This window comes from Canis aureus, chromosome 26, assembly GCF_053574225.1.
Source record: "Canis aureus isolate CA01 chromosome 26, VMU_Caureus_v.1.0, whole genome shotgun sequence".
NCBI classification, from domain to species: Eukaryota; Metazoa; Chordata; class Mammalia; order Carnivora; family Canidae; genus Canis; species Canis aureus.
Genome location: NC_135636.1, coordinates 521373 through 593461, shown reverse-complemented (window position 1 = coordinate 593461; position 72089 = coordinate 521373).

The window sequence follows — 72089 nt, the reverse complement described above, 5'->3', positions numbered from 1 at the left end:
ATTGAAGAAGGCCATTGGAAATCGCTGTATTCAACTCAGATACACGGGAGTTCAGGCCCAGTGCTCACACATGCTTTTCCCGCAACCTCTGCCAGCCACTAACATAAGGATGTTAGCAGCTACTCCTACAGTCAGGCAGGATGCGGGAGGGTTCTGCCCTGTCCTCAGCTCTCACAGGGAAGCATGTCTTGAAGCCAGCTGTCAACTAGCTGCATTCCTATGCCAGTGAGAAGGTAGCAGTACTCTGAGTCAGGATGTTCCAAGATTACCACTCTACTGCACCTGGAGATACCCTCCAGGTCTGCATTGTTAACTTGTACTCAGAAGCCTCTGGCAATCATCTCTGGTGAAGACGTGTGAAACTCACTCTGGAGGCAGTGTGGAACTGTGAGGGACTGAGGGTGGGCTCAACTCTCAGAAGTAGGATGCTTTTGGACAAGGTGTTCAGCTACCATCTCGCATACGGAACTTAGTATGTAGCACCTGTCTACAACAAGAATTACTGGGAAATCGTGAATTGAGCTTGGAGGCACTCGTCTTGTGTGCCGGGAGATTCCAGTTACCTCTCCCAGCACTTCCGTCAAATGGCGAGCCTAGGCCTTTTAGAAGCCAAGGGTACCAGCAGGCTGGATGTGGAGGTACAGGCCATAAGCTCAACTCTCAGAAGTGTGTATGCATGGGAGGCAGATGTCTGCTACCCGCTCGTACATGGGATTTGGATCCTAGCTACACTCTGGTTGAGGAAAGTCATTGGAAATCGCTGTATTCAACTCAGATACGCGGGAGTTCAGGCCCAGTGCTCACACATGCTTTTCCCGCAACCTCTCCCAGCCACTAACATTAGGATGTTAGCAGCTACTCCTACAGTCAGGCAGCATGCGGGAGGGTTCTGCCCTGTCCTCAGCTCTCACAGGGAAGCATGTCTTGAAGCCAGCTGTCAACTAGCTGCATTCCTATGGCAGTGAGAAGGTAGCAGTACTCTGAGTCAGGAGGTTCCAAGATTACCACTCTACTGCACCTGGAGATACCCTCCAGGTCTGCATTGTTAACTTGTACTCAGAAGCCTCTGGCAATCGTCTCTGGTGAAGACGTGTGAAACTCACTCTGCAGGCAGTGTGGAACTGTGAGGGACTGAGGGTGGGCTCAACTCTCAGAAGTAAGATGCTTTTGGACAAGGCGTTCAGCTACCATCTCACATATGGAACTTAGTATGTAGCACCTTTCTACCACAAGAATTACTGGGAAATCGTGAATTGAGCTTGGAGGCTCTCGTCTTGTGTCCCGGGAGATTCCAATTACCTCTCCTAGCACTTCCCTCAAACAGCGAGCCTAGGCCTTTTAGAAGCCAAGGGTACCAGCAGGCTGGATGTGGAGGTACAGGCCATAAGCTCAACTCTCAGAAGTGTGTATGCATGGGAGGCAGATGTCTACTAACCGCTGGTACATGGGATTTGGAACCTAGCTACACTCTGGTTGAGGAAAGCCGTTGGAAATCGCTGTATTCTACTCAGATACACGGGAGTTCAGGCCCAGTGCTCACACATGCTTTTCCCGCAACCTCTCCCAGCCACTAACATTAGGATGTTAGCAGCTACTCCTACAGTCAGGCAGGATGCGGGAGGGTTCTGCCCTGTCCTCAGCTCTCACAGGGAAGCATGTCTTGAAGCCAACTGTCAACTAGCTGCATTCCTATGGCAGTGAGAAGGTAGCAGTACTCTGAGTCTGGAGGTTCCAAGATTACCACCCTACTGCACCTGGAGATACCCTCCAGGTCTGCATTGTTAACTTGTACTCAGAAGCCTCTGGCAATCGTCTCTGCTGAAGACCTGCGAAACTCACTCTGCACGCAGTGTGGAACTGTGAGGGACTGATGCTGAGCTCAACTCTCAGAAGTAAGATGGTTTTGGACAAGGCGTTCAGCTACCCTCTCACATATGGAACTTAGTATGTAGCACCAGTCTACCTCAGGAATTACTAGGAAATCGCTGAACTGAGCTTGGAGGCACTAGTCTTGTGTGCCGGGTGATTCCAATTACCTCTCCCAGCACTTCCGTCAAACAGCGAGCCTAGGCCTTTTAGAAGCCAAGGGTACCAGCAGGCTGGATGAGGAGGTACAGGCCATAAGCTCAACTCTCAGTAGTGTATATGCATGGGATGCAGATGTCTGCTACCCACTCGGACATGGGAGTTGGAACCTAGCTACACTGTGATTGAAGAAGGCCATTGGAAATCGCTGTATTCAACTCAGATACACGGGAGTTCAGGCCCAGTGCTCACACATGCTTTTCGCGCAACCTCTCCAGCCACTAACATTAGGATGTTAGCAGCTACTCCTACAGTCAGGCAGCATGCGGGAGGGTTCTGCCCTGTCGTCAGCTCTCACAGGAAAGCATGTCTTGAAGCCAGCTGTCAACTAGCTGCATTCCTAAGGCAGTGAGAAGGTAGCAGTATTCTGAGTCAGGAGGTTCCAAGATTACCAGTCGACTGCACCTGGGGTTACCCTCCAGGTCTGAATTGTTACCCTGCGTCTCAGAAGCCTCTGGCAAACGTCTCTGCTAAAGACCTGCGAAACTCACTCTGCAGGCAGTGTGGAATTGTGAGGGACTGAGGGTGGGCTCAAATCTCAGAAGTAAGATGCTTTTGGATAAGGCGTTCAGCTACCATCTCACATATGGAACTTAGTATGTAGCACCTGTCTACCACAAGAATTACTGGGAAATCGTGAATTGAGCTTCGAAGCACTCGTCTTGTGTGCGGGAGATTCCAATTACCTCTCCCAGCACTTCCGTCAAACAGCGAGCCTAGGCATTTTAGAAGCCAAGGGTACCAGCAGGCTGGATGTGGAGGTACAGGCCATAAGCTCAACTCTCAGAAGTGTATATGCATGGGAGGCAGATGTCTGCTATCCACTCGGACATGGGAGTTTGAACCTAGCTACACTGTGATTGAGGAAGGCCATTGGAAATCGCTGTATTCAACTCAGATACATGGGAGTTCAGGCCCAGTGCTCACACATGCTTTTCCCGCAACCTCTCCCAGCCACTAACATTAGGATGTTAGCAGCTACTCCTACAGTCAGGCAGCATGCGGGAGGGTTCTGCCCTGTCCTCAGCTCTCACAGGGAAGCATGTCTTGAAGCCAGCTGTCAACTAGCTGCATTCCTATGGCAGTGAGAAGGTAGCAGTACTCTGAGTCTGGAGGTTCCAAGATTACCACTCTACTGCACCTGGAGATACCCTCCAGGTCTGCATTGTTAACTTGTACTCAGAAGCCTCTGGCAATCGTCTCTGCTGAAGACCTGGGAAACTCACTCTGCACGCAGTGTGGAACTGTGAGGGACTGATGCTGAGCTCAACTCTCAGAAGTAAGATGGTTTTGGACAAGGCGTTCAGCTACCCTCTCACATATGGAACTTAGTATGTAGCACCAGTCTACCTCAGGAATTACTAGGAAATCGCTGAACTGAGCTTGGAGGCACTAGTCTTGTGTGCCGGGTGATTCCAATTACCTCTCCCAGCACTTCCGTCAAACAGCGAGCCTAGGCCTTTTAGAAGCCAAGGGTACCAGCAGGCTGGATGAGGAGGTACAGGCCATAAGCTCAACTCTCAGTAGTGTATATGCATGGGATGCAGATGTCTGCTACCCACTCGGACATGGGAGTTGGAACCTAGCTACACTGTGATTGAAGAAGGCCATTGGAAATCGCTGTATTCAACTCAGATACACGGGAGTTCAGGCCCAGTGCTCACACATGCTTTTCCCCCAACCTCTCCCAGCCACTAACATAAGGATGTTAGCAGCTACTCCTACAGTCAGGCAGGATGCGGGAGGGTTCTGCCCTGTCCTCAGCTCTCACAGGGAAGCATGTCTTGAAGCCAGCTGTCAACTAGCTGCATTCCTATGGCAGTGAGAAGGTAGCAGTAATCTGAGTCAGGAGGTTCCAAGATTACCACTCTACTGCACCTGGAGATACCCTCCAGGTCTGCATTGTTAACTTGTACTCAGAAGCCTCTGGCAATCGTCTCTGGTGAAGACGTGTGAAACTCACTCTGTAGGCAGTGTGGAACTGTGAGGGACTGAGGGTGGGCTCAACTCTCAGAACTAAGATGCTTTTGTCAAGCCGTTCAGCTACCTTCTCACATATGGAACTTAGTATGTAGCACCTGTCTACCACAAGAATTACTGGGAAATCGTGAATTGAGCTTGGAGGCACTCGTCTTGTGTGCCGAGAGATTCCAATTACCTCTCCCAGCACTTCCGTCAAACAGCGAGCCTAGGCCTTTTAGAAGCCAAGGGTACCAGCAGGCTGGATGTGGAGGTACAGGCCATAAGCTCAACTCTCTGAAGTGTGTATGCATGGGAGGCAGATATCTGCTACCGGCTCGTACATGGGATTTGGAACCTAGCTACACTCTGGTTGAGGAAAGCCGTTGGAAATCGCTGTATTCAACTCAGATACACGGGAGTTCAGGCCCAGTGCTCACACATGCTTTTCCCGCAAACTCTCCCAGCCACTAACATTAGGATGTTAGCAGCTACTGCTACAGTCAGGCAGCATGCGAGAGGGTTCTGCCCTGTCCTCAGCTCTCTCAGGGAAGCATGTCTTGAAGCCAGCTAGCTGTCAACTAGCTGCATTCCTATGGCAGTGAGAAGGTAGCAGTATTCTGAGTCAGGAGTTTCCAAGATTACCAGTCGACTGCACCTGGGGATACCCTCCATGTCTGCATTGTTACCCTGCGTCTCAGAAGCCTCTGGCAAACGTCTCTGGTGAAGACGTGGGAAACTCACTCTGCAGGCAGTGTGGAACTGTGAGGGACTGAGTGTGAGCTCAACTCTCAGATGTAAGATGCTTTTGGACAAGGCGTTCAGCTACCCTCTCACATATGGATTTTAGTATGTAGCAGCAGTCTACCACAGGAATTACTAGGAAATCGCTGGACTGAGCTTGGAGGCACTAGTCTTGTGTGCCGGGTGATTCCAATTACGTCTCCCAACACTCCCGTCAAACAGCGAGCCTAGGCCTTTTAGAAGCCAAGGGTACCAGCAGGCTGGCTGTGGAGGTACCGGCCATAAGCTCAACTCTCAGAAGTGTGTATGCATCGGAGGCAGATGTCTCCTACCCACTCGGACATGGGAGTTGGAACCTAGCTACACTGTGATTGAAGAAGGCCATTGGAAATCGCTGTATTCAACTCAGACCCACGGGAGTTCAGGCCCAGTGCTCACACATGCTTTTCCCGCAACCTCTCCCAGCCACTAACATAAGGATGTTAGCAGCTACTCCTACAGTCAGGCAGGATGCGGGAGGGTTCTGCCCTGTCCTCAGCTCTCACAGGGAAGCCAGTCTTGAAGCCAGCTGTCAACTAGCTGCATTCCTAAGGCTGTGAGAAGGTAGCAGTACTCGGAGTCAGGAGGTTCCAAGATTACCACTCTACTGCACCTGGAGATACCCTCCAGGTCTGCATTGTTAACTTGTACTCAGAAGCCTCTGGCAATCGTCTCTGGTGAAGACGTGTGAAACTCACTCTGCAGGCAGTTTGGAACTGTGAGGGACTGAGGGTGAGCTCAACTCTCAGAAGTAAGATGCTTTTGGACAAGGCGTTCAGCTACCTTCTCACATATGGAACTTAGCATGTAGCACCTGTCTACAACAAGAATTAGTGGGAAATCGTGAATTGAGCTTGGAGGCACTCGTCTTGTATGCCGGGAGATTCCAATTACGTCTCCCAACACTCCCGTCAAACAGCGAGCCTAGGCCTTTTAGAAGCCAATGGTACCAGCAGGCTGGCTGTGGAAGTACCGGCCATAAGCTCAACTCTCAGATGTGTGTATGCATGGGAGGCAGATGTCTGCTACCCACTCGGACATGGGAGTTGGAACCTAGCTACACTGTGATTGAAGAAGGTCATTGGAAATCGCTGTATTCAACTCAGATACACGGGAGTTCAGGCCCAGTGCTCACACATGCTTTTCCCGCAACCTCTCCCAGCCACTAATATAAGGAGGTTAGCAGCTACTCCTACAGTCAGGCAGGATGCGGGAGGGTTCTGCCCTGTCCTCAGCTCTCACAGGGAAGCATGTCTTGAAGCCAGCTGTCAACTAGCTGCATTCCTATGGCAGTGAGAAGGTAGCACTATTCTGAGTCAGGAGGTTCCAAGATTACCAGTCTACTGCACCTGGGGATACCCTCCAGGTCTGCATTGTTTTCCTGCGTCTCAGAAGCCTCTGGCAAACGTCTCTGCTGAAGACCTGCGAAACTCACCATGCAGGCAGTGTGGAACTGTGAGGGACTGAGGGTGAGCTCAACTCTCAGAAGTAAGATGCTTTTGGACAAGGCGTTCAGCTACCTTCTCACATATGGAACTTAGTATGTAGCACCTGTCTGCCACAAGAATTACTGGGAAATCGTGAATTGAGCTTGGAGGCACTCGTCTAGTGTGCCGGGAGATTCCAATTACCTCTCCCAGCACTTCCGTCATACAGTGAGCCTAGGCCTTTTAGACGCCAAGGGTACCAGCAGGCTGGATGTGGAGTTACAGGCCATAAGCTCAACTCTCAGAAGTGTGTATGCATGGGAGGCAGATGTCTGCTACCCACTCGGACATGGGAGTTGGAACCTAGCTACACTGTGATTGGAGAAGGCCATTGGAAATCGCTGTATTCAACTCAGATACACGGGAGTTCAGGCCCAGTGCTCACACATGCTTTTCCCGCAACCTCTCCCAGCCACTAACATAAGAATGTTAGCAGCTACTCCTACAGTCAGACAGGATGCGGGAGGGTTCTGCCCTGTCCTCAGCTCTCACAGGGAAGCATGTCTTGAAGCCAGCTGTCAACTAGCTGCATTCCTATGGCAGTGAGAAGGTAGCAGTACTCTGAGTCAGGAGGTTCCAAGATTACCACTCTACTGCACATGGAGATACCATCCAGGTCTGCATTGTTAACTTGTACTCAGAAGCCTCTGGCAATCGTCTCTGGTGAAGACGTGTGAAACTCACTCTGCAGGCAGTTTGGAACTGTGAGGTACTGAGGCTGAGCTCAACTCTCAGAAGTAAGATGCTTTTGGACAATGCGTTCAGCTACCCTCTCACGTATGGAACTTAGTATGTAGCACCAGTCTACCACAGGAATTACTAGGAAATCGCTGGACTGAGCTTGGAGGCACTAGTCTTGTGTGCCGGGTGATTCCAATTACCTCTCCCAAAACTTCCGTCAAACAGCGAGCCTAGGCCTTTTAGAAGCCAAGGGTACCAGCAGGATGGATGTGGAGGTACAGGCCATAAGCTCAACTCTCAGAAGTGTGTATGCATGGGAGGCAGATGTCTGCTACCCACTCGTACATGGGATTTGGAACCTAGCTACACTCTGGTTGAGGAAAGCCGTTGGAAATCGCTGTATTCAACTCAGATACACGGGAGTTCAGGCCCAGTGCTCACACACGCTTTTCCCGCAACCTCTCCCAGCCACTAACATTAGGATGTTAGCAGCTACTCCTACAGTCAGGCAGGATGCGGGAGGGTTCTGCCCTGTCCTCAGCTCTCCCAGGGAAACATGTCTTGAAGCCAGCTGTCAACTAGCTGCATTCCTATGGCAGTGAGAAGGTAGCAGTATTCTGAGTCAGGAGGTTCCAAGATTACCAGTCTACTGCACCTGGAGATACCCTCCAGGTCTGCATTGTTACCCTGCGTCTCAGAAGCCTCTGGCAAACGTCTCTGCTGAAGACCTGCGAAACTCACTCTGCAGGCAGTGTGGAACTGTGAGGGACTGAGGCTGAGCTCAACTCTCAGAAGTAAGATGCTTTTGGACAAGGCGTTCAGCTACCCTCAAACGTATGGAACTTAGTATATAGCACCAGTCTACCACAGGAATTACTAGGAAATCGCTGGACTGAGCTTGGAGGCACTAGTCTTGTGTGCCGGGTGATTCCAATTACCTCTCCCAACACTTCCGTCAAACAGCGAGCATAGGACTTTTAAAAGCCAAGGGTACCAGCAGGCTGGCTGTGGAAGTTATAGGCCATGAGCTCAACTCTCAGAAGTGTGTATGCATGGGAGGCAGATGTCTGCTACCCACTCGGACATGGGAGTTGGAAACTAGCTACACTGTGATTGAAGAAGGCCATTGGAAATCGCTGTATTCAACTCAGATACACGGGAGTTCAGGCCCAGTGTTCACACATGCTTTTCCCGCAACCTCTCCCAGCCACTAACATAAGGATGTTAGCAGCTACTCCTACAGTCAGGCAGGATGCGGGAGGGTTCTGCCCTGTCCTCAGCTCTCACAAGGAAGCATGTCTTGAAGCCAGCTGTCAACTAGCTGCATTCCTATGGCAGTGAGAAGGTAGCAGTACTCTGAGTCAGGAGGTTCCAAGATTACCAATCTACTGCACCTGGAGATACCCTCCAGGTCTGCATTGTTAACTTGTACTCAGAAGCCTCTGGCAATCGTCTCTGGTGAAGACGTGTGAAACTCACTCTGCAGGCAGTGTGGAACTGTGAGGGACTGAGGGTGAGCTCAACTCTCAGAAGTAAGATGCTTTTGGACAAGGCGTTCAGCTACCCTCTCACGTATGGAAATTAGTATGTAGCACCAGTCTACCACAGGAATTACTAGGAAATCGCTGGACTGAGCTTGGAGGCACTAGTCTTGTGTGCCGGGTGATTCCAATTACCTCTCCCAGCACTTCCGTCAAACAGCGAGCCTAGGCCTTTTAGAAGCCAAGGGTAACAGCAGGCTGGCTGTGGAGGTACAGGCCATAAGCTCAACTCTCAGAAGTGTGTATGCATGGAAGGCAGATGTCTGCTACCCTCTCGGACATGGGAGTTGGAACCTAGCTACACTGTGATTGAATAAGGCCATTGGAAATCGCTGTAATCAACTCAGATACACGGGAGTTCAGGCCCAGTGCTCACACATGCTTTTCCCACAACCTCTCCCAGCCACTAATATAAGGATGTTAGCAGCTACTCCCACAGTCAGGCAGGATGCGGGAGGGTTCTGCCCTGTCCTCAGCTCTCACAGGGAAACATGTCTTGAAGCCAGCTGTAACTAGCTGCATTCCTATGGCAGTGAGAAGGTAGCAGTACTCTGAGGCAGGAGGTTCCAAGATTACCACTCTACTGCACCTGGAGATACCCTCCAGGTCTGCATTGTTAACTTGTACTCAGAAGCCTCTGGCAATCGTCTCTGGTGAAGACGTGTGAAACTCACTCTGCAGGCAGTGTGGAACTGTGAGGGACTGAGGCTGAGCTCAACTCGCAAAAGTAAGATGCTTTTGGACAAGGCTTTCAGCTACCTTCTCACATCTGGAACTCAGTATGTAGCACCTGTCTACCACAAGAATTACTGGGAAATCGTGAATTGAGCTTGGAGGCACTCGTCTTGTGTGCCGGGAGATTCCAATTACCTCTCCCAGCATTTCCGACAAACAGCGAGCCTAGGCCTTTTAGAAGCCAAGGGTACCAGCAGGCTGGCTGTGGAGGTACAGGCCATAAGCTCAACTCTCAGAAGAGTGTATGCATGGGAGGAAGATGTCTGCTACCCGCTCGTACATGGGATTTGGAACCTAGCTACACTCTGGTTGAGGAAAGCCGTTGGAAATCGCTGTATTCAACTCAGATACACGGGAGTTCAGGCCCAGTGCTCACACATGCTTTTCCCGCAACCTCTCCCTGCCACTAACATTAGGATGTTAGCAGCTACTCCTACAGTCAGGCAGGATGCGGGAGGGTTCTGCCCTGTCCTCAGCTCTCGCAGGGAAGCATGTCTTGAAGCCAGCTGTCAACTAGCTGCATTCCTATGGCGGTGAGAAGGTAGCAGTACTCTGAGTCAGGAGGTTCCAAGATTACCAGTCTACTGCACATGGGGATACCCTCCAGGTCTGCATTGTTACCCTGCGTCTCAGAAGCCTCTGGCAAACGTCTCTGCTGAAGACCTGCGAAACTCACTCTGCAGGCAGTGTGGAACCGTGAGGGACTGAGGCTGAGCTCAACTCTCAGAAGTAAGATGCTTTTGGACAAGGCGTTCAGCTACCCTCTCACGTATGAAACTTAGTATGTAGCACCAGTCTACCACAGGAATTACTAGGAAATCGCTGGACTGAGCTTGGAGGCACTAGTCTTGTGTGCCGGGTGATTCCAATTACCTCTCCCAACATTTCCGTCAAACAGCGAGCCTAGGCCTTTTAGAAGCCAAGGGTACCAGCAGGCTGGATGTGGAGGTACAGGCCATAAGCTCAACTCTCAGAAGTGTGTATGCATGGGAGGCAGATGTCTGCTATCCACTCGGACATGGGAGTTGGAACCTAGCTACACTGTGATTGAAGAAGGCCATTGGAAATCGCTGTATTCAACTCAGATACACGGGAGTTCAGGCCCAGTGCTCACACATGCTTTTCCCGCAACCTCTCCCAGCCACTAACGTTAGGATGTTTGCAGCTACTCCTACAGTCAGGCAGGATGCGGGAGGGTTCTGCCCTGTCCTCAGCTCTCACAGGGAAGCATGTCTTGAAGCCAGCTATCAACTTGCTGCATTCCTATGGCAGTGAGAAGGTAGCAGTATTCTGAGTCAGGAGGTTCCAAGATTACCAATCTACTGCACCTGGGGATACCCTCCAGGTCCAAATTGTTACCCTGCGTATCAGAAGCCTCCGGCAAACGTCTCTGCTGAAGACCTGCGAAACTCACTCTGCACGCAGTGTGGAATTGTGAGGGCCTGAGGCTGAGCTCAACTCTCAGAAGTAAGATGGTTTTGGACAAGGCGTTCAGCTACCCTCTCACGTATGGAACTTAGCTTGTAGCACCAGTCTACCAGGAGAATTACTAGGAAATCGCTGGACTGAGCTTGGAGGCACTCGTCTTGTGTGCCGGGTGATTCCAATTACCTCTCCCAACACTTCCGTCAAACAGCGAGCATAGGACTTTTAAAAGCCAAGGGTACCAGCAGGCTGGCTGTGGAGGTTATAGGCCAAGAGCTCAACTCTCAGAAGTGTGTATGCATGGGAGGCAGATGTCTGCTACCCACTCGGACATGGGAGTTGGAAACTAGCTACACTGTGATTGAAGAAGGCCATTGGAAATCGCTGTATTCAACTCAGATACACGGGAGTTCAGGCCCAGTGTTCACACATGCTTTTCCCGCAACCTCTCCCAGCCACTAACATAAGGATGTTAGCAGCTACTCCTACAGTCAGGCAGGATGCGGGAGGGTTCTGCCCTGTCCTCAGCTCTCACAGGGAAGCATGTCTTGAAGCCAGCTGTCAACTAGCTGCATTCCTATGGCAGTGAGAAGGTAGCAGTACTCTGAGTCAGGAGGTTCCAAGATTACCAATCTACTGCACCTGGAGATACCCTCCAGGTCTGCATTGTTAACTTGTACTCAGAAGCCTCTGGTAATCGTCTCTGGTGAAGACGTGTGAAACTCACTCTGCAGGCAGTGTGGAACTGTGAGGGACTGAGGCTGAGCTCAACTCGCAGAAGTAAGATGCTTTTGGACAAGGCTTTCAGCTACCTTCTCACATCTGGAACTCAGTATGTAGCACCTGTCTACCACAAGAATTACTGGGAAATCGTGAATTGAGCTTGGAGGCACTCGTCTTGTGTGCCGGGAGATTCCAATTACCTCTCCCAGCACTTCCGTCAAACAGCGAGCCTAGGCCTTTTAGAAGCCAAGGTTCCCAGCAGGCTGGCTGTGGAGGTAAAGGCCATAAGCTCAACTCTAAGAAGTGTGTATGCATGGGAGGCAGATGTCTGCTACCCGCTCGTACATGGGATTTGGAACCTAGCTACACTCTGGTTGAGGAAAGCCGTTGGAAATCGCTGTATTCAACTCAGATACACGGGAGTTCAGGCCCAGTGCTCACAGACGCTTTTCCCGCAACCTCTCCCAGCCACTAACATTAGGAAGTTAGCAGCTACACCTACACTCAGGCAGGATGCGGGAGGTTTGTTCCCTGTCCTCAGCTCTCACAGGGAAGCATGTCTTGAAGCCAGCGGTCAACTAGCTGCATTCCTATGGCAGTGAGAAGGTAGCAGTACTCTGAGTCAGGAGGTTCCAAGATTACCACTCTACTGCACCTGGAGATACCCTCCAATTCTACATTGTTAACTTGTACTCAGAAGCATCTGGAAATCATCTCTGGTGAAGACGTGTGAAACTCACTCTGCAGGCAGTGTGGAACTGTGAGAGACTGAGGTTGAGCTCAACTCTCAGAAGTAAGATGCTTTTGGAAAAGGCGTTCAGCTACCTTCTCACATATGGAACTTAGTATATAGCACCTTTCTACCACAGGAATTACTGGGAAATTGTGAATTGAGCTTGGAGGCACTCGTCTTGTGTGCCGGGAGATTCCAATTTCCTCTCCCAGCACTTCCGTGAAACAGCGAGCCTAGGCCTTTTAGAAGCCAAGGGTACCAGCAGGCTGAATGTGGAGGTACAGGCCATAAGGTCAACTCTCAGAAGTGTGTATGCATGGGAGGCAGATGTCTGCTACCCGCTCGTACATGGGATTTGGAACCTAGCTACACTCTGGTTGAGGAAAGCCGTTGGAAATCGCTGTATTCAACTCAGATACACGGGAGTTCAGGCCCAGTGCTCACAGACGTTTTTCCCGCAACCTCTCCCAGCCACTAACATTAGGATGTTAGCAGCTACACCTACAGTCAGGCAGGATGCGGGAGGTTTGTGCCCTGTCCTCAGCACTCACAGGGAAGCATGTCTTGAAGCCAGCTGTCAACTAGCTGCATTCTTATGGCAGTGAGGAGGTAGCAGTACTCTGAGTCAGGAGGTTCCAAGATTACCACTCTACTGCACCTGGAGTTACCCTCCAGGTCTGCATTGTTACCCATTGTCTCAGAAGCCTCTGGTAATCGTCTCTGGTGAAGACGTGTGAAACTCACTCTGCAGCAGTGTGGAACTGTGAGAGACTGAGGTTGAGCTCAACTCTCAGAAGTAAGATGCTTTTGGACAAGGCGTTCACCTACCTTCCCACATATGTATCTTCGTATGTAGCACCTGTCTACCACAAGAATTACTGTGAAATCGTGAATTGAGCTTGGAGGCACTCGTCTTGTGTGCCGGGAAATTCCAATTACCTCTCCCAGCACTTCCGTCAAACAGCGAGCCTAGGCCTTTTAGAAGCCAAGGTTACCAGCAGGCTGGCTGTGGAGGTACTGGCCATAAGCTCAACTCTAAGAAGTGTGTATGCATGGGAGGCAGATGTCTGCTACCCGCTCGTACATGGGATTTGGAACCTAGCTACACTCTGGTTGAGGAAAGCCGTTGGAAATCGCTGTATTCAACTCAGATACACGGGAGTTCAGGCCCAGTGCTCACAGACGCTTTTCCCGCAACCTCTCCCAGCCACTAACATTAGGATGTTAGCAGCTACACCTACAGTCAGGCAGGATGCGGGAGGTTTGTGCCCTGTCCTCAGCTCTCACAGGGAAGCATGTCTTGAAGCCAGCGGTCAACTAGCTGCATTCCTATGGCAGTGAGAAGGTAGCAGTACTCTGAGTCAGGAGGTTCCAAGATTACCACTCTACTGCACCTGGAGATACCCTCCAATTCTGCATTGTTAACTTGTACTCAGAAGCATCTGGAAATCATCTCTGGTGAAGACGTGTGAAACTCACTCTGCAGGCAGTGTGGAACTGTGAGAGACTGAGGTTGAGCTCAACTCTCAGAAGTAAGATGCTTTTGGAAAAGGCGTTCAGCTACCTTCTCACATATGGAACTTAGTATATAGCACCTTTCTACCACAGGAATTACTGGGAAATTGTGAATTGAGCTTGGAGGCACTCGTCTTGTGTGCCGGGAGATTCCAATTTCCTCTCCCAGCACTTCCGTCAAACAGCGAGCCTAGGCCTTTTAGAAGCCAAGGGTACCAGCAGGCTGGATGTGGAGGTTCAGGCCATAACCTCAACTCTCAGAAGTGTGTATGCATGGGAGGCAGATGTCTGCTACCCACTCTGACATGGGAGTTGGAACCTAGCTACATTGTGATTGAAGAAGGCCATTGAAAATCGCTGTATTCATCTCAGATACACGGGAGTTCAGGCCCAGTGCTCACACATGCTTTTCCCTCAAAATCTCCCAGCCACTAACATTAGGATGTTAGCAGCTACTCCTACAGTCAGGCAGGATGCGGGAGGGTTCTGCCCTGTCCTCAGCTCTCACAGGGAAGCATGTCTTTTTTTTTCTTTTTTAACTTTCATTTATTTATGATAGTCACAGAGAGAGAGAGAGAGAGGCAGAGACACAGGCAGAGGGAGAAGCAGGCTCCATGCACCGGGAGCCTGATGTGGGATTCGATCCCGTGTCTCCAGGACCGCGCCCTGGGCCAAAGGCAGGCGCCAAACCGCTGCGCCACCCAGGGATCCCGGGAAGCATGTCTTGAAGCCAGCTGTCAACTAGCTGCATTCCTATGGCAGTGAGAAGGTAGCAGTATTCTGAGTCAGGAGGTTCCAAGATTACCAGTCTACTGCACCTGGGGATACCCTCCAGGTCTGCATTGTTACCCTGCGTCTCAGAAGCCTCTGGCAAACATCTCTGCTGAAGACCTGCGAAACTCACTCTGCAGGCAGTGTGGAACTGTGAGGGACTGAGGATGAGCTCAACTCTCAGAAGTAAGATGCTTTTGGACAAGGCGTTCAGCTACCCTCTCACGTATGGAACTTAGTATGTAGCACCAGTCTACCACAGGAATTACTAGGAAATCGCTGGACTGAGCTTGGAGGCACTAGTCATGTGTGACGGGTGATTCCAATTACCTCTCCCAGCACTTCCGTCAAACAGCGAGCCTAGGCCTTTTAGAAGCCAAGGGTACCAGCAGGCTGGATGTGGAGGTACCGGCCATAAGCTCAACTCTCAGAAGTGTGTATGCATGGGAGACAGATGTCCTCTACCCACTCGGACATGGGAGTTGGAACCTAGCTACACTGTATTTGAAGAAGGCCATTGGAAATCGCTGTATTCAACTCAGATACACGGGAGTTCAGGCCCAGTGCTCACACATGCTTTTCCCGCAACCTCTCCCAGCCACTAACATAAGGATGTTAGCAGCTACTCCTACAGTCAGGCAGGATGCGGGAGGGTTCTGCCCTGTCCTCAGCTCTCACAAGGAAGCATGTCTTGAAGCCAGCTGTCAACTAGCTGCATTCCTATGGCAGTGAGAAGGTAGCAGTACTCTGAGTCAGGAGGTTCCAAGATAACCACTCTACTGCACATGGAGATACCCTCCAGGTCTGCATTGTTAACTTGTACTCAGAAGCCTCTGGCAATCATCTCTGGTGAAGACGTGTGAAACTCACTCTGCAGGCAGTGTGGAACTGTGAGAGACTGAGGTTGAGCTCAAATCTCAGAAGTAAGATGCTTTTGGAAAAGGCGTTCAGCTACCTTCTCACATATGGAACGTAGTATGTAACACCTTTCTACCACAAGAATTACTCTGAAATTGTGAATTGAGCTTGGAGACACTCGTCTTGTGTGCCGGGAGATTCCAATTTCCTCTCCCAGCACTTCCGTCAAACAGCGAGCCTAGGCCTTTTAGAAGCCAAGGGTACCAGCAGGCTGGCTGTGGAGGTACAGGCCATAAGCTAAACTCTCAGAAGTGTGTATGCATGGGAGGCAGATGTCTGCTACCCGCTCGTACATGGGATTTCGAACTTAGCTACCCTCTGGTTGAGGAAAGCCGTTGGAAATCGCTGTATTCAACACAGATACACGGGAGTTCAGGCCCAGTGCTCACAGACGCTTTTCCCGCAACCTCTCCCAGCCAATAACATTAGGATGTTAGCAGCTACTCCTACAGTCAGGCAGGATGCGGGAGGTTTGTGCCCTGTCCTCAGCTCTCACAGGAAGCATGTCTTGAAGCCAGCTGTCAACTAGCTGCATTCCTATGGCAGTGAGAAGGTAGCAGTATTCTGAGTCAGGAGGTTCCAAGATTACCAGTCTACTGCACCTGTGGATACCCTCCAGGTCTGCATTGTTACCCTGCGTCTCAGAAGCCTCTGGCAAACGTCTCTGCTGAAGACCTGCGAATATCACTCTGCAGGCAGTGTGGAACTGTGAGGGACTGAGGCTGAGCTCAACTCTCAGAAGTAAGATGCTTTTGGACAAGGCGTTCAGCTACCCTCTCACGTATGGAACTTAGTATGTAGCACCAGTCTACCACAGGAATTACTAGGAAATCGCTGGACTGAGCTTGGAGGCACTAGTCTTGTGTGCCGGGTGATTCCAATTACCTCTCCCAATACTTCCGTCAAACAGCGAGCCTAATCCTTTTAGAAGCCAAGGGTACCAGCAGGCTGGCTGTGGAGGTACAGGCCATAAGCACAACTCTCAGAAGTGTGTATGCATGGGAGGCAGATGTCTGCTACCCACTCGGACATGGGAGTTGGAACCTAGCTACACTGTGATTGAAGAAGGCCATTGGAAATCGCTGTATTCAACTCAGATACACGGGAGTTCAGGCCCAGTGCTCACACATGCTTTTCCCGCAACCTCTCCCAGCCACTAACATTAGGATGTTAGCAGCTACTCCTACAGTCAGGCAGGATGCGGGAGGGTTCTGCCCTGTCCTCAGCTCTCACAGGGAAGCATGTCTTGAAGCCATCTGTCAACTAGCTGCATTCCTATGGCAGTGAGAAGGTAGCAGTATTCTGAGTCAGGAGGTTCCAAGATTACCACTCTACAGCACCTGGGGATACCCTCCAGATCTGCATTATTACCCTGTGTCTCAGAAGACTCTGGTAATCGTCTCTGGTGAAGACGTATGAAACTCACTCTGCAGGCAGTGTGGAACTGTGAGGGACTGAGGGTGAGCTCAACTCTCAGAAGTAAGATGCTTTTGGACAAGGCGTTCAGCTACCTTCTCACATATGGAACTTATTATGTAGCACCTGTCTACCCCAAGAATTACTGGGAAGTCGTGAATTGACTTGGAGGCACTCGTCTTGTGTGCCGGGTGATTCCAATTACCTCTCCCAGCACATCCGTGAAACAGCGAGCCTAGGCCTTTTAGAAGCCAAGGGTACCAGCAGGCTGGCTGTGTATGTACAGGCCATAAGCTCAACTCTCAGAAGTGTGTATGCATGGGAGGCAGATGTCTGCTACCCGTTCGTACATGGGATTTGGAACCTAGCTACACTCTGGTTGAGGAAAGCCGTTGGAAATTACTGTATTCAACTCAGATACACGGGACTTCAGGCCCAGTGCTCACACATGCTTTTCCTGCAAACTCTCCCAGCCACTAACATTAGGATGTTAGCAGCTACACCTACAGTCAGGCAGGATGCGGGAGGGTTCTGCCCTGTCCTCAGCTCTCACAGGGAAGCATGACTTGAAGCCAGCTGTCAACTAGCTGCATTCCTATGGCAGTGAGAAGGTAGCAGTATTCTGAGTAAGGAGGTTCCAAGATTACCTGTCTACTGCACATGGGGATACCCTCCAGGTCTGCATTGTTACCGTGCGTCACAGAAGCCTCTGGCAAACGTCTCTGCTGAAGACCTGCGAAACTCACTCTGCAGGCAGTGTGGAACTGTGAGGGACTGAGGCTGAGCTCACCTCTCAGAAGTAAGATGCTTTTGGACAAGGCGTTCAGCGACCCTCTCACGTATGGAACTTAGTATGTAGCACCAGTCTACCACAGGAATTACTACAAAATCGCTGGACTGAGGTTGGAGGCAAGAGTCTTGTGTGCCGGGTGATTCCAATTACCTCTCCCAACACTTCCGTCAAACTGCGAACCTAGGCCTTTTAGAAGCCAAGGGTACCAGGAGGCTGGATGTTGAGGTACAGGCCATGAGCTCAACTCTCAGAAGTTTGTATGCATGGGAGGCAGATGTCTGCTACCCGCTCGTACAAGGGATTTGGAACCTAGCTACACTCTGGTTGAGGAAAGCCGTTGGAAATCACTGTATTCAACTCAGATACACGGGAGTTCAGGCCCAGTGCTCACACATGCTTTTCCCGCAACCTCTCCCAGCCACTAACATTAGGATGTTAGCAGCTACTCCTTCAGTCAGGCAGGATGCGGGAGGGTTCTGCTCTGTCCTCAGCTCTCCCAGGGAAGCATGTCTTGAAGTGAGCTGTCAACTAGCTGCATTCCTATGGCACTGAGAAGGTAGCAGTATTCTGAGTCAGGAGGTTCCAAGATTACCACTCTACTGCACCTGGAGATACCCTCCAGGTCTGCATTGTTTCCCTGCGTCTCTGAAGCCTCTGGTAATCGTCTCTGGTGAAGACGTGTTAAACTCACTCTGCAGGCAGTGTGGTTCTGTGAGGGACTGAGAGTGAGCTCAACTCTCAGAAGTAAGATGCTTTTGGACAAGGCGTTCAGGTACCTTCTCACATATGGAACTTAGTATGTAGCACCTGTATACCACAAGAATTACTGGGAAATTGTGAATTGAGCTTGGAGGCACTCGTCTTGTGTGCCGGGAGATTCCAATTACCTCTCCCAGCACTTCCGTCAAACAGCCAGCCTAGGCCTTTTAGAAGCCAAGGGTACCAGCAGGCTGGATGTGGAGGTTCAGGCCATAAGCTCAACTCTCAGAAGTGTGTATGCATGGGAGGCAGATGTCTGCTACCCACTCTGACATGGGAGTTGGAACCTAGCTACACTGTGATTGAAGAAGGCCATTGAAAATCGCTGTATTCAACTCAGATACACGGGAGTTCAGGCCCAGTGCTCACACATGCTTTTCCCTCAAAATCTCCCAGCCACTAACATTAGGATGTTAGCAGCTACTCCTACAGTCTTGCAGGATGCGGGAGGGTTCTGCCCTGTCCTCAGCTCTCACAGGGAAGCATGTCTTTTTTTTTCTTTTTTAACTTTCATTTATTTATGATAGTCACAGAGAGAGAGAGAGAGAGGCAGAGACACAGGCAGAGGGAGAAGCAGGCTCCATGCACCGGGAGCCTGATGTGGGATTCGATCCCGGGTCTCCAGGATCGCGCCCTGGGCCAAAGGCAGGCGCCAAACCGCTGCGCCACACAGGGATCCCGGGAAGCATGTCTTGAAGCCAGCTGTCAACTAGCTGCATTCCTATGGCAGTGAGAAGGTAGCAGTATTCTGAGTCAGGAGGTTCCAAGATTACCAGTCTACTGCACCTGGGGATACCCTCCAGGTCTGCATTGTTACCCTGCGTCTCAGAAGCCTCTGGCAAACGTCTCTGCTGAAGACCTGCGAAACTCACTCTGCAGGCAGTGTGGAACTGTGAGGGACTGAGGCTGAGCTCAACTCTCAGAAGTAAGATGCTTTTGGACAAGGCGTTCAGCTACCTTCTCACATATGGAACTTAGTATGTAGCACCTTTCTACCACAAGAATTACTCTGAAATTGTGAATTGAGCTTGGAGACACTCGTCTTGTGTGCCGGGAGATTCCAATTTCCTCTCCCAGCACTTCCGTCAAACAGCGAGCCTAGGCCTTTTAGAAGCCAAGGGTACCAGGAGGCTGGCTGTGGAGGTACAGGCCATAAGCTAAACTCTCAGAAGTGTGTATGCATGGGAGGCAGATGTCTGCTACCCGCTCGTACATGGGATTTCGAACTTAGCTACCCTCTGGTTGAGGAAAGCCGTTGGAAATCGCTGTATTCAACACAGATACACGGGAGTTCAGGCCCAGTGCTCACAGACGCTTTTCCCGCAACCTCTCCCAGCCAATAACATTAGGATGTTAGCAGCTACTCCTACAGTCAGGCAGGATGCGGGAGGTTTGTGCCCTGTCCTCAGCTCTCACAGGAAGCATGTCTTGAAGCCAGCTGTCAACTAGCTGCATTCCTATGGCAGTGAGAAGGTAGCAGTATTCTGAGTCAGGAGGTTCCAAGATTACCAGTCTACTGCACCTGGGGATACCCTCCAGGTCTGCATTGTTACCCTGCGTCTCAGAAGCCTCTGGCAAACGTCTCTGCTGAAGACCTGCGAATATCACTCTGCAGGCAGTGTGGAACTGTGAGGGACTGAGGCTGAGCTCAACTCTCAGAAGTAAGATGCTTTTGGACAAGGCGTTCAGCTACCCTCTCACGTATGGAACTTAGTATGTAGCACCAGTCTACCACAGGAATTACTAGGAAATCTCTGGACTGAGCTTGGAGGCACTAGACTTGTGTGCCGGGTGATTCCAATTACCTCTCCCAACACTTCCGTCAAACAGCGAGCCTAATCCTTTTAGAAGCCAAGGGTACCAGCAGGCTGGCTGTGGAGGTACAGGCCATAAGCTCAACTCTCAGAAGTGTGTATGCATGGGAGGCAGATGTCTGCTACCCACTCGGACATGGAAATTGGAACCTAGCTACACTGTGATTGAAGAAGGCCATTGGAAATCGCTGTATTCAACTCAGATACACGGGAGTTCAGGCCCAGTGCTCACACATGCTTTTCCCGCAACCTCTCCCAGCCACTAACATTAGGATGTTAGCAGCTACTCCTACAGTCAGGCAGGTTGCGGGAGGGTTCTGCCCTGTCCTCAGCTCTCACAGGGAAGCATGTCTTGAAGCCATCTGTCAACTAGCTGCATTCCTATGGCAGTGAGAAGGTAGCAGTATTCTGAGTCAGGAGGTTCCAAGATTACCACTCTACAGCACCTGGGGATACCCTCCAGGTCTGCATTGTTACCCTGTGTCTCAGAAGACTCTGGTAATCGTCTCTGGTGAAGACGTATGAAACTCACTCTGCAGGCAGTGTGGAACTGTGAGGGACTGAGGGTGAGCTCAACTCTCAGAAGTAAGATGCTTTTGGACAAGGCGTTCAGCTACCTTCTCACATATGGAACTTAGTATGTAGCACCTGTCTACCCCAAGAATTACTGGGAAGTCGTGAATTGACTTGGAGGCACTCGTATTCTGTGCCGGGTGATTCCAATTACCTCTCCCAGCACATCCGTGAAACAGCGAGCCTAGGCCTTTTAGAAGCCAAGGGTACCAGCAGGCTGGCTGTGGATGTACAGGCCATAAGCTCAACTCTCAGAAGTGTGTATGCATGGGAGGCAGATGTCTGCTACCCGTTCGTACATGGGATTTGGAACCTAGCTACACTCTGGTTGAGGAAAGCCGTTGGAAATTACTGTATTCAACTCAGATACACGGGACTTCAGGCCCAGTGCTCACACATGCTTTTCCCGCAACCTCTCCCAGCCACTAACATTAGGATGTTAGCAGCTACTCCTACAGTCAGGCAGGATGCGGGAGGGTTCTGCTCTGTCCTCAGCTCTCCCAGGGAAGCATGTCTTGAAGTCAGCTGTCAACTAGCTGCATTCCTATGGCACTGAGAAGGTAGCAGTATTCTGAGTCAGGAGGTTCCAAGATTACCACTCTACTGCACCTGGAGATACCCTCCAGGTCTGCATTGTTTCCCTGCGTCTCTGAAGCCTCTGGTAATCGTCTCTGGTGAAGACGTGTTAAACTCACTCTGCAGGCAGTGTGGACTGTGAGAGACTGAGCTGAGCTCAAGTCTCAGAAGTAAGATGCTTTTGGACAAGGCGTTCAGGTACCTTCTCACATATGGAACTTAGTATGTAGCACCTGTCTACCACAAGAATTACAGGGACATCATGAATTGATCTTGGAGGCACTCCTCTTGTGTGCCGGGAGATTCCAATTACCTCTCCCAGCACTTCCGTCAAACAGCGAGCCTAGGCCTTTTAGAAGCAAAGGGTACCAGCAGGCTGGATGTGGAGGTACCGGCCATAAGCTCAACTCTCAGAAGTGTGTATGCATGGGAGGCAGATGTTGCTACCCGCTCGTACATGGGATTTGGAACCTAGCTACACTCTGGTTGAGGAAAGCCGTTGGAAATCGCTGTATTCCACTCAGATACACGGGAGTTCAGGCCCAGTGCTCACACATGCTTTTCCCGCAACATCTCCCAGCCACTAACATTAGGATGTTAGCAGCTACTCCTAGAGTCAAGCAGGATGCGGGAGGTTTCTGCCCTGTGCTCAGCTCTCACAGGGAAGCATGTCTTGAAGCCAGCTGTCAACTAGCTTTATTCCTATGGCAGTGAGAAGTTAGCAGTATTCTGAGTCAGGAGGTTCCAAGATTACCAGTCTACTGCAACTGGGGATACCCTCCAGGTCTGCATTGTTACCCTGCGTCTCAGAAGCCTCTGGCAAACGTCTCTGCTGAAGACCTGCGAAACTCACTCTGCAGGCAGTGTGGAACTGGGAGGGACTAAGGCTGAGCTCAACTCTCAGAAGTAAGATGCTTTTGGACAAGGCGTTCAGCTACCCTCTCACGTATGGAACTTAGTATGTAGCACAAGTCTACCACAGGAATTACTAGGAAATCGCTGGACTGAGCTTGGAGGCCCTAGTCTTGTGTGCCGGGTGATTCCAATTACCTCTCCCAACACTTCCATCAAACAGCGAGCCTAGGCCTTTTAGAAGCCAAGGGTACCAGCAGGCTGGCTGTGGAGGTACAGGCCATAAGCTCAACTCTCAGAAGTGTGTATGCATGGGAGGCAGATGTCTGCTACCCGCTCGTACAAGGGATTTGGAACCTAGCTACACTCTGGTTGAGGAAAGACGTTGGAAATCACTGTATTCAACTCAGATACACGGGAGTTCAGGCCCAGTGCTCACACATGCTTTTCCCGCCACCTCTCCCAGCCACTAACATTAGGATGTTAGCAGCTACTCCTACAGTGAGGCAGTATGCGGGAGGGTTCTGCTCTGTCCTCAGCTCTCACAGGGAAGCATGTCTTGAAGTCAGCTGTCAACTAGCTGCATTCCTATGGCACTGAGAAGGTAGCAGTATTCTGAGTCAGGAGGTTCCAAGATTACCACTCTACTGCACCTGGAGATACCCTCCAGTCTGCATTGTTACCCTGCGTCTCAGAAGTCTCTGGTAATCGTCTCTGGTGAAGACGTGTTAGACTCACTCTGCAGGCAGTGTGGACTGTGAGAGACTGAGCTGAGCTCAAGTCTCAGAAGTAAGATGCTTTTGGACAAGGCGTTCAGCTACCTTCTCACATATGGAACTTAGTATGTAGCACCTGTCTACCACAAGAATTACTGGGAAGTCGTGAATTGAGCTTGGAGGCACTCGTCTTGTGTGCCGGGAGATTCCAATTACCTCTTCCAGCACTTCCGTCAAACAGCGAGCCTAGGCCTTTTAGAAACCAAGGGTACCAGCAGGCTGGATGTGGAGGTACAGGCCATAAGCTCAACTCTCAGAAGTGTGTATGCATGGGAGACAGATGTCTGCTACCCACTCTGACATGGGAGTTGGAACCTAGCTACTCTGTGATTGAAGAAGGCCATTGGAAATCGCTGTATTCAACTCAGATACACGGGAGTTCAGGCCCAGTGCTCACACATGCTTTTCCCGCAACCTCTCCCAGCCACTAACCTAAGGATGTTAGCAGCTACTCCTACAGTCAGGCAGGATGCGGGAGGGTTCTGCCCTATCCTCAGCTCTCACAGGGAAGCATGTCTTGAAGCCAGCTGTCAACTAGCTGCATTCCTATGGCAGTGAGAAGGTAGCAGTATTCTGAGTCAGGAGGTTCCAAGATTAACAGTCTACTGCACCTGGGGATACCCTCCAGGTCTGCATTGTTACCCTGCGTCTCAGAAGCCTCTGGCAATCGTCTCTGGTGAAGACGTGTGAAAATCATTCTGCAGGCAGTGTGGAACTGTGAGGGACTGAGGCTGAGCTCAACTCTCAGAAGTAAGATGCTTTTGGACAAGGCGTTCAGCTACCTTCTCACGTATGGAACTTAGTATGTAGCACCTGTGTACCACAAGAATTACTGGCAAATAGTGAATTGAGCTTGGAGGCACTAGACTTGTGTGCCGGGTGATTCCAATTACCTCTCCCAACACTTCCGTCAAACAGCGAGCCTAGGCCTTTTAGAAGCCAAGGGTACCAGCAGGCTGGCTGTGGAGGTACAGGCCATAAGCTCAACTCTCAGAAGTGTGTATGCATGGGAGGCAGATGTCTGCTACCCGTTGGTACATGGGATTTGGAACCTAGCTACACTCTGGTTGAGGAAAGCCGTTGGAAATCGCTGTATTCAACTCAGATACATGGGAGTTCAAGCCTAGTGCTCACACACGCTTTTTCCGCAACCTCTCCCAGCCACTAACATTAGGATGTTAGCAGCTACTCCTACAGTCAGGCAGGATGCGGGAGGGTTCTGCCCTGTCCTCAGCTCTCACAGGGAAGCATGTCTTGAAGCCAGCTGTCAACTAGCTGCATTCCTATGGCAGTGAGAAGGTAGCAGTATTCTGAGTCAGGAGGTTCCAATATTACCAGTCTACTGCACCTGGGGATACCGTCCAGGTCTGCATTGTTACCCTGCGTCTCAGAAGCCTCTTGTAATCGTCTCTGGTGAAGACGTGTGATACTCTCTCTGCAGGCAGTGTGGAACTGTGAGGGACTGAGGCTGAGCTCAACTCTCAGAAGTAAGATGCTTTTGGACAAGGCGTTCAGCTACCTTCTCACATATGGAACTTAGTATGTAGCACCTGTCTACCACAAGAATTACTGGGAAGTCGTGAATTGAGCTTGGAGGCACTCGTCTTGTGTGCCGGGAGATTCCAATTACCTCTTCCAGCACTTCCGTCAAACAGCGAGCCTAGGCCTTTTAGAAACCAAGGGTATCAGCAGGCTGGATGTGGAGGTACAGGCCATAAGCTCAACTCTCAGAAGTGTGTATGCATGGGAGACAGATGTCTGCTACCCACTCTGACATGGGAGTTGGAACCTAGCTACTCTGTGATTGAAGAAGGCCATTGGAAATCGCTGTATTCAACTCAGATACACGGAAGTTCAGGCCCAGTGCTCACACATGCTTTTCCCGCAACCTCTCCCAGCCACTAACCTAAGGATGTTAGCAGGTACTCCTACAGTCAGGCAGGATGCGGGAGGGTTCTGCCCTATCCTCAGCTCTCACAGGGAAGCATGTCTTGAAGCCAGCTGTCAACTAGCTGCATTCCTATGGCAGTGAGAAGGTAGCAGTATTCTGAGTCAGGAGGTTCCAAGATTAACAGTCTACTGCACCTGGGGATACCCTCCAGGTCTGCATTGTTACCCTGCGTCTCAGAAGCCTCTGGCAATCGTCTCTGGTGAAGACGTGTGAAACTCATTCTGCAGGCAGTGTGGAACAGTGAGGGACTGAGGCTGAGCTCAACTCTCAGAAGTAAGATGCTTTTGGACAAGGCGTTCAGCTACCTTCTCACGTATGGAACTTAGTATGTAGCACCTGTGTACCACAAGAATTACTGGCATATCGTGAATTGAGCTTGGAGGCACTAGACTTGTGTGCCGGGTGATTCCAATTACCTCTCCCAACACTTCCGTCAAACAGCGAGCCTAGGCCTTTTAGAAGCCAAGGGTACCAGCAGGCTGGCTGTGGAGGTACAGGCCATAAGCTCAACTCTCAGAAGTGTGTATGCATGGGAGGCAGATGTCTGCTACCCGTTGGTACATGGGATTTGGAACCTAGCTACACTCTGGTTGAGGAAAGCCGTTGGAAATCGCTGTATTCAACTCAGATACATGGGAGTTCAAGCCTAGTGCTCACACACGCTTTTCCCGCAACCTCTCCCAGCCACTAACATTAGGATGTTAGCAGCTACTCCTACAGTCAGGCAGGATGCGGGACGGTTCTGCCCTGTCCTCAGCTCTCACAGGGAAGCATGTCTTGAAGCCAGCTGTCAACTAGCTGCATTCCTATGGCAGTGAGAAGGTAGCAGTATTCTGAGTCAGGAGGTTCCAATATTACCAGTCTACTGCACCTGGGGATACCGTCCAGGTCTGCATTGTTACCCTGCGTCTCAGAAGCCTCTTGTAATCGTCTCTGGTGAAGACGTGTGATACTCTCTCTGCAGGCAGTGTGGAACTATGAGGGACTGAGGCTGAGCTCAACTCTCAGAAGTAAGATGCTTTTGGACAAGGCGTTCAGCTACCTTCTCACATATGGAACTTAGTATGTAGCACCTGTCTACCACAAGAATTACTGGGAAGTCGTGAATTGAGCTTGGAGGCACTCGTCTTGTGTGCCGGGAGATTCCAATTACCTCTTCCAGCACTTCCGTCAAACAGCGAGCCTAGGCCTTTTAGAAACCAAGGGTACCAGCAGGCTGGATGTGGAGGTACAGGCCATAAGCTCAACTCTCAGAAGTGTGTATGCATGGGAGACAGATGTCTGCTACCCACTCTGACATGGGAGTTGGAACCTAGCTACTCTGTGATTGAAGAAGGCCATTGGAAATCGCTGTATTCAACTCAGATACACGGGAGTTCAGGCCCAGTGCTCACACATGCTTTTCCCGCAACCTCTCCCAGCCACTAACCTAAGGATGTTAGCAGCTACTCCTACAGTCAGGCAGGATGCGGGAGGGTTCTGCCCTATCCTCAGCTCTCACAGGGAAGCATGTCTTGAAGCCAGCTGTCAACTAGCTGCATTCCTATGGCAGTGAGAAGGTAGCAGTATTCTGAGTCAGGAGGTTCCAAGATTAACAGTCTACTGCACCTGGGGATACCCTCCAGGTCTGCATTGTTACCCTGCGTCTCAGAAGCCTCTGGCAATCGTCTCTGGTGAAGACGTGTGAAACTCATTCTGCAGGCAGTGTGGAACTGTGAGGGACTGAGGCTGAGCTCAACTCTCAGAAGTAAGATGCTTTTGGACAAGGCGTTCAGCTACCTTCTCACGTATGGAACTTAGTATGTAGCACCTGTGTACCACAAGAATTACTGGCAAATCGTGAATTGAGCTTGGAGGCACTAGACTTGTGTGCCGGGTGATTCCAATTACCTCTCCCAACACTTCCGTCAAACAGCGAGCCTAGGCCTTTTAGAAGCCAAGGGTACCAGCAGGCTGGCTGTGGAGGTACAGGCCATAAGCTCAACTCTCAGAAGTGTGTATGCATGGGAGGCAGATGTCTGCTACCCGCTCGTACATGGGATTTGGAACCTAGCTACACTGTGGTTGAGGAAAGCCGTTGGAAATCGCTGTATTCAACTCAGATACACGGGAGTTCAGGCCCAGTGCTCACACATGCTTTTCCCGCAACCTCTCCCAGCCACTAACATTAGGATGTTAGCAGCTACTCCTACAGTCAGGCCGGATGCGGGAGGTTTGTGCCCTGTCCTCAGCTCTCACAGGGAAGCATGTCTTGAAGCCAGCTGTCAACTAGCTGCATTCCTATGGCAGTGAGAAGGTAGCAGTATTCTGAGTCAGGAGGTTCCAAGATTACCAGTCTACTGAACCTGGGGATACCCTCCAGGTCTGCATTGTTACCCTGCGTCTCAGAAGCCTCTGGCAAACGTCTCTGCTGAAGACCTGCGAAACTCACTCTGCAGGCAGTGTGGAACTGTGAGGGACTAAGGCTGAGCTCAACTCTCAGAAGTAAGATGCTTTTGGACAAGGCGTTCAGCTACCCTCTCACGTATGGAACTTAGTATGTAGCACCAGTCTACCACAGGAATTACTAGGAAATCGCTGGACTGAGCTTGGAGGCACTAGTCTTGTGTGCCGGGTGATTCCAATTACCTCTCCCAACACTTTCGTCAAACAGCGAGCCTAGGCCTTTTAGAAGCCAAGGGTACCAGCAGGCTGGCTGTGGAGGTACAGGCCATAGGCTCAATTGTCAGAAGTGTGTATGCATGGGAGGCAGATGTCTCCTACCCACTCGGACATGGGAGTTGAAACCTAGCTACACTGTGATTGAAGAAGGCCATTGGAAATCGCGGTATTCAACTCAGATACACGGGAGTTCAGGCCCAGTGCTCACACATGCTTTTCCCGCAACCTCTCCCAGCCACTAACATAAGGATGTTAGCAGCTACTACTACAGTCAGGCAGGATGCGGGAGGGTTCTGCCCTGTCCTCAGCTCTCACAGGGAAGCATGTCTTGAAGCCAGCTGTCAACTAGCTGCATTCTTATGGCAGTGAGGAGGTAGCAGTACTCTGAGTCAGGAGGTTCCAAGATTACCACTCTACTTAACCTGGAGATACCCTCCAGGTCTGCATTGTTACCCTTTGTCTCAGAAGCCTCTGGTAATCGTCTCTGGTGAAGACGTGTGAAACTCACTCTGCAGGCAGTGTGGAACTGTGAGGGACTGAGAGTGAGCTCAACTCTCAGAAGTAAGATGCTTTTGGACAAGGCGTTCAGGTACCTTCTCACAGATGGAACTTAGTATGTAGCACCTGTATACCACAAGAATTACTGGGAAATCGTGAATTGAGCTTGGAGGCACTCGTCTTGTGTGCCGGGAGATTCCAATTACCTCTCCCAGCACTTCCGTCAAAGAGCGAGCCTAGGCCTTTTAGAAGCCAAGGGTACCAGCAGGCTGGATGTGGAGGTTCAGGCCATAAGCTCAACTCTCAGAAGTGTGTATGCATGGGAGGCAGATGTCTGCTACCCACTCTGACATGGGAGTTGGAACCTAGCTACATTGTGATTGAAGAAGGCCATTGGAAATCGCTGTATTCAACTCAGATACACGGGAGTTCAGGCCCAGTGCTCACACATGCTTTTCCCGCAAAATCTCCCAGCCACTAACATAAGGATGTTAGCAGCTACTCCTACAGTCAGGCAGGATGCGGGAGGGTTCTGCCCTGTCCTCAGCTCTCACAGGGAAGCATGTCTTTTTTTTTTTTTTAACTTGCATTTATTTATGATAGTCACAGAGAGAGAGAGAGAGAGGCAGAGACACAGGCAGAGGGAGAAGCAGGCTCCATGCACCGGGAGCCTGATGCGGGATTCGATCCCGGGTCTCCAGGATCGCGCCCTGGGCCAAAGTCAGGCGCCAAACCGCTGCGCCACCCAGGGATCCCGGGAAGCATGTCTTGAAGCCAGCTGTCAACTAGCTGCATTCCTATGGCAGTGAGAAGGTAGCAGTATTCTGAGTCAGGAGGTTCCAAGTTTACCAGTCTACTGCACCTGGGGATACCCTCCAGGTCTGCATTGTTACCCTGCGTCTCAGAAGCCTCTGGCAAACGTCTCTGCTGAAGACCTGCGAAACTCACTCTGCAGGCAGTGTGGAACTGTGAGGGACTGAGGCTGAGCTCAACTCTCAGAAGTAAGATGCTTTTGGACAAGGCGTTCAGCTACCCTCTCACGTATGGAACTTAGTATGTAGCACCAGTCTACCACAGAAATTACTAGGAAATCGCTGGACTGAGCTTGGAGGCACTAGTCTTGTGTGCCGGGTGATTCCAATTACCTCTCCCAACACTTCCGTCAAACAGCGAGCCTAGGCCTTTTAGAAGCCAAGGGTACCAGCAGGCTGGCTGTGGAGGTACAGGCCATAAGCTCAACTCTCAGAAGTGTGTATGCATGGGAGGCAGATGTCTGCTACCCACTCGGTTGGGAGTTGGAAACTAGCTACACTGTGATTGAAGAAGGCCATTGGAAATCGCTGTATTCTACTCAGATACACGGGAGTTCAGGCCCAGTGCTCACACATGCTTTTCCCGCAACCTCTCCCAGCCACTAACATAAGGATGTTAGCAGCTACTCCTACAGTCAGGCAGTATGCGGGAGGGTTCTGCCCTGTCCTCAGCTCTCACAGGGAAGCATGTCTTGAAGCCAGCTGTCAACTAGCTGCATTCCTATGGCAGTGAGAGGGTAGCTGTACTCTGAGTCAGGAGGTTCCAAGATTACCAATCTACTGCACCTGGAGATACCCTCCAGGTCTGCATTGTTAACTTGTACTCAGAAGCCTCTGGCAATCGTCTCTGGTGAAGACGTGTGAAACTCACTCTGCAGGCAGTGTGGAAATGTGAGGGACTGAGGCTGAGCTCAACTCTCAGAAGTAAGATGCTTTTGGACAAAGCGTTCAGCTACCTTCTCACATATGGAACTTAGTATGTAGCACCTGTGTACCACAAGAATTACTGGGAAATCGTGAATTGACCTTGGAGGCACTCGTCTTGTGTGCCGGGAGATTCCAATTACCTCTCCCAGCACTTCCGTCAAACAGCGAGCCTAGGCCTTTTAGAAGCCAGGGGTACCAGCAGGCTGGATGTGGAGGTACAGGCCATAAGCTCAACTCTCAGAAGTGTGTATGCATTGGAGGCAGATGTCTTCTACCCACTCGGACATGGGAGTGGAAACTAGCTACACTGTGATTGAAGAAGGCCATTGGAAATCGCTGTATTGAACTCAGATACACGGGAGTTCAGGCCTAGTGCTCACACATGCTTTTCCCGCAACCTCTCCAGCCACTAACATTAGGATGTTAGCAGCTACTCCTACAGTCAGGCAGGATGCGGGAGGGTTCTGCCCTGTCCTCAGCTCTCACAGGGAAGCATGTGTTGAAGCCAGCTGTCAACTAGCTGCATTCCTATGGCAGTGAGAAGGTAGCAGTATTCTGAGTCAGGAGTTTCCAAGATTACCAGTCTACTGCACCTGGGGATACCCTCCAGGATTGCATTGTTACCCTGCGTCTCAGAAGCCTCTGGCAAACGTCTCTGCTGAAGACCTGCGAAACTCACTCTGCAGGCAGTGTGGAACTGTGAGGGACTGAGGCTGAGCTCAACTCTCAGAAGTAAGATGCTTTTGGACAAGGCGTTCAGCTACCTTCTAACATATGGAGCTTAGTATGTAGCACATGTCTACCCCAAGAATTACTGGGAAATCGTGAATTGAGCTTGGAGGCACTCGTCTAATGTGCCGGGAGATTCCAATTACCTCTCCAGCACTTCCGTCAAACAGCGAGCCTAGGCCTTTTAAAAGCCACGGGTACCAGCAGGCTGGATGTGGAGGTACAGGCCTTAAGCTCAACTCTCAGAAGTGTGTATGCATGGGAGGCAGATGTCTGCTACCCGCTCGTACATGGGATTTGGAACCTAGCTACACTCTGCTTGAGGAAAACCGTTGGAAATCGCTGTATTCAACTCAGATACACGGGAGTTCAGGCCCAGTGCTCACACATGCTTTTCCCGCAACCTCTCCCAGCCACTAACATAAGGATGTTAGCAGCTACTCCTACAGTCAGGCAGTATGCGGGAGGGTTCTGCCCTGTCCTCAGCTCTCACAGGGAAGCATGTCTTGAAGCCAGCTGTCAACTAGCTGCATTCCTATGGCAGTGAGAAGGTAGCAGTACTCTGAGTCAGGAGGTTCCAAGATTACCAATCTACTGCACCTAGAGATACCCTCCAGGTCTGCATTGTTAACTTGTACTCAGAAGCCTCTGGCAATCGTCTCTGGTGAAGACGTGTGAAACTCACTCTGCAGGCAGTGTGGAACTGTGAGGGACTGAGGCTGAGCTCAACTCGCAGAAGTAAGATGCTTTTGGACAAGGCTTTCAGCTACCTTCTCACATCTGGAACTCAGTATGTAGCTCCTGTCTACCACAAGAATTACTGGGAAATCGTGAATTGAGCTTGGAGGCACTCGTCTTGTGTGCCGGGAGATTCCATTTACCTCTCCCAGCACTTCCGACAAACAGGGAGCCTAGGCCTTTTAGAAGCCAAGGGTACCAGCAGGCTGGCTGTGGAGGTACAGGCCATAAGCTCAACTCTCAGAAGTGTGTATGCATGGGAGGCAGATGTCTGCTACCCGCTCGTACATGGGATTTGGAACCTAGCTACACTCTGGTTGAGGAAAGCCGTTGGAAATGGCTGTATTCAACTCAGATACACGGGAGTTCAGGCCCAGTGCTCACACATACTTTTCCCGCAACCTCTCCCAGCCACTAACATTAGGATGTTAGCAGCTACTCCTACAGTCAGGCAGGATGCGGGAGGGTTCTGCCCTGTCCTCAGCTCTCACAGGGAAGCATGCCTAGAAGCCAGCTGTCAGCTAGCTGCTTTCCTATGGCGGTGAGAAGGTAGCAGTACTCTGAGTCAGGAGGTTCCAAGATTACCAGTCTACTGCACATGGGGATACCCTCCAGGTCTGCATTGTTACCCTGCGTCTCAGAAGCCTCTGGCAAACGTCTCTGCTGAAGACCTGCGAAACTCACTCTGCAGGCATTGTGGAACTGTGAGGGACTGAGGCTGAGCTCAACTCTCAGAAGTAAGATGCTTTTGGACAAGGCGTTCAGCTACCTTCTCACATATGGAACTTAGTATGTAGCACCTGTCTACTACAAGAATTACTGGGAAATCGTGAATTGAGCTTGGAGGCACTCGTCTTGTGTGCCGGGATATTCCAATTACCTCTCCAGGCACTTCCGTGTAACAGCGAGCCTAGGCCTTTTAGAAGCGAAGAGTACCAGCAGGCTGGCTGTGGAGGTACAGGCCATAAGCTCAACTCTCAGAAGTGTGTATGCATGGGAGGCAGATGTCTGCTACCCACACGGACATGGGAGTTGGAACCTAGCTACACTGTGATTGAAGAAGGCCATTGGAAATCGCTGTATTCAACTCAGATACACGGGAGTTCAGGCCCAGTGCTCACACATGCTTTTCCCGCAACCTCTCCCAGCCACTAACATAAGGATGTTAGCAGCTACTCCTACAGTCAGGCAGGATACGGGAGGGTTCTGCCCTGTCCTCAGCTCTCACAGGGAAGCATGTCTTGAAGCCAACAGTCAACTAGCTGCATTGCTTTTTTTTTTTTTTTTACTAGCTGCATTCCTATGGCAGTGAGAAGGTAGCAGTACTCTGAGTCAGGAGGTTCCAAGATTACCACTCTACTGCACCTGGAGATACCCTCCAGGTCTGCATTGTTAACTTGTACTCAGAAGCCTCTGGCAAACCTCTCTGCTGAAGACCTGCGAAACTCACTCTGCAGGCAGTGTGGAACTGTGAGGGACTGAGGCTGAGCTCAACTCTCAGAAGTAAGATGCTTTTGGACAAGGCGTTCAGCTACCCTCTCACGTATGGAACTTACTATGTAGCACCAGTCTACCACAGGAATTACTAGGAAATCGCTGGACTGAGCTTGGAGGCACTAGTCTTGTGTGCCGGGTGATTCCAATTACCTCTCCCAACACTTCCGTCAAACAGCGAGCCTAGGCCTTTTAGAAGCCAAGGGTACCAGCAGGCTGGATGTGGAGGTACAGGCCATAAGCTCAACTCTCAGAAGTGTGTATGCATGGGAGGCAGATGTCTGCTACCCACTCGGACATGGAAATTGGAACCTAGCTACACTGTGATTGAAGAAGGCCATTGGAAATCGCTGTATTCAACTCAGATACACGGGAGTTCAGGCCCAGTGCTCACACATGCTTTTCCCGCAACTTCTCCCAGCCACTAACATAAGGATGTTAGCAGCTACTCCTACAGTCAGGCAGGATGCGGGAGGGTTCTGCCCTGTCCTCAGCTCTCACAGGGAAGCATGTCTTGAAGCCAGCTGTCAACTAGCTGCATTCCTATGGCAGTGAGAAGGTAGCAGTACTCTGAGTCAGGAGGTTCCAAGATTACCACTCTACTGCACCTGGAGATACCCTCCTGGTCTGCATTGTTAACTTGTACTCAGAAGCCTCTGGCAATCGTCTCTGGTGAAGACGTGTGAAACTCATTCTGCAGGCATTGTGGAACTGTGAGGGACTGAGGCTGAGCTCAACTCTCAGAAGTAAGATGCTTTTGGACAAGGCGTTCAGCTACCTTCTCACATATGGAACTTAGTATGTAGCATATGTCTACCACAATAATTACTGGGAAATCGTGAATTGAGCTTGGAGGCACTCGTCTTGTGTGCCGTGAGATTCCAATTACCTCTCCCAGCATTTCCGTCAAACAGCGAGCCTAGGCCTTTTAGAAGCCAAGGTTACAAGCAGGCTGGCTGTGGAGGTACAGGCCATAAGCTCAACTCTCAGAAGTGTGTATGCATGGGAGGCAGATGTCTGCTATCCACTCGGACATGGGAGTTGGAACTTAGCTACACTGTGATTGAAGAAGGCCATTGGAAATCGCTGTATTCAACTCAGATACACGGGAGATCAGGCCCAGTGCTCACACATGCTTTTCCCGCAACCTCTCCCAGCCACTAACATAAGGATGTTAGCAGCTACTCCTACAGTCAGGTAGGATGCGGGAGGTTTCCGTTCTGTCCTCAGCACTCACAGGGAAGCATGTCTTGAAGCCAGCTGTCAACTAGCTGCATTCCTATGGCAGTGAGAAGGTAGCAGTACTCTGAGTCAGGAGTTTCCAAGATTACCACTCTACTGCACCTGGAGATACCCTCCAGGTTTGCATTGTTAACTTGTACTCAGAAGCCTCTGGTAATCATTTCTGGTGAAGACGTTTGAAACTCACTCTGCAGGCAGTGTGGAACTGTGTGGGTCTGAGGCTGAGCTCAACTCTCAGAAGTAAGATGCTTTTGGACAAGGCGTTCAGCTACCTTCTCACATATGGAACTTAGTATGTAGCACCTGTCTACCACAAGAATTACTGGGAAATCGTGAATTGAGCTTGTAGGCACTCGTCTTTGTGCCGGGAGATTCCAATTACCTCTCCCAGCACTTCCGTCAAACAGCGAGCCTAGGCCTCTTAGAAGCCAAGGGTACCAGCAGGCTGGATGTGGCGGTACAGGCCATAAGCTCAACACTCAGAAGTGTGTATGCATGGGAGGCAGATGTCTGCTACCCGCTCGTACATGGGATTTGGGACCTAGCTACACTCTGGTTGAGGAAAGCCGTTGGAAATCGCTGTATTCAACTCAGATACACGGGAGTTCAGGCCCAGTAGTCACACATGCTTTTCCCGCAACCTCTCCCAGCCACTAAAATTAGGATGTTAGCAGCTACTCCTACAGTCAGGCAGGATGCGGGATGGTTCTGCCCTGTCCTCAGCTCTCTCAGGGAAGCATGTCTTGAAGCTAGCTGTCAACTAGCTGCATTCCTATGGCAGTGAGAAGGGAGCAGTATCTGAATCAGGAGGTTCCAAGTTTACCACTCTACTGCACCTGGAGATACCCTGCAGGTCTGCATTGTTAACTTGTACTCAGAAGCCTCTGGCAATCGTCTCTGCTGAAGACCTGAGAAACTCACTCTGCAGGCAGTGTGGAACTGTGAGGGACTGAGGCTGAGCTCAACTCTCAGAAGTAAGATGCTTTTGGACAAGGCGTTCAGCTACCTTCTCACGTATGGAATTTAGTATGTAGCACTTGTCTACCACAAGAAGTACTGGGAAATCGTGAATTGAGCTTAAAGGCACTAGACTTGTGTGCCGGGTGATTCCAATTACCTCTCCCAACACTTCCGTCAAACAGCGAGCCTAGGCCTTTTAGAAGCCAAGGGTACCAGCAGGATGGATGTGGAGGTACAGGCCATAAGCTCAACTCTCAGAAGTGTGTATGCATGGGAGGCAGATGTCTGCTACCCGCTGGGACATGGGATTTGGAAACTAGCTACACTCTGGTTGAGGACAGCCGTTGGAAATCGCTGTATTCAACTCAGATACACGGGAGTTCAGGCCCAGTGCTCACACATGCTTTTCCGGCAACATCTCCGAGCCACTCACATTAGGATGTTAGCAGCTACTCCTACAGTCAGGCAGGATGCGGGAGGGTTCTGCCCTGTCCTCAGCTCTCCCAGGGAAACATGTCTTGAAGCCAGCTGTCAACTAGCTGCATTCCTATGGCAGTGAGAAGGTAGCAGTATTCTGAGTCAGGAGGTTCCAAGATTACCAGTCTACTGCACCTGGAGATACCCTCCAGGTCTGCATTGTTACCCTGCGTCTCAGAAGCCTCTGGCAAACGTCTCTGCTGAAGACCTGCGAAACTCACTCTGCAGGCAGTGTGGAACTGTGAGGGACTGAGGCTGAGCTCAACTCTCAGAAGTAAGATGCTTTTGGACAAGGCGTTCAGCTACCCTCTCACGTATGGAACTTAGTATATAGCACCAGTCTACCACAGGAATTACTAGGAAATCGCTGGACTGAGCTTGGAGGCACTAGTCTTGTGTGCCGGGTGATTCCAATTACCTCTCCCAACACTTCCGTCAAACAGCGAGCATAGGACTTTTAAAAGCCAAGGGTACCAGCAGGCTGGCTGTGGAAGTTATAGGCCATGAGCTCAACTCTCAGAAGTGTGTATGCATGGGAGGCAGATGTCTGCTACCCACTCGGACATGGGAGTTGGAACCTAGCTACACTCTGGTTGAGGAAAGCCGTTGGAAATCGCTGTATTCAACTCAGATACACGGGAGTTCAGGCCCAGTGCTCACACATGCTTTTCCGCAACCTCTCCCTGCCACTAACATTAGGATGTTAGCAGCTACTCCTACAGTCAGGCAGGATGCGGGAGGGTTCTGCCCTGTCCTCAGCTCTCACAGGGAAGCTTGTCTTGAAGCCAGCTGTCAACTAGCTGCATTCCTATGGCGGTGAGAAGGTAGCAGTACTCTGAGTCAGGAGGTTCCAAGATTACCAGTCTACTGCACATGGGGATACCCTCCAGGTCTGCATTGTTACCCTGCGTCTCAGAAGCCTCTGGCAAACGTCTCTGCTGAAGACCTGCGAAACTCACTCTGCAGGCAGTGTGGAACCGTGAGGGACTGAGGCTGAGCTCAACTCTCAGAAGTAAGATGCTTTTGGACAAGGCGTTCAGCTACCCTCTCACGTATGAAACTTAGTATGTAGCACCAGTCTACCACAGGAATTACTAGGAAATCGCTGGACTGAGCTTGGAGGCACTAGTCTTGTGTGCCGGGTGATTCCAATTACCTCTCCCAACATTTCCGTCAAACAGCGAGCCTAGGCCTTTTAGAATCCAAGGGTACCAGCAGGCTGGATGTGGAGGTACAGGCCATAAGCTCAACTCTCAGAAGTGTGTATGCATGGGAGGCAGAAGTCTGCTATCCACTCGGACATGGGAGTTGGAACCTAGCTACACTGTGATTGAAGAAGGCCATTGGAAATCGCTGTATTCAACTCAGATACACGGGAGTTCAGGCCCAGTGCTCACACATGCTTTTCCCGCAACCTCTCCCAGCCACTAACGTTAGGATGTTTGCAGCTACTCCTACAGTCAGGCAGGATGCGGGAGGGTTCTGCCCTGTCCTCAGCTCTCACAGGGAACCATGTCTTGAAGCCAGCTATCAACTTGCTGCATTCCTATGGCAGTGAGAAGGTAGCAGTATTCTGAGTCAGGAGGTTCCAAGATTACCAATCTACTGCACCTGGGGATACCCTCCAGGTCCAAATTGTTACCCTGCGTATCAGAAGCCTCCGGCAAACGTCTCTGCTGAAGACCTGCGAAACTCACTCTGCACGCAGTGTGGAATTGTGAGGGCCTGAGGCTGAGCTCAACTCTCAGAAGTAAGATGGTTTTGGACAAGGCGTTCAGCTACCCTCTCACGTATGGAACTTAGCTTGTAGCACCAGTCTACCAGGAGAATTACTAGGAAATCGCTGGACTGAGCTTGGAGGCACTCGTCTTGTGTGCCGGGTGATTCCAATTACCTCTCCCAACACTTCCGTCAAACAGCGAGCATAGGACTTTTAAAAGCCAAGGGTACCAGCAGGCTGGCTGTGGAGGTTATAGGCCAAGAGCTCAACTCTCAGAAGTGTGTATGCATGGGAGGCAGATGTCTGCTACCCACTCGGACATGGGAGTTGGAAACTAGCTACACTGTGATTGAAGAAGGCCATTGGAAATCGCTGTATTCAACTCAGATACACGGGAGTTCAGGCCCAGTGTTCACACATGCTTTTCCCGCAACCTCTCCCAGCCACTAACATAAGGATGTTAGCAGCTACTCCTACAGTCAGGCAGGATGCGGGAGGGTTCTGCCCTGTCCTCAGCTCTCACAGGGAAGCATGTCTTGAAGCCAGCTGTCAACTAGCTGCATTCCTATGGCAGTGAGAAGGTAGCAGTACTCTGAGTCAGGAGGTTCCAAGATTACCAATCTACTGCACCTGGAGATACCCTCCAGGTCTGCATTGTTAACTTGTACTCAGAAGCCTCTGGCAATCGTCTCTGGTGAAGACGTGTGAAACTCACTCTGCAGGCAGTGTGGAACTGTGAGGGACTGAGGCTGAGCTCAACTCGCAGAAGTAAGATGCTTTTGGACAAGGCTTTCAGCTACCTTCTCACATCTGGAACTCAGTATGTAGCACCTGTCTACCACAAGAATTACTGGGAAATCGTGAATTGAGCTTGGAGGCACTCGTCTTGTGTGCCGGGAGATTCCAATTACCTCTCCCAGCACTTCCGTCAAACAGCGAGCCTAGGCCTTTTAGAAGCCAAGGTTCCCAGCAGGCTGGCTGTGGAGGTAAAGGCCATAAGCTCAACTCTAAGAAGTGTGTATGCATGGGAGGCAGATGTCTGCTACCCGCTCGTACATGGGATTTGGAACCTAGCTACACTCTGGTTGAGGAAAGCCGTTGGAAATCGCTGTATTCAACTCAGATACACGGGAGTTCAGGCCCAGTGCTCACAGACGCTTTTCCCGCAACCTCTCCCAGCCACTAACATTAGGAAGTTAGCAGCTACACCTACACTCAGGCAGGATGCGGGAGGTTTGTGCCCTGTCCTCAGCTCTCACAGGGAAGCATGTCTTGAAGCCAGCGGTCAACTAGCTGCATTCCTATGGCAGTGAGAAGGTAGCAGTACTCTGAGTCAGGAGGTTCCAAGATTACCACTCTACTGCACCTGGAGATACCCTCCAATTCTACATTGTTAACTTGTACTCAGAAGCATCTGGAAATCATCTCTGGTGAAGACGTGTGAAACTCACTCTGCAGGCAGTGTGGAACTGTGAGAGACTGAGGTTGAGCTCAACTCTCAGAAGTAAGATGCTTTTGGAAAAGGCGTTCAGCTACCTTCTCACATATGGAACTTAGTATATAGCACCTTTCTACCACAGGAATTACTGGGAAATTGTGAATTGAGCTTGGAGGCACTCGTCTTGTGTGCCGGGAGATTCCAATTTCCTCTCCCAGCACTTCCGTGAAACAGCGAGCCTAGGCCTTTTAGAAGCCAAGGGTACCAGCAGGCTGAATGTGGAGGTACAGGCCATAAGGTCAACTCTCAGAAGTGTGTATGCATGGGAGGCAGATGTCTGCTACCCGCTCGTACATGGGATTTGGAACCTAGCTACACTCTGGTTGAGGAAAGCCGTTGGAAATCGCTGTATTCAACTCAGATACACGGGAGTTCAGGCCCAGTGCTCACAGACGTTTTTCCCGCAACCTCTCCCAGCCACTAACATTAGGATGTTAGCAGCTACACCTACAGTCAGGCAGGATGCGGGAGGTTTGTGCCCTGTCCTCAGCACTCACAGGGAAGCATGTCTTGAAGCCAGCTGTCAACTAGCTGCATTCTTATGGCAGTGAGGAGGTAGCAGTACTCTGAGTCAGGAGGTTCCAAGATTACCACTCTACTGCACCTGGAGTTACCCTCCAGGTCTGCATTGTTACCCATTGTCTCAGAAGCCTCTGGTAATCGTCTCTGGTGAAGACGTGTGAAACTCACTCTGCAGCAGTGTGGAACTGTGAGAGACTGAGGTTGAGCTCAACTCTCAGAAGTAAGATGCTTTTGGACAAGGCGTTCACCTACCTTCCCACATATGTATCTTCGTATGTAGCACCTGTCTACCACAAGAATTACTGTGAAATCGTGAATTGAGCTTGGAGGCACTCGTCTTGTGTGCCGGGAGATTCCAATTACCTCTCCCAGCACTTCCGTCAAACAGCGAGCCTAGGCCTTTTAGAAGCCAAGGTTACCAGCAGGCTGGCTGTGGAGGTACAGGCCATAAGCTCAACTCTAAGAAGTGTGTATGCATGGGAGGCAGATGTCTGCTACCCGCTCGTACATGGGATTTGGAACCTAGCTACACTCTGGTTGAGGAAAGCCGTTGGAAATCGCTGTATTCAACTCAGATACATGGGAGTTCAGGCCCAGTGCTCACAGACGCTTTTCCCGCAACCTCTCCCAGCCACTAACATTAGGATGTTAGCAGCTACACCTACACTCAGGCAGGATGCGGGAGGTTTGTGCCCTGTCCTCAGCTCTCACAGGGAAGCATGTCTTGAAGCCAGCGGTCAACTAGCTGCATTCCTATGGCAGTGAGAAGGTAGCAGTACTCTGAGTCAGGAGGTTCCAAGATTACCACTCTACTGCACCTGGAGATACCCTCCAATTCTGCATTGTTAACTTGTACTCAGAAGCATCTGGAAATCATCTCTGGTGAAGACGTGTGAAACTCACTCTGCAGGCAGTGTGGAACTGTGAGAGACTGAGGTTGAGCTCAACTCTCAGAAGTAAGATGCTTTTGGAAAAGGCGTTCAGCTACCTTCTCACATATGGAACTTAGTATATAGCACCTTTCTACCACAGGAATTACTGGGAAATTGTGAATTGAGCTTGGAGGCACTCGTCTTGTGTGCCGGGAGATTCCAATTTCCTCTCCCAGCACTTCCGTCAAACAGCGAGCCTAGGCCTTTTAGAAGCCAATGGTACCAGCAGGCTGGATGTGGAGGTTCAGGCCATAACCTCAACTCTCAGAAGTGTGTATGCATGGGAGGCAGATGTCTGCTACCCACTCTGACATGGGAGTTGGAACCTAGCTACATTGTGATTGAAGAAGGCCATTGAAAATCGCTGTATTCATCTCAGATACACGGGAGTTCAGGCCCAGTGCTCACACATGCTTTTCCCTCAAAATCTCCCAGCCACTAACATTAGGATGTTAGCAGCTACTCCTACAGTCAGGCAGGATGCGGGAGGGTTCTGCCCTGTCCTCAGCTCTCACAGGGAAGCATGTCTTTTTTTTTCTTTTTTAACTTTCATTTATTTATGATAGTCACAGAGAGAGAGAGAGAGAGGCAGAGACACAGGCAGAGGGAGAAGCAGGCTCCATGCACCGGGAGCCTGATGTGGGATTCGATCCCGGGTCTCCAGGACCGCGCCCTGGGCCAAAGGCAGGCGCCAAACCGCTGCGCCACCCAGGGATCCCGGGAAGCATGTCTTGAAGCCAGCTGTCAACTAGCTGCATTCCTATGGCAGTGAGAAGGTAGCAGTATTCTGAGTCAGGAGGTTCCAAGATTACCAGTCTACTGCACCTGGGGATACCCTCCAGGTCTGCATTGTTACCCTGCGTCTCAGAAGCCTCTGGCAAACGTCTCTGCTGAAGACCTGCGAAACTCACTCTGCAGGCAGTGTGGAACTGTGAGGGACTGAGGATGAGCTCAACTCTCAGAAGTAAGATGCTTTTGGACAAGGCGTTCAGCTACCCTCTCACGTATGGAACTTAGTATGTAGCACCAGTCTACCACAGGAATTACTAGGAAATCGCTGGACTGAGCTTGGAGGCACTAGTCATGTGTGACGGGTGATTCCAATTACCTCTCCCAGCACTTCCGTCAAACAGCGAGCCTAGGCCTTTTAGAAGCCAAGGGTACCAGCAGGCTGGATGTGGAGGTACCGGCCATAAGCTCAACTCTCAGAAGTGTGTATGCATGGGAGACAGATGTCCTCTACCCACTCGGACATGGGAGTTGGAACCTAGCTACACTGTATTTGAAGAAGGCCATTGGAAATCGCTGTATTCAACTCAGATACACGGGAGTTCAGGCCCAGTGCTCACACATGCTTTTCCCGCAACCTCTCCCAGCCACTAACATAAGGATGTTAGCAGCTTCTCCTACAGTCAGGCAGGATGCGGGAGGGTTCTGCCCTGTCCTCAGCTCTCACAAGGAAGCATGTCTTGAAGCCAGCTGTCAACTAGCTGCATTCCTATGGCAGTGAGAAGGTAGCAGTACTCTGAGTCAGGAGGTTCCAAGATAACCACTCTACTGCACATGGAGATACCCTCCAGGTCTGCATTGTTAACTTGTACTCAGAAGCCTCTGGCAATCATCTCTGGTGAAGACGTGTGAAACTCACTCTGCAGGCAGTGTGGAACTGTGAGAGACTGAGGTTGAGCTCAACTCTCAGAAGTAAGATGCTTTTGGAAAAGGCGTTCAGCTACCTTCTCACATATGGAACGTAGTATGTAACACCTTTCTACCACAAGAATTACTCTGAAATTGTGAATTGAGCTTGGAGACACTCGTCTTGTGTGCCGGGAGATTCCAATTTCCTCTCCCAGCACTTCCGTCAAACAGCGAGCCTAGGCCTTTTAGAAGCCAAGGGTACCAGCAGGCTGGCTGTGGAGGTACAGGCCATAAGCTAAACTCTCAGAAGTGTGTATGCATGGGAGTCAGATGTCTGCTACCCGCTCGTACATGGGATTTCGAACTTAGCTACCCTCTGGTTGAGGAAAGCCGTTGGAAATCGCTGTATTCAACACAGATACACGGGAGTTCAGGCCCAGTGCTCACAGACACTTTTCCCGCAACCTCTCCCAGCCAATAACATTAGGATGTTAGCAGCTACTCCTACAGTCAGGCAGGATGCGGGAGGTTTGTGCCCTGTCCTCAGCACTCACAGGAAGCATGTCTAAAAGCCAGCTGTCAACTAGCTGCATTCCTATGGCAGTGAGAAGGTAGCAGTATTCTGAGTCAGGAGGTTCCAAGATTACCAGTCTACTGCACCTGTGGATACCCTCCAGGTCTGCATTGTTACCCTGCGTCTCAGAAGCCTCTGGGAAACGTCTCTGCTGAAGACCTGCGAATATCACTCTGCAGGCAGTGTGGAACTGTGAGGGACTGAGGCTGAGCTCAACTCTCAGAAGTAAGATGCTTTTGGACAAGGCGTTCAGCTACCCTCTCACGTATGGAACTTAGTATGTAGCACCAGTCTACCACAGGAATTACTAGGAAATCGCTGGACTGAGCTTGGAGGCACTAGTCTTGTGTGCCGGGAGATTCCAATTACCTCTCCCAACACTTCCGTCAAACAGCGAGCCTAATCCTTTTAGAAGCCAAGGGTACCAGCAGGCTGGCTGTGGAGGTACAGGCCATAAGCTCAACTCTCAGAAGTGTGTATGCATGGGAGGCAGATGTCTGCTACCCACTCGGACATGGGAGTTGGAACCTAGCTACACTGTGATTGAAGAAGGCCATTGGATATCGCTGTATTCAACTCAGATACACGGGAGTTCAGGCCCAGTGCTCACACATGCTTTTCCCGCAACCTCTCCCAGCCACTAACATTAGGATGTTAGCAGCTACTCCTACAGTCAGGCAGGATGCGGGAGGGTTCTGCCCTGTCCTCAGCTCTCACAGGGAAGCATGTCTTGAAGCCATCTGTCAACTAGCTGCATTCCTATGGCAGTGAGAAGGTAGCAGTATTCTGAGTCAGGAGGTTCCAAGATTACCACTCTACAGCACCTGGGGATACCCTCCAGATCTGCATTGTTACCCTGTGTCTCAGAAGACTCTGGTAATCGTCTCTGGTGAAGACGTATGAAACTCACTCTGCAGGCAGTGTGGAACTGTGAGGGACTGAGGGTGAGCTCAACTCTCAGAAGTAAGATGCTTTTGGACAAGGCGTTCAGCTACCTTCTCACATATGGAACTTATTATGTAGCACCTGTCTACCCCAAGAATTACTGGGAAGTCGTGAATTGACTTGGAGGCACTCGTCTTGTGTGCCGGGTGATTCCAATTACCTCTCCCAGCACATCCGTGAAACAGCGAGCCTAGGCCTTTTAGAAGCCAAGGGTACCAGCAGGCTGGCTGTGTATGTACAGGCCATAAGCTCAACTCTCAGAAGTGTGTATGCATGGGAGGCAGATGTCTGCTACCCGTTCGTACATGGGATTTGGAACCTAGCTACACTCTGGTTGAGGAAAGCCGTTGGAAATTACTGTATTCAACTCAGATACACGGGACTTCAGGCCCAGTGCTCACACATGCTTTTCCCGCAACCTCTCCCAGCCACTAACATTAGGATGTTAGCAGCTACACCTACAGTCAGGCAGGATGCGGGAGGGTTCTGCCCTGTCCTCAGCTCTCACAGGGAAGCATGACTTGAAGCCAGCTGTCAACTAGCTGCATTCCTATGGCAGTGAGAAGGTAACAGTATTCTGAGTAAGGAGGTTCCAAGATTACCTGTCTACTGCACATGGGGATACCCTCCAGGTCTGCATTGTTACCCTGCGTCACAGAAGCCTCTCGCAAACGTCTCTGCTGAAGACCTGCGAAACTCACTCTGCAGGCAGTGTGGAACTGTGAGGGACTGAGGCTGAGCTCACCTCTCAGAAGTAAGATGCTTTTGGACAAGGCGTTCAGCTACCCTCTCACGTATGGAACTTAGTATGTAGCACCAGTCTACCACAGGAATTACTACAAAATCGCTGGACTGAGGTTGGAGGCAAGAGTCTTGTGTTCCGGGTGATTCCAATTACCTCTCCCAACACTTCCGTCAAACTGCGAACCTAGGCCTTTTAGAAGCCAAGGGTACCAGGAGGCTGGATGTGGAGGTACAGGCCATGAGCTCAACTCTCAGAAGTTTGTATGCATGGGAGGCAGATGTCTGCTACCCGCTCGTACAAGGGATTTGGAACCTAGCTACACTCTGGTTGAGGAAAGCCGTTGGAAATCACTGTATTCAACTCAGATACACGGGAGTTCAGGCCCAGTGCTCACAGACGCTTTTCCCGCAACCTCTCCCAGCCACTAACATTAGGATGTTAGCAGCTACTCCTTCAGTCAGGCAGGATGCGGGAGGGTTCTGCTCTGTCCTCAGCTCTCCCAGGGAAGCATGTCTTGAAGTCAGCTGTCAACTAGCTGCATTCCTATGGCACTGAGAAGGTAGCAGTATTCTGAGTCAGGAGGTTCCAAGATTACCACTCTACTGCACCTGGAGATACCCTCCAGGTCTGCATTGTTTCCCTGCGTCTCTGAAGCCTCTGGTAATCGTCTCTGGTGAAGACGTGTTAAACTCACTCTGCAGGCAGTGTGGTTCTGTGAGGGACTGAGAGTGAGCTCAACTCTCAGAAGTAAGATGCTTTTGGACAAGGCGTTCAGCTACCTTCTCACATATGGAACTTAGTATGTAGCACCTGTATACCAGAAGAATTACTGGGAAATTGTGAATTGAGCTTGGAGGCACTCGTCTTGTGTGCCGGGAGATTCCAATTACCTCTCCCAGCACTTCCGTCAAAGAGCGAGCCTAGGCCTTTTAGAAGCCAAGGGTACCAGCAGGCTGGATGTGGAGGTTCAGGCCATAAGCTCAACTCTCAGAAGTGTGTATGCATGGGAGGCAGATGTCTGCTACCCACTCTGACATGGGAGTTGGAACCTAGCTACATTGTGATTGAAGAAGGCCATTGAAAATCGCTGTATTCAACTCAGATACACGGGAGTTCAGGCCCAGTGCTCACACATGCTTTTCCCTCAAAATCTCCCAGCCACTAACATTAGGATGTTAGCAGCTACTCCTACAGTCATGCAGGATGCGGGAGGGTTCTGCCCTGTCCTCAGCTCTCACAGGGAAGCATGTCTTTTTTTTTCTTTTTTAACTTTCATTTATTTATGATAGTCACAGAGAGAGAGAGAGAGAGGCAGAGACACAGGCAGAGGGAGAAGCAGGCTCCATGCACCGGGAGCCTGATGTGGGATTCGATCCCGGGTCTCCAGGATCGCGCCCTGGGCCAAAGGCAGGCGCCAAACCGCTGCGCCACCCAGGGATCCCGGGAAGCATGTCTTGAAGCCAGCTGTCAACTAGCTGCATTCCTATGGCAGTGAGAAGGTAGCAGTATTCTGAGTCAGGAGGTTCCAAGATTACCAGTCTACTGCACCTGGGGATACCCTCCAGGTCTGCATTGTTACCCTGCGTCTCAGAAGCCTCTGGCAAACGTCTCTGCTGAAGACCTGCGAAACTCACTCTGCAGGCAGTGTGGAACTGTGAGGGACTGAGGATGAGCTCAACTCTCAGAAGTAAGATGCTTTTGGACAAGGCGTTCAGCTACCCTCTCACGTATGGAACTTAGTATGTAGCACCAGTCTACCACAGGAATTACTAGGAAATCGCTGGAATGAGCTTGGAGGCACTAGTCATGTGTGACGGGTGATTCCAATTACCTCTCCCAGCACTTCCGTCAAACAGCGAGCCTAGGCCTTTTAGAAGCCAAGGGTACCAGCAGGCTGGATGTGGAGGTACCGGCCATAAGCTCAACTCTCAGAAGTGTGTATGCATGGGAGGCAGATGTCTGCTACCCACTCGGACATGGGAGTTGGAACCTAGCTACACTGTATTTGAAGAAGGCCATTGGAAATCGCTGTATTCAACTCAGATACACGGGAGTTCAGGCCCAGTGCTCACACATGCTTTTCCCGCAACCTCTCCCAGCCACTAACATAAGGATGTTAGCAGCTTCTCCTACAGTCAGGCAGGATGCGGGAGGGTTCTGCCCTGTCCTCAGCTCTCACAAGGAAGCATGTCTTGAAGCCAGCTGTCAAATAGCTGCATTCCTATGGCAGTGAGAAGGTAGCAGTACTCTGAGTCAGGAGGTTCCAAGATAACCACTCTACTGCACATGGAGATACCCTCCAGGTCTGCATTGTTAACTTGTACTCAGAAGCCTCTGGCAATCATCTCTGGTGAAGACGTGTGAAACTCACTCTGCAGGCAGTGTGGAACTGTGAGAGACTGAGGTTGAGCTCAACTCTCAGAAGTAAGATGCTTTTGGAAAAGGCGTTCAGCTACCTTCTCACATATGGAACGTAGTATGTAACACCTTTCTACCACAAGAATTACTCTGAAATTGTGAATTGAGCTTGGAGACACTCGTCTTGTGTGCCGGGAGATTCCAATTTCCTCTCCCAGCACTTCCGTCAAACAGCGAGCCTAGGCCTTTTAGAAGCCAAGGGTACCAGGAGGCTGGCTGTGGAGGTACAGGCCATAAGCTAAACTCTCAGAAGTGTGTATGCATGGGAGGCAGATGTCTGCTACCCGCTCGTACATGGGATTTCGAACTTAGCTACCCTCTGGTTGAGGAAAGCCGTTGGAAATCGCTGTATTCAACACAGATACACGGGAGTTCAGGCCCAGTGCTCACAGACGCTTTTCCCGCAACCTCTCCCAGCCAATAACATTAGGATGTTAGCAGCTACTCCTACAGTCAGGCAGGATGCGGGAGGTTTGTGCCCTGTCCTCAGCTCTCACAGGAAGCATGTCTTGAAGCCAGCTGTCAACTAGCTGCATTCCTATGGCAGTGAGAAGGTAGCAGTATTCTGAGTCAGGAGGTTCCAAGATTACCAGTCTACTGCACCTGGGGATACCCTCCAGGTCTGCATTGTTACCCTGCGTCTCAGAAGCCTCTGGCAAACGTCTCTGCTGAAGACCTGCGAATATCACTCTGCAGGCAGTGTGGAACTGTGAGGGACTGAGGCTGAGCTCAACTCTCAGAAGTAAGATGCTTTTGGACAAGGCGTTCAGCTACCCTCTCACGTATGGAACTTAGTATGTAGCACCAGTCTACCACAGGAATTACTAGGAAATCGCTGGACTGAGCTTGGAGGCACTAGACTTGTGTGCCGGGTGATTCCAATTACCTCTCCCAACACTTCCGTCAAACAGCGAGCCTAATCCTTTTAGAAGCCAAGGGTACCAGTAGGCTGGCTGTGGAGGTACAGGCCATAAGCTCAACTCTCAGAAGTGTGTATGCATGGGAGGCAGATGTCTGCTACCCACTCGGACATGGGAGTTGGAACCTAGCTACACTGTGATTGAAGAAGGCCATTGGAAATCGCTGTATTCAACTCAGATACACGGGAGTTCAGGCCCAGTGCTCACACATGCTTTTCCCGCAACCTCTCCCAGCCACTAACATTAGGATGTTAGCAGCTACTCCTACAGTCAGGCAGGTTGCGGGAGGGTTCTGCCCTGTCCTCAGCTCTCACAGGGAAGCATGTCTTGAAGCCATCTGTCAACTAGCTGCATTCCTATGGCAGTGAGAAGGTAGCAGTATTCTGAGTCAGGAGGTTCCAAGATTACCACTCTACAGCACCTGGGGATACCCTCCAGGTCTGCATTGTTACCCTGTGTCTCAGAAGACTCTGGTAATCGTCTCTGGTGAAGACGTATGAAACTCACTCTGCAGGCAGTGTGGAACTGTGAGGGACTGAGGGTGAGCTCAACTCTCAGAAGTAAGATGCTTTTGGACAAGGCGTTCAGCTACCTTCTCACATATGGAACTTAGTATGTAGCACCTGTCTACCCCAAGAATTCCTGGGAAGTCGTGAATTGACTTGGAGGCACTCGTCTTCTGTGCCGGGTGATTCCAATTACCTCTCCCAGCACTTCCGTCAAACAGCGAGCCTAGGCCTTTTAGAAGCCAAGGGTACCAGCAGGCTGGCTGTGGATGTACAGGCCATAAGCTCAACTCTCAGAAGTGTGTATGCATGGGAGGCAGATGTCTGCTACCCGTTCGTACATGGGATTTGGAACCTAGCTACACTCTGGTTGAGGAAAGCCGTTGGAAATTACTGTATTCAACTCAGATACACGGGACTTCAGGCCCAGTGCTCACACATGCTTTTCCAGCAACCTCTCCCAGCCACTAACATTAGGATGTTAGCAGCTACTCCTACAGTCAGGCAGGATGCGGGAGGGTTCTGCTCTGTCCTCAGCTCTCCCAGGGAAGCATGTCTTGAAGTCAGCTGTCAACTAGCTGCATTCCTATGGCACTGAGAAGGTAGCAGTATTCTGAGTCAGGAGGTTCCAAGATTACCACTCTACTGCACCTGGAGATACCCTCCAGGTCTGCATTGTTTCCCTGCGTCTCTGAAGCCTCTGGTAATCGTCTCTGGTGAAGACGTGTTAAACTCACTCTGCAGGCAGTGTGGACTGTGAGAGACTGAGCTGAGCTCAAGTCTCAGAAGTAAGATGCTTTTGGACAAGGCGTTCAGGTACCTTCTCACATATGGAACTTAGTATGTAGCACCTGTCTACCACAAGAATTACAGGGACATCATGAATTGATCTTGGAGGCACTCCTCTTGTGTGCCGGGAGATTCCAATTACCTCTCCCAGCACTTCCGTCAAACAGCGAGCCTAGGCCTTTTAGAAGCAAAGGGTACCAGCAGGCTGGATGTGGAGGTACCGGCCATAAGCTCAACTCTCAGAAGTGTGTATGCATGGGAGGCAGATGTTGCTACCCGCTCGTACATGGGATTTGGAACCTAGCTACACTCTGGTTGAGGAAAGCCGTTGGAAATCGCTGTATTCCACTCAGATACACGGGAGTTCAGGCCCAGTGCTCACACTCGCTTTTCCCGCAACATCTCCCAGCCACTAACATTAGGATGTTAGCAGCTACTCCTAGAGTCAAGCAGGATGCGGGAGGTTTCTGCCCTGTGCTCAGCTCTCACAGGGAAGCATGTCTTGAAGCCAGCTGTCAACTAGCTTTATTCCTATGGCAGTGAGAAGTTAGCAGTATTCTGAGTCAGGAGGTTCCAAGATTACCAGTCTACTGCACCTGGGGATACCCTCCAGGTCTGCATTGTTACCCTGCGTCTCAAAAGCCTCTGGCAAACGTCTCTGCTGAAGACCTGCGAAACTCACTCTGCAGGCAGTGTGGAACTGTGAGGGACTAAGGCTGAGCTCAACTCTCAGAAGTTAGATGCTTTTGGACAAGGCGTTCAGCTACCCTCTCACGTATGGAACTTAGTATGTAGCACAAGTCTACCACAGGAATTACTAGGAAATCGCTGGACTGAGCTTGGAGGCCCTAGTCTTGTGTGCCGGGTGATTCCAATTACCTCTCCCAACACTTCCGTCAAACAGCGAGCCTAGGCCTTTTAGAAGCCAAGGGTACCAGCAGGCTGGCTGTGGAGGTACAGGCCATAAGCTCACCTCTCAGAAGTGTGTATGCATGGGAGGCAGATGTCTGCTACCCGCTCGTACAAGGGATTTGGAACCTAGCTACACTCTGGTTGAGGAAAGACGTTGGAAATCACTGTATTCAACTCAGATACACGGGAGTTCAGGCCCAGTGCTCACACATGCTTTTCCCGCCACCTCTCCCAGCCACTAACATTAGGATGTTAGCAGCTACTCCTACAGTGAGGCAGTATGCGGGAGGGTTCTGCTCTGTCCTCAGCTCTCACAGGGAAGCATGTCTTGAAGTCAGCTGTCAACTAGCTGCATTCCTATGGCACTGAGAAGGTAGCAGTATTCTGAGTCAGGAGGTTCCAAGATTACCACTCTACTGCACCTGGAGATACCCTCCAGTCTGCATTGTTACCCTGCGTCTCAGAAGTCTCTGGTAATCGTCTCTGGTGAAGACGTGTTAGACTCACTCTGCAGGCAGTGTGGACTGTGAGAGACTGAGCTGAGCTCAAGTCTCAGAAGTAAGATGCTTTTGGACACGGCGTTCAGCTACGTTCTCACATATGTAACTTAGTATGTAGCACCTGTCTACCACAAGAATTACTGGGAAGTCGTGAATTGAGCTTGGAGGCACTCGTCTTGTGTGCCGGGAGATTCCAATTACCTCTTCCAGCACTTCCGTCAAACAGCGAGCCTAGGCCTTTTAGAAACCAAGGGTACCAGCAGGCTGGATGTGGAGGTACAGGCCATAAGCTCAACTCTCAGAAGTGTGTATGCATGGGAGACAGATGTCTGCTACCCACTCTGACATGGGAGTTGGAACCTAGCTACTCTGTGATTGAAGAAGGCCATTGGAAATCGCTGTATTCAACTCAGATACACGGGAGTTCAGGCCCAGTGCTCACACATGCTTTTCCCGCAACCTCTCCCAGCCACTAACCTAAGGATGTTAGCAGCTACTCCTACAGTCAGGCAGGATGCGGGAGGGTTCTGCCCTATCCTCAGCTCTCACAGGGAAGCATGTCTTGAAGCCAGCTGTCAACTAGCTGCATTCCTATGGCAGTGAGAAGGTAGCAGTATTCTGAGTCAGGAGGTTCCAAGATTAACAGTCTACTGCACCTGGGGATACCCTCCAGGTCTGCATTGTTACCCTGCGTCTCAGAAGCCTCTGGCAATCGTCTCTGGTGAAGACGTGTGAAACTCATTCTGCAGGCAGTGTGGAACTGTGAGGGACTGAGGCTGAGCTCAACTCTCAGAAGTAAGATGCTTTTGGACAAGGCGTTCAGCTACCTTCTCACGTATGGAACTTAGTATGTAGCACCTGTGTACCACAAGAATTACTGGCAAATCGTGAATTGAGCTTGGAGGCACTAGACTTGTGTGCCGGGTGATTCCAATTACCTCTCCCAACACTTCCGTCAAACAGCGAGCCTAGGCCTTTTAGAAGCCAAGGGTACCAGCAGGCTGGCTGTGGAGGTACAGGCCATAAGCTCAACTCTCAGAAGTGTGTATGCATGGGAGGCAGATGTCTGCTACCCTTTGGTACATGGGATTTGGAACCTAGCTACACTCTGGTTGAGGAAAGCCGTTGGAAATCGCTGTATTCAACTCAGATACATGGGAGTTCAAGCCTAGTGCTCACACACGCTTTTCCCGCAACCTCTCCCAGCCACTAACATTAGGATGTTAGCAGCTACTCCTACAGTCAGGCAGGATGCGGGAGGGTTCTGCCCTGTCCTCAGCTCTCACAGGGAAGCATGTCTTGAAGCCAGCTGTCAACTAGCTGCATTCCTATGGCAGTGAGAAGGTAGCAGTATTCTGAGTCAGGAGGTTCCAATATTACCAGTCTACTGCACCTGGGGATACCGTCCAGGTCTGCATTGTTACCCTGCGTCTCAGAAGCCTCTTGTAATCGTCTCTGGTGAAGACGTGTGATACTCTCTCTGCAGGCAGTGTGGAACTGTGAGGGACTGAGGCTGAGCTCAACTCTCAGAAGTAAGATGCTTTTGGACAAGGCGTTCAGCTACCTTCTCACATATGGAACTTAGTATGTAGCACCTGTCTACCACAAGAATTACTGGGAAGTCGTGAATTGAGCTTGGAGGCACTCGTCTTGTGTGCCGGGAGATTCCAATTACCTCTTCCAGCACTTCCGTCAAACAGCGAGCCTAGGCCTTTTAGAAACCAAGGGTACCAGCAGGCTGGATGTGGAGGTACAGGCCATAAGCTCAACTCTCAGAAGTGTGTATGCATGGGAGACAGATGTCTGCTACCCACTCTGACATGGGAGTTGGAACCTAGCTACTCTGTGATTGAAGAAGGCCATTGGAAATCGCTGTATTCAACTCAGATACACGGGAGTTCAGGCCCAGTGCTCACACATGCTTTTCCCGCAACCTCTCCCAGCCACTAACCTAAGGATGTTAGCCGCTACTCCTACAGTCAGGCAGGATGCGGGAGGGTTCTGCCCTATCCTCAGCTCTCACAGTTAAGCATGTCTTGAAGCCAGCTGTCAACTAGCTGCATTCCTATGGCAGTGAGAAGGTAGCAGTATTCTGAGTCAGGAGGTTCCAAGATTAACAGTCTACTGCACCTGGGGATACCCTCCAGGTCTGCATTGTTACCCTGCGTCTCAGAAGCCTCTGGCAATCGTCTCTGGTGAAGACGTGTGAAACTCATTCTGCAGGCAGTGTGGAACTGTGAGGGACTGAGGCTGAGCTCAACTCTCAGAAGTAAGATGCTTTTGGACAAGGCGTTCAGCTACCTTCTCACGTATGGAACTTAGTATGTAGCACCTGTGTACCACAAGAATTACTGGCAAATCGTGAATTGAGCTTGGAGGCACTAGACTTGTGTGCCGGGTGATTCCAATTACCTCTCCCAACACTTCCGTCAAACAGCGAGCCTAGGCCTTTTAGAAGCCAAGGGTACCAGCAGGCTGGCTGTGGAGGTACAGGCCATAAGCTCAACTCTCAGAAGTGTGTATGCATGGGAGGCAGATGTCTGCTACCCGTTGGTACATGGGATTTGGAACCTAGCTACACTCTGGTTGAGGAAAGCCGTTGGAAATCGCTGTATTCAACTCAGATACATGGGAGTTCAAGCCTAGTGCTCACACACGCTTTTCCCGCAACCTCTCCCAGCCACTAACATTAGGATGTTAGCAGCTACTCCTACAGTCAGGCAGGATGCGGGAGGGTTCTGCCCTGTCCTCAGCTCTCACAGGGAAGCATGTCTTGAAGCCAGCTGTCAACTAGCTGCATTCCTATGGCAGTGAGAAGGTAGCAGTATTCTGAGTCAGGAGGTTCCAATATTACCAGTCTACTGCACCTGGGGATACCGTCCAGGTCTGCATTGTTACCCTGCGTCTCAGAAGCCTCTTGTAATCGTCTCTGGTGAAGACGTGTGATACTCTCTCTGCAGGCAGTGTGGAACTGTGAGGGACTGAGGCTGAGCTCAACTCTCAGAAGTAAGATGCTTTTGGACAAGGCGTTCAGCTACCTTCTCACATATGGAACTTAGTATGTAGCACCTGTCTACCACAAGAATTACTGGGAAGTCGTGAATTGAGCTTGGAGGCACTCGTCTTGTGTGCCGGGAGATTCCAATTACCTCTTCCAGCACTTCCGTCAAACAGCGAGCCTAGGCCTTTTAGAAACCAAGGGTACCAGCAGGCTGGATGTGGAGGTACAGGCCATAAGCTCAACTCTCAGAAGTGTGTATGCATGGGAGACAGATGTCTGCTACCCACTCTGACATGGGAGTTGGAACCTAGCTACTCTGTGATTGAAGAAGGCCATTGGAAATCGCTGTATTCAACTCAGATACACGGGAGTTCAGGCCCAGTGCTCACACATGCTTTTCCCGCAACCTCTCCCAGCCACTAACCTAAGGATGTTAGCAGCTACTCCTACAGTCAGGCAGGATACGTGAGGGTTCTGCCCTGTCCTCAGCTCTCACAGGGAAGCATGTCTTGAAGCCAACAGTCAACTAGCTGCATTGCTTTTTTTTTTTTTTTTACTAGCTGCATTCCTATGGCAGTGAGAAGGTAGCAGTACTCTGAGTCAGGAGGTTCCAAGATTACCACTCTACTGCACCTGGAGATACCCTCCAGGTCTGCATTGTTAACTTGTACTCAGAAGCCTCTGGCAAACCTCTCTGCTGAAGACCTGCGAAACTCACTCTGCAGGCAGTGTGGAACTGTGAGGGACTGAGGCTGAGCTCAACTCTCAGAAGTAAGATGCTTTTGGACAAGGCGTTCAGCTACCCTCTCACGTATGGAACTTACTATGTAGCACCAGTCTACCACAGGAATTACTAGGAAATCGCTGGACTGAGCTTGGAGGCACTAGTCTTGTGTGCCGGGTGATTCCAATTACCTCTCCCAACACTTCCGTCAAACAGCGAGCCTAGGTCTTTTAGAAGCCAAGGGTACCAGCAGGCTGGATGTGGAGGTACAGGCCATAAGCTCAACTCTCAGAAGTGTGTATGCATGGGAGGCAGATGTCTGCTACCCACTCGGACATGGAAATTGGAACCTAGCTACACTGTGATTGAAGAAGGCCATTGGAAATCGCTGTATTCAACTCAGATACACGGGAGTTCAGGCCCAGTGCTCACACATGCTTTTCCCGCAACTTCTCCCAGCCACTAACATAAGGATGTTAGCAGCTACTCCTACAGTCAGGCAGGATGCGGGAGGGTTCTGCCCTGTCCTCAGCTCTCACAGGGAAGCATGTCTTGAAGCCAGCTGTCAACTAGCTGCATTCCTATGGCAGTGAGAAGGTAGCAGTACTCTGAGTCAGGAGGTTCCAAGATTACCACTCTACTGCACCTGGAGATACCCTCCTGGTCTGCATTGTTAACTTGTACTCAGAAGCCTCTGGCAATCGTCTCTGGTGAAGACGTGTGAAACTCATTCTGCAGGCATTGTGGAACTGTGAGGGACTGAGGCTGAGCTCAACTCTCAGAAGTAAGATGCTTTTGGACAAGGCGTTCAGCTACCTTCTCACATATGGAACTTAGTATGTAGCATATGTCTACCACAATAATTACTGGGAAATCGTGAATTGAGCTTGGAGGCACTCGTCTTGTGTGCCGTGAGATTCCAATTACCTCTCCCAGCATTTCCGTCAAACAGCGAGCCTAGGCCTTTTAGAAGCCAAGGTTACAAGCAGGCTGGCTGTGGAGGTACAGGCCATAAGCTCAACTCTCAGAAGTGTGTATGCATGGGAGGCAGATGTCTGCTATCCACTCGGACATGGGAGTTGGAACTTAGCTACACTGTGATTGAAGAAGGCCATTGGAAATCGCTGTATTCAACTCAGATACACGGGAGATCAGGCCCAGTGCTCACACATGCTTTTCCCGCAACCTCTCCCAGCCACTAACATAAGGATGTTAGCAGCTACTCCTACAGTCAGGTAGGATGCGGGAGGTTTCCGTTCTGTCCTCAGCACTCACAGGGAAGCATGTCTTGAAGCCAGCTGTCAACTAGCTGCATTCCTATGGCAGTGAGAAGGTAGCAGTACTCTGAGTCAGGAGGTTCCAAGATTACCACTCTACTGCACCTGGAGATACCCTCCAGGTTTGCATTGTTAACTTGTACTCAGAAGCCTCTGGTAATCATTTCTGGTGAAGACGTTTGAAACTCACTCTGCAGGCGCTGTGGAACTGTGTGGGTCTGAGGCTGAGCTCAACTCTCAGAAGTAAGATGCTTTTGGACAAGGCGTTCAGCTACCTTCTCACATATGGAACTTAGTATGTAGCACCTGTCTACCACAAGAATTACTGGGAAATCGTGAATTGAGCTTGTAGGCACTCGTCTTTGTGCCGGGAGATTCCAATTACCTCTCCCAGCACTTCCGTCAAACAGCGAGCCTAGGCCTCTTAGAAGCCAAGGGTACCAGCAGGCTGGATGTGGCGGTACAGGCCATAAGCTCAACACTCAGAAGTGTGTATGCATGGGAGGCAGATGTCTGCTACCCGCTCGTACATGGGATTTGGGACCTAGCTACACTCTGGTTGAGGAAAGCCGTTGGAAATCGCTGTATTCAACTCAGATACACGGGAGTTCAGGCCCAGTAGTCACACATGCTTTTCCCGCAACCTCTCCCAGCCACTAAAATTAGGATGTTAGCAGCTACTCCTACAGTCAGGCAGGATGCGGGATGGTTCTGCCCTGTCCTCAGCTCTCTCAGGGAAGCATGTCTTGAAGCTAGCTGTCAACTAGCTGCATTCCTATGGCAGTGAGAAGGGAGCAGTATCTGAATCAGGAGGTTCCAAGTTTACCACTCTACTGCACCTGGAGATACCCTGCAGGTCTGCATTGTTAACTTGTACTCAAAAGCCTCTGGCAATCGTCTCTGCTGAAGACCTGAGAAACTCACTCTGCAGGCAGTGTGGAACTGTGAGGGACTGAGGCTGAGCTCAACTCTCAGAAGTAAGATGCTTTTGGACAAGGCGTTCAGCTACCTTCTCACGTATGGAATTTAGTATGTAGCACTTGTCTACCACAAGAAGTACTGGGAAATCGTGAATTGAGCTTAAAGGCACTAGACTTGTGTGCCGGGTGATTCCAATTACCTCTCCCAACACTTCCGTCAAACAGCGAGCCTAGGCCTTTTAAAAGCCAAGGGTACCAGCAGGATGGATGTGGAGGTACAGGCCATAAGCTCAACTCTCAGAAGTGTGTATGCATGGGAGGCAGATGTCTGCTACCCGCTGGGACATGGGATTTGGAAACTAGCTACACTCTGGTTGAGGACAGCCGTTGGAAATCGCTGTATTCAACTCAGATACACGGGAGTTCAGGCCCAGTGCTCACACATGCTTTTCCGGCAACATCTCCGAGCCACTCACATTAGGATGTTAGCAGCTACTCCTACAGTCAGGCAGGATGCGGGAGGGTTCTGCCCTGTCCTCAGCTCTCCCAGGGAAACATGTCTTGAAGCCAGCTGTCAACTAGCTGCATTCCTATGGCAGTGAGAAGGTAGCAGTATTCTGAGTCAGGAGGTTCCAAGATTACCAGTCTACTGCACCTGGAGATACCCTCCAGGTCTGCATTGTTACCCTGCGTCTCAGAAGCCTCTGGCAAACGTCTCTGCTGAAGACCTGCGAAACTCACTCTGCAGGCAGTGTGGAACTGTGAGGGACTGAGGCTGAGCTCAACTCTCAGAAGTAAGATGCTTTTGGACAAGGCGTTCAGCTACCCTCTCACGTATGGAACTTAGTATATAGCACCAGTCTACCACAGGAATTACTAGGAAATCGCTGGACTGAGCTTGGAGGCACTAGTCTTGTGTGCCGGGTGATTCCAATTACCTCTCCCAACACTTCCGTCAAACAGCGAGCATAGGACTTTTAAAAGCCAAGGGTACCAGCAGGCTGGCTGTGGAAGTTATAGGCCATGAGCTCAACTCTCAGAAGTGTGTATGCATGGGAGGCAGATGTCTGCTACCCACTCGGACATGGGAGTTGGAAACTAGCTACACTGTGATTGAAGAAGGCCATTGGAAATCGCTGTATTCAACTCAGATACACGGGAGTTCAGGCCCAGTGTTCACACATGCTTTTCCCGCAACCTCTCCCAGCCACTAACATAAGGATGTTAGCAGCTACTCCTACAGTCAGGCAGGATGCGGGAGGGTTCTGCCCTGTCCTCAGCTCTCACAAGGAAGCATGTCTTGAAGCCAGCTGTCAACTAGCTGCATTCCTATGGCAGTGAGAAGGTAGCAGTACTCTGAGTCAGGAGGTTCCAAGATTACCAATCTACTGCACCTGGAGATACCCTCCAGGTCTGCATTGTTAACTTGTACTCAGAAGCCTCTGGCAATCGTCTCTGGTGAAGACGTGTGAAACTCACTCTGCAGGCAGTGTGGAACTGTGAGGGACTGAGGGTGAGCTCAACTCTCAGAAGTAAGATGCTTTTGGACAAGGCGTTCAGCTACCCTCTCACGTATGGAAATTAGTATGTAGCACCAGTCTACCACAGGAATTACTAGGAAATCGCTGGACTGAGCTTGGAGGCACTAGTCTTGTGTGCCGGGTGATTCCAATTACCTCTCCCAGCACTTCCGTCAAACAGCGAGCCTAGGCCTTTTAGAAGCCAAGGGTAACAGCAGGCTGGCTGTGGAGGTACAGGCCATAAGCTCAACTCTCAGAAGTGTGTATGCATGGGAGGCAGATGTCTGCTACCCTCTCGGACATGGGAGTTGGAACCTAGCTACACTGTGATTGAATAAGGCCATTGGAAATCGCTGTAATCAACTCAGATACACGGGAGTTCAGGCCCAGTGCTCACACATGCTTTTCCCACAACCTCTCCCAGCCACTAATATAAGGATGTTAGCAGCTACTCCCACAGTCAGGCAGGATGCGGGAGGGTTCTGCCCTGTCCTCAGCTCTCACAGGGAAACATGTCTTGAAGCCAGCTGTAACTAGCTGCATTCCTATGGCAGTGAGAAGGTAGCAGTACTCTGAGGCAGGAGGTTCCAAGATTACCACTCTACTGCACCTGGAGATACCCTCCAGGTCTGCATTGTTAACTTGTACTCAGAAGCCTCTGGCAATCGTCTCTGGTGAAGACGTGTGAAACTCACTCTGCAGGCAGTGTGGAACTGTGAGGGACTGAGGCTGAGCTCAACTCGCAAAAGTAAGATGCTTTTGGACAAGGCTTTCAGCTACCTTCTCACATCTGGAACTCAGTATGTAGCACCTGTCTACCACAAGAATTACTGGGAAATCGTGAATTGAGCTTGGAGGCACTCGTCTTGTGTGCCGGGAGATTCCAATTACCTCTCCCAGCATTTCCGACAAACAGCGAGCCTAGGCCTTTTAGAAGCCAAGGGTACCAGCAGGCTGGCTGTGGAGGTACAGGCCATAAGCTCAACTCTCAGAAGAGTGTATGCATGGGAGGAAGATGTCTGCTACCCGCTCGTACATGGGATTTGGAACCTAGCTACACTCTGGTTGAGGAAAGCCGTTGGAAATCGCTGTATTCAACTCAGATACACGGGAGTTCAGGCCCAGTGCTCACACATGCTTTTCCCGCAACCTCTCCCTGCCACTAACATTAGGATGTTAGCAGCTACTCCTACAGTCAGGCAGGATGCGGGAGGGTTCTGCCCTGTCCTCAGCTCTCACAGGGAAGCATGTCTTGAAGCCAGCTGTCAACTAGCTGCATTCCTATGGCGGTGAGAAGGTAGCAGTACTCTGAGTCAGGAGGTTCCAAGATTACCAGTCTACTGCACATGGGGATACCCTCCAGGTCTGCATTGTTACCCTGCGTCTCAGAAGCCTCTGGCAAACGTCTCTGCTGAAGACGTGCGAAACTCACTCTGCAGGCAGTGTGGAACCGTGAGGGACTGAGGCTGAGCTCAACTCTCAGAAGTAAGATGCTTTTGGACAAGGCGTTCAGCTACCCTCTCACGTATGAAACTTAGTATGTAGCACCAGTCTACCACAGGAATTACTAGGAAATCGCTGGACTGAGCTTGGAGGCACTAGTCTTGTGTGCCGGGTGATTCCAATTACCTCTCCCAACATTTCCGTCAAACAGCGAGCCTAGGCCTTTTAGAATCCAAGGGTACCAGCAGGCTGGATGTGGAGGTACAGGCCATAAGCTCAACTCTCAGAAGTGTGTATGCATGGGAGGCAGATGTCTGCTATCCACTCGGACATGGGAGTTGGAACCTAGCTACACTGTGATTGAAGAAGGCCATTGGAAATCGCTGTATTCAACTCAGATACACGGGAGTTCAGGCCCAGTGCTCACACATGCTTTTCCCGCAACCTCTCCCAGCCACTAACGTTAGGATGTTTGCAGCTACTCCTACAGTCAGGCAGGATGCGGGAGGGTTCTGCCCTGTCCTCAGCTCTCACAGGGAACCATGTCTTGAAGCCAGCTATCAACTTGCTGCATTCCTATGGCAGTGAGAAGGTAGCAGTATTCTGAGTCAGGAGGTTCCAAGATTACCAATCTACTGCACCTGGGGATACCCTCCAGGTCCAAATTGTTACCCTGCGTATCAGAAGCCTCCGGCAAACGTCTCTGCTGAAGACCTGCGAAACTCACTCTGCACGCAGTGTGGAATTGTGAGGGCCTGAGGCTGAGCTCAACTCTCAGAAGTAAGATGGTTTTGGACAAGGCGTTCAGCTACCCTCTCACGTATGGAACTTAGCTTGTAGCACCAGTCTACCAGGAGAATTACTAGGAAATCGCTGGACTGAGCTTGGAGGCACTCGTCTTGTGTGCCGGGTGATTCCAATTACCTCTCCCAACACTTCCGTCAAACAGCGAGCATAGGACTTTTAAAAGCCAAGGGTACCAGCAGGCTGGCTGTGGAGGTTATAGGCCAAGAGCTCAACTCTCAGAAGTGTGTATGCATGGGAGGCAGATGTCTGCTACCCACTCGGACATGGGAGTTGGAAACTAGCTACACTGTGATTGAAGAAGGCCATTGGAAATCGCTGTATTCAACTCAGATACACGGGAGTTCAGGCCCAGTGTTCACACATGCTTTTCCCGCAACCTCTCCCAGCCACTAACATAAGGATGTTAGCAGCTACTCCTACAGTCAGGCAGGATGCGGGAGGGTTCTGCCCTGTCCTCAGCTCTCACAGGGAAGCATGTCTTGAAGCCAGCTGTCAACTAGCTGCATTCCTATGGCAGTGAGAAGGTAGCAGTACTCTGAGTCAGGAGGTTCCAAGATTACCAATCTACTGCACCTGGAGATACCCTCCAGGTCTGCATTGTTAACTTGTACTCAGAAGCCTCTGGCAATCGTCTCTGGTGAAGACGTGTGAAACTCACTCTGCAGGCAGTGTGGAACTGTGAGGGACTGAGGCTGAGCTCAACTCGCAGAAGTAAGATGCTTTTGGACAAGGCTTTCAGCTACCTTCTCACATCTGGAACTCAGTATGTAGCACCTGTCTACCACAAGAATTACTGGGAAATCGTGAATTGAGCTTGGAGGCACTCGTCTTGTGTGCCGGGAGATTCCAATTACCTCTCCCAGCACTTCCGTCAAACAGCGAGCCTAGGCCTTTTAGAAGCCAAGGTTCCCAGCAGGCTGGCTGTGGAGGTAAAGGCCATAAGCTCAACTCTAAGAAGTGTGTATGCATGGGAGGCAGATGTCTGCTACCCGCTCGTACATGGGATTTGGAACCTAGCTACACTCTGGTTGAGGAAAGCCGTTGGAAATCGCTGTATTCAACTCAGATACACGGGAGTTCAGGCCCAGTGCTCACAGACGCTTTTCCCGCAACCTCTCCCAGCCACTAACATTAGGAAGTTAGCAGCTACACCTACACTCAGGCAGGATGCGGGAGGTTTGTGCCCTGTCCTCAGCTCTCACAGGGAAGCATGTCTTGAAGCCAGCGGTCAACTAGCTGCATTCCTATGGCAGTGAGAAGGTAGCAGTACTCTGAGTCAGGAGGTTCCAAGATTACCACTCTACTGCACCTGGAGATACCCTCCAATTCTACATTGTTAACTTGTACTCAGAAGCATCTGGAAATCATCTCTGGTGAAGACGTGTGAAACTCACTCTGCAGGCAGTGTGGAACTGTGAGAGACTGAGGTTGAGCTCAACTCTCAGAAGTAAGATGCTTTTGGAAAAGGCGTTCAGCTACCTTCTCACATATGGAACTTAGTATATAGCACCTTTCTACCACAGGAATTACTGGGAAATTGTGAATTGAGCTTGGAGGCACTCGTCTTGTGTGCCGGGAGATTCCAACTTCCTCTCCCAGCACTTCCGTGAAACAGCGAGCCTAGGCCTTTTAGAAGCCAAGGGTACCAGCAGGCTGAATGTGGAGGTACAGGCCATAAGGTCAACTCTCAGAAGTGTGTATGCATGGGAGGCAGATGTCTGCTACCCGCTCGTACATGGGATTTGGAACCTAGCTACACTCTGGTTGAGGAAAGCCGTTGGAAATCGCTGTATTCAACTCAGATACACGGGAGTTCAGGCCCAGTGCTCACAGACGTTTTTCCCGCAACCTCTCCCAGCCACTAACATTAGGATGTTAGCAGCTACACCTACAGTCAGGCAGGATGCGGGAGGTTTGTGCCCTGTCCTCAGCACTCACAGGGAAGCATGTCTTGAAGCCAGCTGTCAACTAGCTGCATTCTTATGGCAGTGAGGAAGTAGCAGTACTCTGAGTCAGGAGGTTCCAAGATTACCACTCTACTGCACCTGGAGTTACCCTCCAGGTCTGCATTGTTACCCATTGTCTCAGAAGCCTCTGGTAATCGTCTCTGGTGAAGACGTGTGAAACTCACTCTGCAGCAGTGTGGAACTGTGAGAGACTGAGGTTGAGCTCAACTCTCAGAAGTAAGATGCTTTTGGACAAGGCGTTCACCTACCTTCCACATATGTATCTTCGTATGTAGCACCTGTCTACCACAAGAATTACTGTGAAATCGTGAATTGAGCTTGGAGGCACTCGTCTTGTGTGCCGGGAGATTCCAATTACCTCTCCCAGCACTTCCGTCAAACAGCGAGCCTAGGCCTTTTAGAAGCCAAGGTTACCAGCAGGCTGGCTGTGGAGGTACAGGCCATAAGCTCAACTCTAAGAAGTGTGTATGCATGGGAGGCAGATGTCTGCTACCCGCTCGTACATGGGATTTGGAACCTAGCTACACTCTGGTTGAGGAAAGCCGTTGGAAATCGCTGTATTCAACTCAGATACACGGGAGTTCAGGCCCAGTGCTCACAGACGCTTTTCCCGCAACCTCTCCCAGCCACTAACATTAGGATGTTAGCAGCTACACCTACACTCAGGCAGGATGCGGGAGGTTTGTTCCCTGTCCTCAGCTCTCACAGGGAAGCATGTCTTGAAGCCAGCGGTCAACTAGCTGCATTCCTATGGCAGTGAGAAGGTAGCAGTACTCTGAGTCAGGAGGTTCCAAGATTACCACTCTACTGCACCTGGAGATACCCTCCAATTCTGCATTGTTAACTTGTACTCAGAAGCATCTGGAAATCATCTCTGGTGAAGACGTGTGAAACTCACTCTGCAGGCAGTGTGGAACTGTGAGAGACTGAGGTTGAGCTCAACTCTCAGAAGTAAGATGCTTTTGGAAAAGGCGTTCAGCTACCTTCTCACATATGGAACTTAGTATATAGCACCTTTCTACCACAGGAATTACTGGGAAATTGTGAATTGAGCTTGGAGGCACTCGTCTTGTGTGCCGGGAGATTCCAATTTCCTCTCCCAGCACTTCCGTCAAACAGCGAGCCTAGGCCTTTTAGAAGCCAATGGTACCAGCAGGCTGGATGTGGAGGTTCAGGCCATAACCTCAACTCTCAGAAGTGTGTATGCATGGGAGGCAGATGTCTGCTACCCACTCTGACATGGGAGTTGGAACCTAGCTACATTGTGATTGAAGAAGGCCATTGAAAATCGCTGTATTCATCTCAGATACACGGGAGTTCAGGCCCAGTGCTCACACATGCTTTTCCCTCAAAATCTCCCAGCCACTAACATTAGGATGTTAGCAGCTACTCCTACAGTCAGGCAGGATGCGGGAGGGTTCTGCCCTGTCCTCAGCTCTCACAGGGAAGCATGTCTTTTTTTTTCTTTTTTAACTTTCATTTATTTATGATAGTCACAGAGAGAGAGAGAGAGAGGCAGAGACACAGGCAGAGGGAGAAGCAGGCTCCATGCACCGGGAGCCTGATGTGGGATTCGATCCCGGGTCTCCAGGACCGCGCCCTGGGCCAAAGGCAGGCGCCAAACCGCTGCGCCACCCAGGGATCCCGGGAAGCATGTCTTGAAGCCAGCTGTCAACTAGCTGCATTCCTATGGCAGTGAGAAGGTAGCAGTATTCTGAGTCAGGAGGTTCCAAGATTACCAGTCTACTGCACCTGGGGATACCCTCCAGGTCTGCATTGTTACCCTGCGTCTCAGAAGCCTCTGGCAAACGTCTCTGCTGAAGACCTGCGAAACTCACTCTGCAGGCAGTGTGGAACTGTGAGGGACTGAGGATGAGCTCAACTCTCAGAAGTAAGATGCTTTTGGACAAGGCGTTCAGCTACCCTCTCACGTATGGAACTTAGTATGTAGCACCAGTCTACCACAGGAATTACTAGGAAATCGCTGGACTGAGCTTGGAGGCACTAGTCATGTGTGACGGGTGATTCCAATTACCTCTCCCAGCACTTCCGTCAAACAGCGAGCCTAGGCCTTTTAGAAGCCAAGGGTACCAGCAGGCTGGATGTGGAGGTACCGGCCATAAGCTCAACTCTCAGAAGTGTGTATGCATGGGAGACAGATGTCCTCTACCCACTCGGACATGGGAGTTGGAACCTAGCTACACTGTATTTGAAGAAGGCCATTGGAAATCGCTGTATTCAACTCAGATACACGGGAGTTCAGGCCCAGTGCTCACACATGCTTTTCCCGCAACCTCTCCCAGCCACTAACATAAGGATGTTAGCAGCTTCTCCTACAGTCAGGCAGGATGCGGGAGGGTTCTGCCCTGTCCTCAGCTCTCACAAGGAAGCATGTCTTGAAGCCAGCTGTCAACTAGCTGCATTCCTATGGCAGTGAGAAGGTAGCAGTACTCTGAGTCAGGAGGTTCCAAGATAACCACTCTACTGCACATGGAGATACCCTCCAGGTCTGCATTGTTAACTTGTACTCAGAAGCCTCTGGCAATCATCTCTGGTGAAGACGTGTGAAACTCACTCTGCAGGCAGTGTGGAACTGTGAGAGACTGAGGTTGAGCTCAACTCTCAGAAGTAAGATGCTTTTGGAAAAGGCGTTCAGCTACCTTCTCACATATGGAACGTAGTATGTAACACCTTTCTACCACAAGAATTACTCTGAAATTGTGAATTGAGCTTGGAGACACTCGTCTTGTGTGCCGGGAGATTCCAATTTCCTCTCCCAGCACTTCCGTCAAACAGCGAGCCTAGGCCTTTTAGAAGCCAAGGGTACCAGCAGGCTGGCTGTGGAGGTACAGGCCATAAGCTAAACTCTCAGAAGTGTGTATGCATGGGAGTCAGATGTCTGCTACCCGCTCGTACATGGGATTTCGAACTTAGCTACCCTCTGGTTGAGGAAAGCCGTTGGAAATCGCTGTATTCAACACAGATACACGGGAGTTCAGGCCCAGTGCTCACAGACACTTTTCCCGCAACCTCTCCCAGCCAATAACATTAGGATGTTAGCAGCTACTCCTACAGTCAGGCAGGATGCGGGAGGTTTGTGCCCTGTCCTCAGCTCTCACAGGAAGCATGTCTTGAAGCCAGCTGTCAACTAGCTGCATTCCTATGGCAGTGAGAAGGTAGCAGTATTCTGAGTCAGGAGGTTCCAAGATTACCAGTCTACTGCACCTGTGGATACCCTCCAGGTCTGCATTGTTACCCTGCGTCTCAGAAGCCTCTGGGAAACGTCTCTGCTGAAGACCTGCGAATATCACTCTGCAGGCAGTGTGGAACTGTGAGGGACTGAGGCTGAGCTCAACTCTCAGAAGTAAGATGCTTTTGGACAAGGCGTTCAGCTACCCTCTCACGTATGGAACTTAGTATGTAGCACCAGTCTACCACAGGAATTACTAGGAAATCGCTGGACTGAGCTTGGAGGCACTAGTCTTGTGTGCCGGGAGATTCCAATTACCTCTCCCAACACTTCCGTCAAACAGCGAGCCTAATCCTTTTAGAAGCCAAGGGTACCAGCAGGCTGGCTGTGGAGGTACAGGCCATAAGCTCAACTCTCAGAAGTGTGTATGCATGGGAGGCAGATGTCTGCTACCCACTCGGACATGGGAGTTGGAACCTAGCTACACTGTGATTGAAGAAGGCCATTGGATATCGCTGTATTCAACTCAGATACACGGGAGTTCAGGCCCAGTGCTCACACATGCTTTTCCCGCAACCTCTCCCAGCCACTAACATTAGGATGTTAGCAGCTACTCCTACAGTCAGGCAGGATGCGGGAGGGTTCTGCCCTGTCCTCAGCTCTCACAGGGAAGCATGTCTTGAAGCCATCTGTCAACTAGCTGCATTCCTATGGCAGTGAGAAGGTAGCAGTATTCTGAGTCAGGAGGTTCCAAGATTACCACTCTACAGCACCTGGGGATACCCTCCAGATCTGCATTGTTACCCTGTGTCTCAGAAGACTCTGGTAATCGTCTCTGGTGAAGACGTATGAAACTCACTCTGCAGGCAGTGTGGAACTGTGAGGGACTGAGGGTGAGCTCAACTCTCAGAAGTAAGATGCTTTTGGACAAGGCGTTCAGCTACCTTCTCACATATGGAACTTATTATGTAGCACCTGTCTACCCCAAGAATTACTGGGAAGTCGTGAATTGACTTGGAGGCACTCGTCTTCTGTGCCGGGTGATTCCAATTACCTCTCCCAGCACATCCGTGAAACAGCGAGCCTAGGCCTTTTAGAAGCCAAGGGTACCAGCAGGCTGGCTGTGTATGTACAGGCCATAAGCTCAACTCTCAGAAGTGTGTATGCATGGGAGGCAGATGTCTGCTACCCGTTCGTACATGGGATTTGGAACCTAGCTACACTCTGGTTGAGGAAAGCCGTTGGAAATTACTGTATTCAACTCAGATACACGGGAGTTCAGGCCCAGTGCTCACACATGCTTTTCCCGCAACCTCTCCCAGCCACTAACATTAGGATGTTAGCAGCTACACCTACAGTCAGGCAGGATGCGGGAGGGTTCTGCCCTGTCCTCAGCTCTCACAGGGAAGCATGACTTGAAGCCAGCTGTCAACTAGCTGCATTCCTATGGCAGTGAGAAGGTAGCAGTATTCTGAGTAAGGAGGTTCCAAGATTACCTGTCTACTGCACATGGGGATACCCTCCAGGTCTGCATTGTTACCCTGCGTCACAGAAGCCTCTCGCAAACGTCTCTGCTGAAGACCTGCGAAACTCACTCTGCAGGCAGTGTGGAACTGTGAGGGACTGAGGCTGAGCTCACCTCTCAGAAGTAAGATGCTTTTGGACAAGGCGTTCAGCTACCCTCTCACGTATGGAACTTAGTATGTAGCACCAGTCTACCACAGGAATTACTACAAAATCGCTGGACTGAGGTTGGAGGCAAGAGTCTTGTGTTCCGGGTGATTCCAATTACCTCTCCCAACACTTCCGTCAAACTGCGAACCTAGGCCTTTTAGAAGCCAAGGGTACCAGGAGGCTGGATGTGGAGGTACAGGCCATGAGCTCAACTCTCAGAAGTTTGTATGCATGGGAGGCAGATGTCTGCTACCCGCTCGTACAAGGGATTTGGAACCTAGCTACACTCTGGTTGAGGAAAGCCGTTGGAAATCACTGTATTCAACTCAGATACACGGGAGTTCAGGCCCAGTGCTCACAGACGCTTTTCCCGCAACCTCTCCCAGCCACTAACATTAGGATGTTAGCAGCTACACCTACACTCAGGCAGGATGCGGGAGGTTTGTGCCCTGTCCTCAGCTCTCACAGGGAAGCATGTCTTGAAGCCAGCGGTCAACTAGCTGCATTCCTATGGCAGTGAGAAGGTAGCAGTACTCTGAGTCAGGAGGTTCCAAGATTACCACTCTACTGCACCTGGAGATACCCTCCAATTCTGCATTGTTAACTTGTACTCAGAAGCATCTGGAAATCATCTCTGGTGAAGACGTGTGAAACTCACTCTGCAGGCAGTGTGGAACTGTGAGAGACTGAGGTTGAGCTCAACTCTCAGAAGTAAGATGCGTTTGGAAAAGGCGTTCATCTACCTTCTCACATATGGAACTTAGTATATAGCACCTTTCTACCACAGGAATTACTGGGAAATTGTGAATTGAGCTTGGAGGCACTCGTCTTGTGTGCCGGGAGATTCCAATTTCCTCTCCCAGCACTTCCGTCAAACAGCGAGCCTAGGCCTTTTAGAAGCCAAGGGTACCAGCAGGCTGGATGTGGAGGTTCAGGCCATAACCTCAACTCTCAGAAGTGTGTATGCATGGGAGGCAGATGTCTGCTACCCACTCTGACATGGGAGTTGGAACCTAGCTACATTGTGATTGAAGAAGGCCATTGAAAATCGCTGTATTCATCTCAGATACACGGGAGTTCAGGCCCAGTGCTCACACATGCTTTTCCCTCAAAATCTCCCAGCCACTAACATTAGGATGTTAGCAGCTACTCCTACAGTCAGGCAGGATGCGGGAGGGTTCTGCCCTGTCCTCAGCTCTCACAGGGAAGCATGTCTTTTTTTTTCTTTTTTAACTTTCATTTATTTATGATAGTCACAGAGAGAGAGAGAGAGAGGCAGAGACACAGGCAGAGGGAGAAGCAGGCTCCATGCACCGGGAGCCTGATGTGGGATTCGATCCCGGGTCTCCAGGACCGCGCCCTGGGCCAAAGGCAGGCGCCAAACCGCTGCGCCACCCAGGGATCCCGGGAAGCATGTCTTGAAGCCAGCTGTCAACTAGCTGCATTCCTATGGCAGTGAGAAGGTAGCAGTATTCTGAGTCAGGAGGTTCCAAGATTACCAGTCTACTGCACCTGGGGATACCCTCCAGGTCTGCATTGTTACCCTGCGTCTCAGAAGCCTCTGGCAAACGTCTCTGCTGAAGACCTGCGAAACTCACTCTGCAGGCAGTGTGGAACTGTGAGGGACTGAGGATGAGCTCAACTCTCAGAAGTAAGATGCTTTTGGACAAGGCGTTCAGCTACCCTCTCACGTATGGAACTTAGTATGTAGCACCAGTCTACCACAGGAATTACTAGGAAATCGCTGGACTGAGCTTGGAGGCACTAGTCATGTGTGACGGGTGATTCCAATTACCTCTCCCAGCACTTCCGTCAAACAGCGAGCCTAGGCCTTTTAGAAGCCAAGGGTACCAGCAGGCTGGATGTGGAGGTACCGGCCATAAGCTCAACTCTCAGAAGTGTGTATGCATGGGAGACAGATGTCCTCTACCCACTCGGACATGGGAGTTGGAACCTAGCTACACTGTATTTGAAGAAGGCCATTGGAAATCGCTGTATTCAACTCAGATACACGGGAGTTCAGGCCCAGTGCTCACACATGCTTTTCCCGCAACCTCTCCCAGCCACTAACATAAGGATGTTAGCAGCTTCTCCTACAGTCAGGCAGGATGCGGGAGGGTTCTGCCCTGTCCTCAGCTCTCACAAGGAAGCATGTCTTGAAGCCAGCTGTCAACTAGCTGCATTCCTATGGCAGTGAGAAGGTAGCAGTACTCTGAGTCAGGAGGTTCCAAGATAACCACTCTACTGCACATGGAGATACCCTCCAGGTCTGCATTGTTAACTTGTACTCAGAAGCCTCTGGCAATCATCTCTGGTGAAGACGTGTGAAACTCACTCTGCAGGCAGTGTGGAACTGTGAGAGACTGAGGTTGAGCTCAACTCTCAGAAGTAAGATGCTTTTGGAAAAGGCGTTCAGCTACCTTCTCACATATGGAACGTAGTATGTAACACCTTTCTACCACAAGAATTACTCTGAAATTGTGAATTGAGCTTGGAGACACTCGTCTTGTGTGCCGGGAGATTCCAATTTCCTCTCCCAGCACTTCCGTCAAACAGCGAGCCTAGGCCTTTTAGAAGCCAAGGGTACCAGCAGGCTGGCTGTGGAGGTACAGGCCATAAGCTAAACTCTCAGAAGTGTGTATGCATGGGAGTCAGATGTCTGCTACCCGCTCGTACATGGGATTTCGAACTTAGCTACCCTCTGGTTGAGGAAAGCCGTTGGAAATCGCTGTATTCAACACAGATACACGGGAGTTCAGGCCCAGTGCTCACAGACACTTTTCCCGCAACCTCTCCCAGCCAATAACATTAGGATGTTAGCAGCTACTCCTACAGTCAGGCAGGATGCGGGAGGTTTGTGCCCTGTCCTCAGCTCTCACAGGAAGCATGTCTTGAAGCCAGCTGTCAACTAGCTGCATTCCTATGGCAGTGAGAAGGTAGCAGTATTCTGAGTCAGGAGGTTCCAAGATTACCAGTCTACTGCACCTGTGGATACCCTCCAGGTCTGCATTGTTACCCTGCGTCTCAGAAGCCTCTGGGAAACGTCTCTGCTGAAGACCTGCGAATATCACTCTGCAGGCAGTGTGGAACTGTGAGGGACTGAGGCTGAGCTCAACTCTCAGAAGTAAGATGCTTTTGGACAAGGCGTTCAGCTACCCTCTCACGTATGGAACTTAGTATGTAGCACCAGTCTACCACAGGAATTACTAGGAAATCGCTGGACTGAGCTTGGAGGCACTAGTCTTGTGTGCCGGGAGATTCCAATTACCTCTCCCAACACTTCCGTCAAACAGCGAGCCTAATCCTTTTAGAAGCCAAGGGTACCAGCAGGCTGGCTGTGGAGGTACAGGCCATAAGCTCAACTCTCAGAAGTGTGTATGCATGGGAGGCAGATGTCTGCTACCCACTCGGACATGGGAGTTGGAACCTAGCTACACTGTGATTGAAGAAGGCCATTGGATATCGCTGTATTCAACTCAGATACACGGGAGTTCAGGCCCAGTGCTCACACATGCTTTTCCCGCAACCTCTCACAGCCACTAACATTAGGATGTTAGCAGCTACTCCTACAGTCAGGCAGGATGCGGGAGGGTTCTGCCCTGTCCTCAGCTCTCACAGGGAAGCATGTCTTGAAGCCATCTGTCAACTAGCTGCATTCCTATGGCAGTGAGAAGGTAGCAGTATTCTGAGTCAGGAGGTTCCAAGATTACCACTCTACAGCACCTGGGGATACCCTCCAGATCTGCATTGTTACCCTGTGTCTCAGAAGACTCTGGTAATCGTCTCTGGTGAAGACGTATGAAACTCACTCTGCAGGCAGTGTGGAACTGTGAGGGACTGAGGGTGAGCTCAACTCTCAGAAGTAAGATGCTTTTGGACAAGGCGTTCAGCTACCTTCTCACATATGGAACTTATTATGTAGCACCTGTCTACCCCAAGAATTACTGGGAAGTCGTGAATTGACTTGGAGGCACTCGTCTTGTGTGCCGGGTGATTCCAATTACCTCTCCCAGCACATCCGTGAAACAGCGAGCCTAGGCCTTTTAGAAGCCAAGGGTACCAGCAGGCTGGCTGTGTATGTACAGGCCATAAGCTCAACTCTCAGAAGTGTGTATGCATGGGAGGCAGATGTCTGCTACCCGTTCGTACATGGGATTTGGAACCTAGCTACACTCTGGTTGAGGAAAGCCGTTGGAAATTACTGTATTCAACTCAGATACACGGGAGTTCAGGCCCAGTGCTCACACATGCTTTTCCCGCAACCTCTCCCAGCCACTAACATTAGGATGTTAGCAGCTACACCTACAGTCAGGCAGGATGCGGGAGGGTTCTGCCCTGTCCTCAGCTCTCACAGGGAAGCATGACTTGAAGCCAGCTGTCAACTAGCTGCATTCCTATGGCAGTGAGAAGGTAGCAGTATTCTGAGTAAGGAGGTTCCAAGATTACCTGTCTACTGCACATGGGGATACCCTCCAGGTCTGCATTGTTACCCTGCGTCACAGAAGCCTCTCGCAAACGTCTCTGCTGAAGACCTGCGAAACTCACTCTGCAGGCAGTGTGGAACTGTGAGGGACTGAGGCTGAGCTCACCTCTCAGAAGTAAGATGCTTTTGGACAAGGCGTTCAGCTACCCTCTCACGTATGGAACTTAGTATGTAGCACCAGTCTACCACAGGAATTACTACAAAATCGCTGGACTGAGGTTGGAGGCAAGAGTCTTGTGTTCCGGGTGATTCCAATTACCTCTCCCAACACTTCCGTCAAACTGCGAACCTAGGCCTTTTAGAAGCCAAGGGTACCAGGAGGCTGGATGTGGAGGTACAGGCCATGAGCTCAACTCTCAGAAGTTTGTATGCATGGGAGGCAGATGTCTGCTACCCGCTCGTACAAGGGATTTGGAACCTAGCTACACTCTGGTTGAGGAAAGCCGTTGGAAATCACTGTATTCAACTCAGATACACGGGAGTTCAGGCCCAGTGCTCACACATGCTTTTCCCGCAACCTCTCCCAGCCACTAACATTAGGATGTTAGCAGCTACTCCTTCACTCAGGCAGGATGCGGGAGGGTTCTGCTCTGTCCTCAGCTCTCCCAGGGAAGCATGTCTTGAAGTCAGCTGTCAACTAGCTGCATTCCTATGGCACTGAGAAGGTAGCAGTATTCTGAGTCAGGAGGTTCCAAGATTACCACTCTACTGCACCTGGAGATACCCTCCAGGTCTGCATTGTTTCCCTGCGTCTCTGAAGCCTCTGGTAATCGTCTCTGGTGAAGACGTGTTAAACTCACTCTGCAGGCAGTGTGGTTCTGTGAGGGACTGAGAGTGAGCTCAACTCTCAGAAGTAAGATGCTTTTGGACAAGGCGTTCAGCTACCTTCTCACATATGGAACTTAGTATGTAGCACCTGTATACCACAAGAATTACTGGGAAATTGTGAATTGAGCTTGGAGGCACTCGTCTTGTGTGCCGGGAGATTCCAATTACCTCTCCCAGCACTTCCGTCAAAGAGCGAGCCTAGGCCTTTTAGAAGCCAAGGGTACCAGCAGGC